At 48.1% G+C, this 69,499-nt stretch overlaps 5 protein-coding genes across 6 annotated transcripts in view; 2 read left to right on the top strand and 3 right to left on the bottom strand.

Annotated features, from left to right (window-relative positions):
- The window catches only part of LOC141476634 (signal peptidase complex catalytic subunit SEC11C), a 5,396-nt gene extending 4,527 nt beyond the window's left edge, over nt 1-869 (top strand). Inside the window, exons 5-6 of the mRNA XM_074165415.1 lie at nt 197-254; nt 675-869. Coding sequence (XP_074021516.1) covers nt 197-254; nt 675-728 — 112 coding nt within the window. The 3' untranslated portion in view covers nt 729-869. The remainder of the gene's footprint in view (nt 1-196; nt 255-674) is intronic.
- A 10,121-nt stretch (nt 870-10,990) lies between these two features.
- Nucleotides 10,991-15,826, top strand: LOC141476712 (gastrin-releasing peptide-like). Its single transcript, XM_074165517.1, has 3 exons — nt 10,991-11,141; nt 12,236-12,486; nt 15,773-15,826. Exons 1-3 carry the CDS (start codon nt 10,991-10,993, stop codon nt 15,824-15,826), a joined length of 456 nt encoding a protein of 151 aa, XP_074021618.1.
- Nucleotides 15,827-23,025: 7,199 nt separating this feature from the next.
- LOC141476673 (retinal homeobox protein Rx2) lies at nt 23,026-25,039 on the bottom strand. 2 transcript variants are annotated; one of them, XM_074165478.1, is made up of 3 exons: nt 24,763-25,039; nt 24,431-24,660; nt 23,026-23,767 (listed from the first exon to the last, which is right to left on the bottom strand). In XM_074165478.1, exons 1-3 carry the CDS (start codon nt 25,037-25,039, stop codon nt 23,315-23,317), a joined length of 960 nt encoding a protein of 319 aa, XP_074021579.1. In that variant the 3' UTR covers nt 23,026-23,314. The 2 variants fall into 2 exon arrangements, with proteins under 2 accessions (XP_074021579.1, XP_074021578.1); XM_074165477.1 differs by having other exon boundaries at nt 23,315-23,767; nt 24,742-25,039.
- Nucleotides 25,040-32,010: 6,971 nt separating this feature from the next.
- Nucleotides 32,011-42,539, bottom strand: LOC141476681 (complexin-4). Its single transcript, XM_074165488.1, has 3 exons — nt 42,373-42,539; nt 39,681-39,768; nt 32,011-32,238 (listed from the first exon to the last, which is right to left on the bottom strand). Exons 1-3 carry the CDS (start codon nt 42,537-42,539, stop codon nt 32,011-32,013), a joined length of 483 nt encoding a protein of 160 aa, XP_074021589.1.
- Nucleotides 42,540-47,995: 5,456 nt separating this feature from the next.
- On the bottom strand, nt 47,996-64,756 carry LOC141476649 (protein ERGIC-53-like). Its single transcript, XM_074165435.1, has 13 exons — nt 64,540-64,756; nt 63,115-63,269; nt 62,918-63,025; nt 59,564-59,625; nt 58,761-58,860; nt 57,253-57,376; nt 56,880-56,938; nt 56,155-56,287; nt 55,091-55,284; nt 54,893-54,963; nt 50,827-50,980; nt 49,984-50,105; nt 47,996-48,433 (listed from the first exon to the last, which is right to left on the bottom strand). The coding sequence occupies exons 1-13, from the start codon at nt 64,754-64,756 to the stop codon at nt 48,397-48,399; spliced, it is 1,536 nt and encodes a 511-aa protein (XP_074021536.1). The 3' UTR covers nt 47,996-48,396.
- Nucleotides 64,757-69,499: the final 4,743 nt, after the last annotated feature.

Raw genomic sequence — 69,499 nt, 5'->3', positions numbered from 1 at the left:
GGGAGGAGAGGGAAATCTGAGAGATCTTGCTCCCAAATTTTCATTAAGTACATATTGTCTTTAAAGCTCTTACTGTCTGATTATTTTTTTTTCTCTGAAATCCATTATCTAAAATATTCGAGACAGAGTAACATTGAAGCGTTTCCATGTAATATTTGAGGGTCAGTTTTACATTCATCTGTTTTGTCAATTACAGATTTTTGCCTTATGTTGGTATGGTCACTATAATAATGAACGACTATCCAAAATTTAAGGTACGTATGCAGGCATTTTGAATACTTAAATTGAAAACTCTAAAATAGCAAGTAAAGGTAGTAAGAGTCTTGCATGGAAGAATGCACGATAATAAACTGGTTTCTGTGCTTTGTTACCTAATCTAAAATGAGCTGTGTTTTCGTGCTTATTTTAGCTCGTCTGTTACCCAGTAGAACTTGGGATCTGTAATCGTTTGAAAACATGTAATTTATAGGAATGTCATAAGTTAAGTGCATGCAGTTGCGATGTCTATTTGCAGTTCATATAATCGCATTAAAATGTTCCTGTAGTTCCATAGGAACGCAGCTCTCTGAGTGTGAAGGTGTGATGTCGGACAGGGCATACTGAACGATTTGTAATTTCAGTGTGCTTCTGTGAAGATAAATTATAATCAGTTTATTCTCAATTTTCTTTTGCAGTATGCTCTTCTGGCAGTAATGGGAGCCTATGTGCTGCTGAAACGGGAATCTTAAACAAACAAACAAAAAAGGACACTTTTCCAAGAATTAAATATATGGGGTGGGGGGAACCTAATATATTTCAGATGTTTTCATTTCTGTAAACAGTTACAAAAGTATACAAGCTTTTGTCTTGTCTAAATAAACCGTACAACTAATGAGTAGAGCTTTTGGCTGTTGGTTATTTATATAACGGCATGTTTACTATCTTAAACAGACGCTGCTTTCAGTTCCCCTTTTGCTGAAGACACTCTCTGCCACGCGCTGAAGCAGCTTCTGGCGCTCCCTGACGTGTGGGGCAGGGTTTCTGGAGCGGAGCTGCATCTCAGCACGCTTTCTCCCTCCTGTTTGTCCATTTTTATATTTTTTTTCTTGATTATTTTTAATCTCTGTCAGCGCCCTCTCTTTTCACGACCACACAAACTGTTTTTATCAGTATTTGTAGGACACGGCGTATGGGATGGAAGAGGTAGTGAGTTGTAGGAGCTTACTCAGACTTATGCCTGAAGAAAGTTGTTTGGATACGATCTGACAAAAATCAACGAGAATCTTTCTCGTTAAGAACTGAGAAATGGAAACTTGGAGCGTTTTCCCTCAGTTTGAAACTGGCTCCTTTGTGTTGAAGACAAAAGAACCTGATGGCCTGGGTTTTGATTCTGAGGGAGGGTGTGTGTTTGTGGAGTTGGAGCTGTTGACCTTTCTGCCTCTGTGTCCCCAGCCGCGAAACACACCTGACAGAGATTTGATGGGGCTTTATTAACACTTGTAAATTATTGAATGACTAGCCCAGTAGTGTCCTGAAAAAATATTACCACTAAGACATAATTCGTATTCCAGGTTTGAGAATGTGTTGTTCTCTTGTCATGTGACACCTGAATAGTGTTAAACACAAAAGTGGGTTTTCATTTTAAAATTTACCTGATAACTCTCTTCTATGAAATTCTGGATTTTTCCCTTGGCTTCAAATGTCAATGTTGTCCCTTCGGCAAAGCAGAACTTGTTTTCCTCGCTTGCTTTGGTTCGTAGCTTTGATAAGGAACAGCGTGAGGCTCTTCTCCTATGGAGTTCTGTTTCTTCTATAATCCCTTACCTCTACAGAAACACACTATTATACAATAATGGCACCTCTTCTGTGGTAACTGCTCGTGCTGAAAGCAGACAACTGCTGAATTTTTCCAAGTAATATTACTTCTTTTGTGTACTACTAAGCAGTTTTCATGACAAACTGTATTATAAAAATGGCTTATTTTGTGTCAAATTGTGTGGAAATAAAATTGAGTATAACAAATGGCGTGTCAGAATAATTTAGGTGTCCTTAATGCAGTCTTCCCAGAAGTGTGCCACCACAGTTAAGAAAAAATAATTTAATTTTTGGAGACAGTTTATGTGTAGTAAGACACTTTTTATTATTATTATCCCCCACCACCACCCCTCCCCCTATTGCTGAAATCAGTTTATTCCTGTCCCCCTCCCCCAGTGCAGTCACAGTCAACTCTAACTTTGAGAGTGGGGTTTTGGACATAACCCAAACAGCAAATTCAGCGCACTATTATGGGAATTTTTTCTTGTGTTGAGGAAACAAGGGTTAATAAAATGACGCAGCACTTAAATATGTGGGTTGAATTTACTTTCTCTGTTGTGATAATCACTTTTTTTCTCAGCTGGTAGGACCGGATGCCATAATGGTAAATCTTACACAAATCTGAAGAGTTCCCGCCGCTGTGGGAAGGGTACAAAGGAGACGGAGCGAGACTCCTCAGTGCTGCCCGTGACAAGGCAAGAGACAATTCCATGTCAACAGGATAGAGGCAACAGAGAAGGAACGGGTTCAGCCGTTGGGAACTGTGAGCTGTGGGTTTTCCTAACTATAGCATGTAGCGTTGTCATTAGACTTTAAGAAGGATGTGAAGGTCCTTTAGCGTGTCCAGAGGCGGACAGCCAAGCCCTGAAGGGGCAGGAAGGCAGGTCCTGTGAGGAGCAGCTGAGGACCCTGCCTTGGTCTGGTTTGGAGAGAAGGAGGCTGAGGGGCCTCCTCATGGCTCTGCAGCCTCCTGAGGAGGGACCTGGAGAGGGAGGTGCTGAGCTCTTCTCCCTGGGATCCAGGGGCAGGACGCCTGGGAATGGTTTGGAGCTCACCAGGGGGGTTCAGATTGGACACGAGGAAGCATTTCTTTACCAAGAGGGTGGTCAGGCTCTGGGACAGGCTTCCTGGAGGGGTGGTGGGTGCCCCAAGGCTGGCAGTATTGAAGAGGCATTTGGACAATGCCCTTAACAACACGCTTTAGCTTTTGGTCAGCCCTGAAGCGGTCAGGCAGCTGGACCAGGTGGTCCTTGTAGGTTCCCTCCAGCTGAACTGGCTTCTGTTCTGTCCCATCCATCTGTTTATCACCAATTTATGATTTGCAGCAAGGGCACGAGCCAGCCTCAGGTTAAATTTGTGTATGTTTCTGCTCGTTGTGCTTCAGGCAGAGTTTTACACGCACCCCTTGGGTGAGGGATAAACTGTGCACGTGTTTCCTCAGGTTACAGACGGGGCTGGCGAGGGAAAAGCAGCAAGTTAAGATCTTACGTGTTTCATGCATCGAGGTGCTTCCCCTTTTCTACAAATACGGCTTCTCTCTTCCGTTGCCCGCTCCCCCTCTGGGCTGCAGCTTCCCCTTGGAGTCGGGGCGGATCGAGGATGTAATTGGCAGATCTCCTGGCTCATTAATGAGTCGGAGCGCTCCATCGATCCGGGGAGTGGTGGTGGCAGGTTCACCTGGGCCCACGTGCTGTCAGACATCGACGTCCCCCAGGAAGAGCGCTGCCCTGGCTGTTGGGGTGAAATACTGCGCATTGTGTCACTGGAGAAGAGGAAAAAGCAATTTAAAGCAAATGCCTCTGTCCTGGCAAGGCCTCCAGACTATTTGGTTTTTTGGGGGGGGGAAAGATGAAGCTGCTCCAGCACGAGCAGTATGTTTTTAACTAGCAGCTGGGAGTAGAAGCCCAGACTTTGGTGGAAGCTGTTTGGCTTTTCATTCTGGTTGGCTGCTTTCTCAGAGCTCAGCTGAAAACGGCCCCCATGCGCTCAGAGCTGTGCAGGGAAGGGGCTGCGGGCACGGTGGGGACCCCCGGGCTGGTCCCCATGGCCATGGACGGTGGTGTGCTCGCAGGAAAGGGCTGAAGGGCAGATTGCCTTTGTTTGGATCCTCCACTTCCCTCTTCTCAGCCCTTTGATGGGGGTCACGGAGGCTGGGGGTGTGCGAGGCAGCCCAGCACTGCCCGTGGCTACCATGGCTTCTGGCCGGGCAACGCTGGAGAAGCCCCATCCCGGCTGCCAGAGGCCCAGGCTGAGCTGCTGCCTGCATCAGGGGGATAGAATGGGTACAGGGAGTAACGGGAGGGAGAACTCCGGTCTAAGCCCTGTTTAGCAAGTCGCTTCTCTCTGTATTTAATGAAGACAGTGAGCAGCAGTGATGAAAAGGACATTTCCTTCTGCATGTGTGGATTCTTATCAGTATTTTTTTGAACATCCTAGAGGTCAAAAGCAAGCAAAATGTAAGCCACCCCCATGACGAAAATTCAGCACGTTTCTCTGCTACACAGCTTGGCTTATATAAGTATATTCCGTCTCTTCCGTCATTGTTTGTGCTCCAGTGCCCTGCTTTTGTGTGTAGCACCAGCTCCGCTTCCCTGTCGCTTGTGTGTAAGGATGCTTTCAGCAGAGGCTATATATACACACGCTATATGTAGTCTGTGTCTATATGTAGGTATGTGGGTATCTGACGTGGACACGGCGACCGCCTGCATTCTGAAGCAGTTTGGAATTCGTCTTCTCTGGAAGGAGGCACTGTGTGACTGCCCCCAGGCTGCCCGGAGCCATGGCTCACCTTCCCGGCCAACATGCTGGGCTGGTGGTCGCAGTGTGGCTGGGGCTGTGTCGGGGGCCTGATGGTGGCCCAGGGGCTCGGGGCTGGCCACAGCAGCTCCCTGCTTCCAAGGGACAGTGATCTCTCCGCCAGCCGCTGGATGTGGTGTGGTTTTCCTGCTTCCCCAGTGAGGGGAGTCTGGGACCGCCTGGTAGCCTTATGGCTCACTAATGCCCATCCTTTGTCACCTGCGCTTGTCCTGCTGTCTGTTCCTTGTCTGGACTTGCGTCGCGCAGGTTCTCAGCTCTATTTTCTCCAGCACATATGGTGTTTATAAACCCAGCAGCAGCAGCTAGATGTGGAAGAAAGTTGACATTTGGGAAACAAAACTCGTAGTTTTAAATTTCCTGGGTGGTTATTTTCCATAGATTTAGTTGCAAACTAACAAACGGGCAGATGAGTCACCTCCTGGTTGCTGCGCTATCCCAGTCCCAGCTCCCGGGGAAATCCTGCTGGAACGGCTGGGACTGTCCAGGGACAATGAGCCTTTTCCCTACCATGAACCCCTCACGGAGCAGCTCAACCTGCTCCCCGAGCCCTTCCCCACACAGATGGTTTTTGGCTCTTCACGCCACTGCCTCGTGCTTGGGGATGGACACAGGGCACACGTGGAAGCCACCGCAGAGTCTGGAACTGCCCTCCCAGCAGAAGGGGAGCACGGTGCAGGGCACTGGCCCGGGTTGCCCAGAGAAGCTGTGGCTGCCCCATCCCTGGAGGGGTTCAAGGCCAGGTTGGAGGGGGCTTGGAGCAACTTGGTCTGGTGGGAGGTGTCCCTGCCCAGGGCCCCAGCTGGGGCTGCCTCTGCCTGGGCAGCAACACTTCCCCAGAATTCAGAAACAGAAATGCTTCCCATTTGAATTCCCAATATATCGAACCCCTCCAGCACAAAAATCGCAGGAGATGTGATGGCTGATGCCGCGCTGACAGACACTGAAGGTGCAACAGGCGATGGCTTTAGTTCAGCTCCCGCTGCCCAGGTCCGGGGCTTCCTAAAATGCAGCACAAATAGTATCAAATATCTCAAACTGCGCCTTATTAAATAGATGTTTATTATTTCATATTGTTCAGCCCGTGTGAAGCTGTGGAGCTCTTTTCTGAAAAATGTCTTCAGTTCTTCGGGGAGCTGCTGCTGCAGAGAGCCAATTTTCAGGTTATTTGCCGAGCGCCTGCCCTGGCTGCGGGTTGGAAGCACTGGAGATCAGTCTATTCGGCATCTTCAACATTTACAGAGTATTCCTTAGCGATGGTGCCCTGTTATTACACCGGTGATACGCCGGAACCATTGTTTGTTCTGTACATGTATTACAGCTGTCTCTAACGACAGGAAGGCTACAAAGAAAATGATGAAAGGCACACCATTTTTCTTTTATCCCTTTTTATTTCCATAAAATCTGCCTTGCTGATAGAACAGTCATAGTTGTCTAAAATGTAAAGGAAGGAAATTAAAGAGTGTTATTGTGGTAACAGCATTTAAAACCCATTAATATTTTCCTGCCGTGAACCGCAATAATAGTTCCTTTTGTCATGGGATATATGAAACGTGGAAAGGTATTTTAAAATGGAGAGGTGTTTCCTGATGCTCAAACACAAATTTTTATTATGGGATTTCTTCCTCCAGAAGGAAAGGTTCTCTCAGACGAATGAATGAGTCACAGTTGATAACGTGTGTCTATTGTACCTGGATCCTTCTCTGCTGGGGGGGGTCCCCCATAGTATTTCTGTGTATTATTAAATTATTATTTTTGTGGAAAGGTTAACAAGAGAGGTTAATCCAAGAGGGTACTGCTGATGGAGGCACACGGACCTCACATCCATCTGCTCTATGTGCTCTTGGCTCCCCGGGAAGGGACGGGGCAAGTGATGAGGCTCCTGATGGTGGGTGCCACGTCCACAGCCGCACGGTGGGGGAGGCTTGGGGGGTCCTGTGCACGGGGGGGCTGCGGGCACCGCGTCTCTGCTCCGTTCTGGCAGGGGGGCTGCTGCAGTTGCTGCTCTACCTGGTTCCTCACTGCTGTCTTGGCGGGATTCTCGGCCACCGCTGTGTCAAATTTGCTGCTCTTGCCACTTTCTACATTGACATATTGGAATATTCCAGCATCTTTGCAGTGGCTTGGCTTAGCTTTAAATGGACATTTTGGTTTTATTGATCTATTGATTTATTTATTGATTGATTTATTGATTTATTATTGATCTATTGATTTTGATTTATTTATTGGGGTTATTCTGCTTCAGTGCTGAGTTCTTTTTCCAGTCAGGATTCCCTTTGCTGAACTCTTTGCCCCCCAGTTCTAGCTGTGACCCCACAAAAGACACGCCAGGGTACAAAATGCATTAATTAGTGCCCCGTTAGTCCAGAGGTGCCAGCAGGAAAGGCACACGATGGAAAGAGCAACATCCAGCCCGGGGCAGGTGAATGCCTGTAGCTGGAGGGTCCATGAGCCGTGGCACGCAGACGATAGTCCTGCCTATGAAAAGTCACCAACGCCTACAGTGATCACAGCATAATAAATATGTCCAGGAGCAGCTTCTTCCTTCGCAGCTCCTCCTGCTCCCAAGAGCCATGGGCTGTGGCTAGCAGAAGACCCTGTGGGCCAGCAGCTGGGTCCGGGGCGGCTCCAGAAGGACCCAGAGGTCCCACTGGGGCAGACCCGGTCCCGTCACGGGCAAGGACCACAGATGTACTGCCCATTAAAAAAGAAAATTATACGTTTTCTCCTGCTCAGCAAAAGCCACTAAGGGCCTGAAGGGGTTGTGCAAAGCCACAAGAGTATTTGTTGCAGATTCGGTCAGTTCACTTAATTAACATTTCTGCCTAATTCCCGTAGGCCACGAGCAAGCAGCGTTGCTCAGGCACGTACCCTGGGGCGATTAAGGCATCCTCATTGCGGCAGCAGAGCTGATGGTGCTCAGGACGGGGTGCTGGCACCCCCGGCCATGGCTCCCCTCGCTCCCCCAGCAGCCACGGGCAGAGCCCGCGACAGCAAACGGCGGCAGCGGCGTCCTCGTCCCAGTCCCGGCCGGTGCCACCGCCGCTCCCTGCCGTCCACACGCCGTGCCCGCCAGCCCCGAGGTGCCCCGTGGCGGGCTGGGGACAACTGCTGAGGGATATTAGTTGTTTAGCATAAATGAGTAAGCTTTAATTAGAATAAATTACTTGGAATTACGCTACGGTGCGGTCTGTGCTGCTTGCTGGCTTTGCTTGGCGGGAGCAGCCGGGTTTGCTGAAGCCTTCAGGCCGCGACAGAGGGATTTTTCTCGGTACCCCTCCCAGCGGCCGGCGCAGCGCTGGGCTCAGCCTGTGGCTGTGGGGAGGCGTTGGGAGACCACGCTGCTGCTTTGGTGGTGTTTCTCCCGAGTCTGGGATTCTTCGGTTCCCCCCGTCCTGCCGGCGAGCGCAGGTGCAGGAGGAGTGTGAGCAGTAAGTGACGTGTCCGGCAGGTATTACTGCGTTAGCGCAATACGCTGGGGGAAAGCATCGGTCGTGCGGCTGAGGCTGCTTTGGGAAAACACAAGCCTGGCCCTAACGCTCCCTGCGGGCGTTTGGGATCCTGCGGAGGGCTCCGTATTTCAGGTCCATCATTGCGAGTGTTGGTTCTGTGTATGCAGGAATCGAGAGACCTGCGCAAACTATGGGATTGAAGATTTTATGAGGGTCTGTTTCTTTTGAAAACAGTAAGAATAAACTGTCACTGAACGTAGGCGATGAGGAGCGAAGGCTCTCATGATGGCTCTCAGTACGAAAGCAAGGGTAAAACGGGCCTGTAGGGTTGCTCTAGTTTGGGAAAATTATTGTTTTTCTTTTCCAGAAAAAAAGAAAATCCTCAAACTGAGTTTTTGTTGGTGGCTTCAAATAACCCAGTTCGATTGTTTGGAGGAGTTAAACAGATTTTTGTTCATTTAATTTATGTTCATTTGTTTTACGACAAAACCCTGGAAATATACTTTTCTTGGCAAAAATATCCGTCCTTAATTTTAATCTTAATTAAAAAGAAAATTCAACCCCAAATTTGATCAGCTTTCTAAATCAGTATTTTTCACTGTAACTTTAATCACCTAAAGGTCAAGCTAATTTAAACTTTCATTAAGTCCATTATACAAGGTATGAAAATGGGAGTGTACGAGGAACAATCACAAATGAGAGCAGCTCAAGGCAGCGCAAAATGAGATTTAATGTGAAGTGTTAACACCTGAAATGTATAAGGTGTAGTATGTATACAAACTCTGAGAAAGGTTTATTTGTTTGCAGAGTGTTTGTGGTGGAAGAGACTTGGGAATACTGGGAACAAGGACCTGAGTAAGAAAGAGTTCATGGTTTGGCGTTACTGGCCAAAGCTCCCTGGCAGCACGTTGGGTGTTACATACAGCTCTGTATGTCTGACTGACTTATATGTTACATATAGCTCTATATGTCTTACTGACCGGAGGGTTTCAGTATTGCTGTATGTTGTTAATCCTCAGTAAGCCCTACCTAAAGCAACAGAAGCAAAACCACCGGAAACGGCTGAAAGTAACAAAAGCATCGTGTTGAACGTAGGACCAGGAAACAACTGGTTTCCCGAGTTCATTTGTGCAAAGGTGGCGGTTTAGGGGAGATGACCTGCGGATGGCTTCCCCCGGGCCTGGTGGAGCCCGGTCTGAGGGGACCTGTTTCGGTGGCTCTGGAGCGACCGGGGCTGGAATCGGGGTCACCCTCAGCCACGCTGCGCCCCGCCGCCTGTCACCGCCGTCCCCCAGGCCACCGGGAGGGCTGACCCATAACAGTGGGTCCAGCACAACAGCCAAGGGAGGCAAGGACAGTCCCAGGGCTTCCAGTACAGCCGCTGTGTCTGAAAATGGGCAGCTTCCTGAATTTTCAATTTCCTGTGTTGAATTGCACTGAACAATTAGGGTTTCCCGGGCGGCGATACTGTGTTTGATCAGCCCTCGCTCAGCAGAGCACGTGTCGTCTGTCGCTGTTGTTCAGGCTGCACACCGAAACCCGTGATGGAGGCATGAGAATACTATTGTAAATTGAACAAGAATGCATAATTAATAACCCAAATAAAAGAATGAATCGCATTAATCAGTAAAAGAAGATGCAATAAACTAAGACTAAACAAGGGAACAATTTAGCTCCTACAGTAGGACACACAATTGCCTTCAAAAATGATTGCACTAGATAGTTTGCCCAGTAATTATGTTAATTCACATCCATGGTGGTTTCCATTGGGTACAGTTCCGTTCCAGTCGTGCAGGGGCAGGGGCAGGATCTGGCAAGTTCCTCACGCTCAGCTCTGTTAACCGCGTATGCTGTCTCCTGACAGAGTTCTCTAGACAGCACCGTTTTTCCCCAACAAGCTCTTGTAAAAATTTTTCAACCTGTTCGGTCATTGTAGTCCAGAGCAGCAAACCACTTCTGTGACCGTTTCCATGCTAGATTCACGTCAATAGAAACTTCTTCTTCAGAAAAATAGTTCCTGTAACAGCAGCGTAACCGCGTCACCCCGGCTCCCCGCTCCCGCAGCCTCTGGCGACACCGGGAAAGCCCTTTTACCGAGTAAAGCTTAGCAGGAGGACGCGCAGTCCCACACGGTGGAAGGTAAGGCCACACGGTGCCGTCGGCATTCCCTCACCCACCTCCTCTGCCTTTGCCAAAGCCCCCCGCGTCCCCCGGCAAACCGCAGGCTCCTGCAGCGGGGCCGTCCCTCCCCACCTCCCCCGTGCGGGGGCCGGGGCCGGGGCCGGGGCTGACCCCGACCCCGCACAAGGGAGGAAGGGTCACCCGGGCACCGCCAGCAGCATCCGTCCCGTCTCAGAGGTCCCTCACAGCCACCCAGGCCACCTCAGAGCCCCGGGTGAGATGAACGGAGGTGAGGGAAAAAACCAAACTTCTGTTTTGTGAATGTAACCGAGAAAAATAACCCCGAGGGACACGCGGACCGGTCTCCCCAGAAGTATGGAAGCGGCCGGGCGCGGGGGACGATGGGCAGGGGACCCAGCCCAAGGGTGGTCGGGGCAGGAGGGATGCCCGGGACGGGACCGGCAGGAGCGGGAAACGACGGCGCGACCGGGCGAAGCCCTTCGAGCAGTCGGCGACCCCGGGGCTCAGTCCTCCGCGGCGCCGGGGCTGAGCCCCGGGGCCGCCGCCCCCCCGCCGGGAGCGGGGAGGCGGGCGGGGGGGCCGGGGCTGCCGGTAGCCACCCACGGGGGGCCGGGGGCGGCCGCATCCCCGTCCCCGCGAGGAGGCGTCAGGCGCTGGAGCTCCGCTCTCGCCCGGTCCCGGCTCCGTATAAATGGGGGGCGGCGGCGGCAGCGCTTCGCCCAGACGGAGCCGGAGGGCGGCTCGGCGGCACCGGCGGCGGCACCGGCGGCGGCACCGGCAGCGGTAGGATGGGCGGCGGCGGTGGCCCCCGGCGTCCCGGAGCTTTGCCGCTGCTGGCGCTGGCGCTGCTGGCGGCTCAGGGCGGCGCGGCCCCGCTGCAGCCCGGCGGGTCCCCCGGGCTCACCAAGATCTACCCCCGCGGCAGCCACTGGGCTGTGGGTAAGTCGCCGTCCCCGCCGCCCGCCCGCCCCGTCCCCGCCGCCCGCCCGCCCCGTCCCCGCCGCGGCTGGACGCTCCGCCGCCGCACCGGACCCCCCTCCCTCCGGCCGGTACCGGCCGCGCCTCGCCCCGACGGCTCTCCGTGCCTCCCGGGACAGCGCGGGGACAGGACGGGGTTGCGACTGTAGCCGTCGCCGCCGCGCCGGGCTACCGGCGGAGCCGCCCCGCGGTGCCGGTCGCCCCGCCGGTGCCGCTCGGCTCCGCGCCCCGGAGCCGCCGGAGCGCGTCCCCGACGGTCGCTCCTCGGTACCGGCCGGCGGCGCCGGGCCCCGTGCGCTGCCCGGGGGCGGCCGGGGCGATCCCCGGGGTCCGCCGGCCCGGCACCCCGCCCGTGTGCGGGGCAGAGGGTGCGGGGTACCGCGGCTTTCCCCGCTCTCCTTGACGCGTTCGTTCGGCGGTTGCTTCCTACCGCTGCCTTCCGGCAGAGATCGGGAACCCGAACCCAAGCCCGACGGCAGCCGGGCGGGACCCCCAGCCCCCCGGGGCGCAGCCAGCACCTCGGGGGGCCCTGGTCCAGCCGGGGCCCGGGCGATCAGCCTGGACTGGGGAGGCTTCTCTGGTGCCGCCTGTCCCCCTCCCTTTCCCAGTGGCCTCCTTTGCAGCCCGAAGCCAGCTCCCGTGACAGTAAGGCACGGTGCACCAAAAGTGGCTCCAGTTCAGCTCCTAGAAAGGCACTGGAACATAGGGTTACGGTTCCCTACATCCCGCGTCAAGGCAGGGAAAATCTAAAACTTAACACTTCTCCACTCACTTCTTACTCCAGCAAATCTTAACGGGTGCCTCTCCTGGTAAAATGCTTCTTATCTCTGTCCTGGTGTCAGCAACATCTTCTCTGACAACGTAGCGTAAGAGACAGAGGAAATTAATTGTGTGTGTGACCTGGTCACAAAATCTCCGATCCCAGTTGTGCTTCAGCATCTAACCCCTTCCCTTCTCTCCAAAATATCAGTCAATAACAACTCCCAGCTGATGTTGGAACAATCGTATCTATACCTGTTTTGGTTAATTTCATGCTACCGTCATTGTTCTTACAGGACATTTAATGGGGAAAAAGAGCACTGGAGATTTTCCTTATGCTTACGAAGAAGAAAACAAGACCCCTTTTTCAGCATTACCTGAAAATATCAAGCAGCTGGAAGACTACCTGCAGTGGCAAGAAATCTCAAAATATTTGCTACGGCTGCTGGAAGGGAATGAAAATAAAAGTGCTCACTTTTTAAAAGGAGGGCTTCCCTGGTATACCAGGAACACATGGGAGACAGATGACAATAGCAGCTGGAAAGACGTAAGTAAGATAAAACCTGTAAAAAACCCTCCATATATTCACACTTAATTTTACGGTAACATATCAGCTTCCTCTAATTTGTGGATTGTCCAGAAAAGTAGCAGAAATGCGTCTCGCGCACGGGTCATTCCTAAAAGTAAGGCTCTGCTCTTGGTTACAGATTGTCACTCACAGACAGTACTTTTTATGAATTAATTTGATACTGGGCATAAACTCAGCAAGCTTGACGCAGATTTCAGTGTCTGCATTCCCTTCAAGTTGCTTGGTCGTTCCATCCTTCTCTTCTCCAGCACTTCACGCTCCGATGAGCACATCAGCCCCGAGTTCTGTATTAACCCAGCAAAAACAAGCTGGTGTGAGAACCAGGTGTGAGCCCAGAGGGAAAGATTTGCCCAGAGAAGGCAAATTGTGTATAAAGCCGCATCCTGTCGAGCGTCTCCCTCAGTGGCCGTTCTGGCTGCTGTTCCCTCGTCTGGCCTGTGAGGTTGCCCACGAGTGGACAGAGCGACCGGTGGGAGAGTTTCCTCTGTTCCCAGCTCCGTCTTTGCCTCACGCAGCTCTTTCCCCCCCGGCCGGTGGTGCCGGCCACTGCTGCGGTCGTTGGTGGTCTTGCAAAATGAGTCTGTGGCTACTGAGAAGCTCCCGTGGGTGCCTGGGACCCACCGCTTCTTTCCTCAGGCTGATGAACTCGCTCGCACCGTTTCACGAGACAGCAACAGATTTGCCCCTATTCCTTTGGAAAAATCCTACAAAAGGCACTTGGAAGGGTATCGGTGAGGTTTTACAGAAAGTAATCAGGGGCTCAACGACATAATGTAAATTGCAGAATTTACTGGAAAACTTTATAATGCACCAGGTACAGTAATGTTGATAGAGCTGCAGAATTCTTGTGGGTGACATTGAAATAGAATAAAAAGATTAATATGCCCCCTCAAAGACATTAATGGGCAGATTTTTTTTCTTCCCATATTCTACTGTAATACGGTGTCATTAATATTCCTGGGCTAACTTCAGCCCAGTGTTCCTCCTGAGATGAAGTCCAGTGAAGTCAGTGAATGCTTTGGTTTTGACTTGAATATGGGTAAAAATATTACCCGTTAAATAAAGCCCTGATTTAAGTCTCTTACAGCACTGATACGAATGCTGGCCATAGGTTTCTTTCTGGCTATGGCTTTATGACAGCGTTGCTTAAAATAACTGTGATTTATACTGTCTAAAAAGAAAACTATTTACCTCATCTTCAGCTCTGCAGTGTGCAGCTTTGTAATCAAATTAGATGAACAAACTCCGTTATGCTATGTAAAAAGGGAAATATTTTTACTTCTGAAAGTATCTGGCAATAAATCATACTTGCGAAGGCTGAAAGCTGCCTCCAGTAAGTTGAATCATATCTACATGCGTGTACTTTTACCCTAAATTAATATGCTTGTTTTTGTGGTCAGACATTGAACATGTGGAATAACGAGATTATTGCCTTAAATGCCCGGATTTCTCCAATGGTTAGTAAAAAAACCATGTCTTTCATGTGACTGAGATACATGACAACTCGCAGAACCTCATTTTACCGTAGAACTTTCGATTCCCAGCATTCAGCAGTTACTTTGTCTCCATCGTGAAGTAAAACATAGTTGTGACAGTAATCGGTAAGGGTTGCTGCTGTTGGGCACAGACACCTGGTTACCCGCAGCCGGGGTAGGATTTGATGGATCGCTTCTCCTTTGACTTCGGAAAGTAAAAACCCAGCACCTGAAGGTTAAGCTAATTTTGAGATCCGCCTTCCAGGTGAAGAAGACCTGAAGATCGAAAGGGATGTGCTTTACTTTTTGGAGGGTTGTGATTGTTTCTTAAACATTTTAATAATGATAATTGTTATTTTAAATAAAGGGCACCTCGTTTATTTATAAAGGTGAGATTCTGGTGCACATGTGAAATTCAGTCACACATACACAGCGATGCAAGAGCATGAATGACCTTTGGATTGTGATTCTGTAGATTTTTCTGGATGTGAGGGGGTCCGTGTTGCACAAACTTTGGTTAGACAACACCTTCCTTTAAGGTGCTGCCGTACCGCAGCTAACGAGGGTACAGGCACGATGTACCTGCCTCGGCAGGCGATGGCCGGGGAGAGTGAGCTGACCGTGATGGTGGTGCAGCGCATACGAGGAGTTCGTGCTTGGCGTTAAATGCTTTTCCAGCCACATTGTGTTGGAGTTTGAAATAGAAGCTGGTTTTGGAGGAAGCAGCAGCATTTTCACAGCAGGTCGCTGTTGGCTGTGAAACGGCCTCTTGGATTGAGGTATTGAAATGTCAGCAAAAAGAGGTGAACCGTGAGCCCTGCTGCCCACTGGTGGGAGAGCTGTCCCACGGGCACGCCACCGCCCAGGGGCTGCCACCCCCCCAGACCCAGGGTGCGCTCGCGGAGACGCCCACCACGGGGTGAGGGGTCTCTCTCGGTGTCTGCAGCCCCCGGTGCCCGTCTGCCGGACGCACGCCAGGACCGGCTGCGTCGGGAGGAAAGGTGCTGTGAGGATGTTGTTTCATGGACTCTTTCAGATTTAGCTGATTTAATTTAAACTTTGAATTTTAAACTGAAGATCGGGAATCCCCAAAGCTAGAGGCTGGAGAAGTAAATCCAGACACGTACTTCAGGTAACTCGATCCAGGGTCTTGCTTGTTAGCTCAAATTCATCCAGAGCATCAGTCACCGCTAAAGCTCACACCGCGCTCTACGTTTCTCAAGAACAAGAAAATTCTTTCCATAAGAGTCACCCAGAGCAGGCGAAGTGCTGTAACACACAAATGGTCAGAAAAGCCAGAGACGAACATAATCGTTCTGGGAATTAGGCTTCGAGTGGTGCACTTGAGTTATTGTCCTCTGTTTTCAATTAATAACAGGCAAATGAAGATCTTGCCTGCTCTTTATTCTGTGAATAAATTGCAGTTAAAGTAGTTAAAGATCAGAAGGGAAATCTCTCCTGCAAGTTGGCCTAAGTGTAAAAGTAAGTTGGAAAATAAGCCTTAAATTGTTTCTAGGACTTGGCTTTTTAACGCTAACGAGACACTATATAAATGAGATGGCAGACAGAATTGTTTGGGAGAATGAGTTTCCTGGTACTTTGGCAGCGGTTATTGCGCTAACCAAGACAAATGAGGTCTGTTTTGGAAAGATTATTAGGAAAGTGTGTGTTGTGTGAATACACAGAGGGGATATATATTAGGCTTATTAACTTAGTGAATTACTTTTTTCAGGACGGGAGTATAAACGATGTTTTTCTCTTTTTATTAGATGATGGACTATCTGCTTCAAGTTGTGAATATGAAAGAGAGCACTCCAAGCTGAAAGAAGGTCTCTAAATCATGAAGAAATGGAATACTTTCCGTAAGAGACTATATTTCACAAGCACTTGATTGTATCAGATAACCAACAAGGTCTCTTTCCTGTAAACAAGATTTCCTTTGTGTAAAATATCTAAATACACATATTCTTGTATGTTTCAGCAACGACTAAACTCTCCACTTCATTTTCAAGGTTGCATTTTTCTCACCTGAACGGCTTTGATATATATAATTGTCACGGAGGGGTCTTCCAATTAATTATACGTCTTACCTATCTAATCAGTTCATCTCTTAGTCCCAAACCACATGACATTTCAACATTCGCAATAAATAGTACCAATAAAAAGGCTGAGTTTATACTTTTATTTGAGTTAGTAGAATGGAAATGGGCTGTGCCGCAGCTAGTGACAAAGAAACGACAGGATGATTCATTTTCCACCGAAGCTCTTCTCCTTCTTGAATCGCTCCCTGGTCTGTGATGGTTTTTCAGCAGAGGGAAGCTGCCGCTGCCCTCCCGAGATGTCGGTGGGCCAAGGACAGGGCAGGAGAAGCGCTTCCATACCCGAGACCTGCTGAGAAACACTCTGCCTCTGGGCGATGTGCTCCCACCACACACTCCTCACCATGTGTGAGCAGGTCCAGTACCATTGTGTGTCCACGCGGGACCAAAGGAAGAACGTTGCCTCCCAGGAGAAGGAGATGGTGACATCTTTTGTGGGGCTCAGCAGACTGTAGCTGAGCCATGCTCCTTGCTCTCTGGCCTGGGCAGTCACGCCATCAGAGGCCCAGACAAGGAGAGAAGGTGCTGCCACCCTTCCTCCAAGGAGAGCACGGACAGACCAGATGGTGAGGACGACATGCGCAGCTCAACGGAGCAGGAGAAGCAGGTCTGGGTAAAGAGGTGATGCTGCTCGGCACTGGTGAGGCCACCCCTGCAGTGCTGTGTCCAGTTCTGAGCATCCCAGTACAAAAGGGATGTGCGCAAACTGGAGAGAGACTCCAACAAAGGGCCACAAACGATGATGATGGGTCTGGAGCACCTCTCTTCAGAGGAAGGGCTGCGGCTGTTCAGCCTGGAGCAGAGAAGCTCGGGGGCGTCTTGCTATATGAATAGACCTGGTGGGAGGGTATAAAGAAGGGAGGTCCAGGCTCTTTCCAGTGATACCCCGTGACCCGGTGTCAGGACCAGAGGCAATGGGCACCTCCGAGCATCAGGAAACGCGCTGTCACTGTGGGGGCGGCTTTAGCCCTGGCGCAGGTTGCCCAGATTAGGTGGCGGAGTCCCCTTCCTTGGAGAGAGTCAAAAGCCATCTGGATGTGGTCCTGGGCAACCGTGTCTGTAGGTGACCCTGCTTGACCAGGGGGGTTGGATAAGGTGACCTCCAGACGTCCCACCCTGTGAAGCGGAGGTGAATTAGCCACATGCGTGTTTTTGCACAAACGCCTGCGTTGGTGCAAGCGCCCTGTCCAACCCGGGGGCCCTCACAAGGCGCCGGAGGCCCCGGACCTGCCGAGGGTCCGTCCGGCTGCGAACCCCGCGGAGCCGGGGGGACCCCGGGCAGAGTCTGCTCCGGCCGCCTCCAGCAGGGGGCGCCCTCGGACCACGGATGGGCGACCGGCGGGGCGGGGCGGGCGACCGGCAGGGCGCGTCCCGGCCCCGCCGCCCGCCGTCCCGGCTCCTCCCGGTGCCCGGTGCCACCCGGGCGGCGCCCGTGCCCGCAGCCGCGGGGGAGCTGGGCGTCCGGGCCGGTCACCGGCCCGGTGCCGGCCCCGCCGCCCCGGGGAAGCAGCCGGTGGGCCTGCGGCCGTCGGGGGGGCGCGGGGAGGCGCCCCCGGGATCAGCGGGGCACGGCGGGGTTCAGACTTCACCGAGAGGCGGTTTTTCTTGCCCAAATCGGAGGCCTGGCACCTGTGCGGGAGGCCGGGCTGCTGCCCCGAAGCGCGCACGGCATCGGTACGTAACGCCCGTCCCGCTAATCCCCGCGCCTTTACGCAATCCTAATCCCACTTCTCATTTCCTCTTGACTTAGTCCCGGAGCGGCAGCAAACGGAGGTGAGGACTAGTCCATGCCCAAAGGAATACTCCACAGCACTCCGGTCAAGCCTGCAGGTCTTCTCTGGTAAAACTGTGGAGAAAAAGGCACTGCGGTGCCAGTTGGGTATAAAGTCAATTAGAGGACGAGTGATTACCTGCATGCCTCACCTTAGATGTTCTGAGTTCCAGGACAAATGTGATTTATCTCAGCATCCCAACCTATGGGATGGTTGGATGCCAGCCAAAGGGAATACCCAGTGTACTTAATTGCTGTCCCAGGATTTTTATAACTTTAAAATGCTTATCTTTTTCAGTTTTGCCTTTCTGGTTTTGTCCCTGTGTGCCACCTTGCCCGAAGACAGACAATGCAAAGGCATTTGAGCAAGAACAAGCTGCTGGTGAGCCTGAGACCTTTGTTTAAAAGCATTGCTTCAAACCAGCATACCCTCGGTGACACTCTGGATTTGCCCGGAGGCCTCTATTTTACTCCCTGCGCCCGCCTCTGCTGAGATGGAGTCGGAGGAGGGACATCTGACCGGCCCGCGCTGGTCAGCAGTGGGACACCATCCCGTTTACCTCAACTCTCCCTTCTGTGGCGGTGGCCAAAGCTTCAGTTCTTACCTCGTCTTGCCTCCATCCAAATTTCTGCTGCCTCTGTTTAAACTGTCTCTGGAATGTCTTGCCCAGCTGACTTTAACCACATTTCTACACAGAACCAAACATTTCAGAGCTGATTTCACACTTCTTAGCGGGGCAGAAATGTCATATGACAGAGGGATGACTGCCAAATGTCAGCCAATTTTCACATCATGCACTGGCAGAACACAGGGATGCTCAGAGAGAGGAGACACGATATTCATTCTACCAGAAAAAAAGGGTGATGTTATCAGAGTGACCAGCGTCCCGGTCTAACCAGCTTTTCGCTCTGCTCTCTTTTGTTTGTTTTATTCCACTATTTTCTGCTATGATAGGATTTTGTAAATGGGTACTCTGTGGCGGGCGAACTACTGAAGGAAGTTGTTAAAGGTTTATAACCCACAGCATCGGTGACACGGGAAGATGCTGACTGTATAGAAGAAAGAGCCTGAGTGTCCAGCCCAAAAACACTATAGCTGAAGGGAAACATCTTGAGTTAATGCCTGTGGGAGTTGGACTTCATATTATGTCCCAACAGACTGAACTGAAGAAAGGTGTAGCCAGGAGCTTTGAACAAGTACGTGAGATTTTTCAATAGTAACTAACTAAATGTTCTTACTTGAAACCCTTGTCAGATGTAGCTGAGGCAGATGGAAAGAAGATCCTTCAACTCTCGCCTGCAGACATTGACACGTCCTCAACAGAGGAAGGGAACAGCATTGCCCTCAACCCCAACAGCTCAGAACAGAAATTTGTGACCGAGCTCTGCGTGTTTTCACCTCGCAGGGGCTGTGACCCGGCGTGGCCGTGGAGCAAACTCAGCCGTCCCACAGCTCCAGAGGGGATGACAGCTTCTCCTGACCCCGTCCAGCAGGGACTGAGGGTCAGCCCTGGACAGAGAGCCAGTCTCGCTCCGCTGGAAAGCCACTGAGCTGAACTCTGTGCCAAAACCCTCCTTGGCTTAAATAGGTCAGGTGTCTCTGCCGGTTTTCTTGAATACTGACAGGATTTTGAACAGGGCTGGGAAGGAAGACAGCTTAGAATACACTTTCTGCTGAGAAATCATGCCATTGAGACCGAGTTTCATGATGGCATTTCCTCATAGTTATTAATTCAGAGATCTTCAGAGCTCTTTATGGCAATTGCCTTCTCTCCTGCATAGCTCATGCTGCTGCCCTCTGCAAAACCTTACACATCTGTATGTTACGCCTGGGATTTCTGGGCTGGGCAAAGACAGCCAGGCCTAACGGAGACTTCTCACAAAAAACAGTCTCTGCATTTCACATCTTAATGAGAAATCACCCAGGATTAACCTCATTTGCCAGCGAAGACATTGCTACAGATGAAGTAGGTGCAGAGATGGTGATTTGATTTCGCTTTTCCAAAGCTTTGAAGCAAATGCAAACAGGACATTCCATTCCATTCCATTCCATTCCATCCCTAGCAAGGTTTCCCCCCCCCGCCATGAGTCATTTGCCCTGTGTCAAGAGGGGAGGTGCAGTAGCCCCAGGAGCAGGGCTCTGCGCCCACGGAAGAGTAGCAAGGATTCCTCTCCAGGGAGCCATCCCTCACAGGAGTCCCAGCCCTTGCCCACTGCCCCGTATTCAGGACACTGAGCAAGGATCCAGTTACTCTTGGGAAACTCTAAGAAGCATTTACAGCTTCACCTGCCGACACCTACGCACTTCCATGGGTAGTCACAGCCGCTCACGAACCTTGTCCTACACCTCCACCTCTCCCAACAGTGGTGGGCCATGGTCAGCGTAAGGACAGTCACCGTCTGCAGTTGTCTCATTCCAAAGGAGTATATTTCTTAATACTGTCACTGGCAGTCTTTTCCTTAGAGCTTCAGATGTTGCAAAGAAGTCAAATATAGACACTAAAAATACTGTCTTGCTAATACAGTCTAAGCAAAAGAAGAAATAGATCACTCGGAAAAGGCCAGGCTAATAGCCTTAACGAAGTTAGAGTAAAGAAGTGGTTAAGGATCTAGATGATTTAATCCAGTTTTAAGAAAAGGTTTTACAGTGAGCAATTAGATGCTGTTTAAGGAATTAATCACTAATGGGTCATTAACTCTGACTGCTATTGTACAGTTAACAAGCCGAGGCAGGATTATTAGACTCAGCACCCAATTAAGAAGGAGAAGATATTTACAACAAAATGAACAAATGAGCTTTTAAAATGGAATGGGACAATTTGAAAGAAAGTGTAGAAACACAGAAAACTAGGCAGGGCACAAGAAAGATATGAGTTTGCATGTGCTTCTGTCCCTTTATTGCTTTGAAAATTATTTACCTGTCTGTGCCCACTTATGTTTAGCTGGTTGAAATATTTATTTTTAGCAATAAACTCATAGCTTTCCTTGAAGGACATGACTGCACACAGTTTATCCGTTACAGGGTTCACGTGTACCAAAAGACCCACTTAATATGTCAATAAATCACCCCAGCTTGACATAATCGTTCGGGTTTTGCTCGCAGGTGTTGGATCAGGAGCAAAGAGGTGTCTTCAGCTGCTGCTTCTGCTGCCCTGTCTCTGAGTCGTTATCTACTGTTAGTCTTTGACTCCCTCAGGGAACCGAGTGTCAGCGCTGGTCGCTGCGTCCATCAAAAACTCAGGGGGGGGTCTCTCCAGTGGCTTTACAGGATACAGAAGAACTGGAAGCAACAGGGAGGGAGGGCAGCAGTGTCAAAATGTGGAAGAGCGCCACTGAAATCTGGAGGAGTTGCTTGTTAACGATGAGCAATAAACAGAGGTGAGCGCTTTTGGGCAAGAGCGAAACATGCTCACAGGCGGGAGGGCTGTCAGCGTCGGAGCCGCAGCTGGACTGCAGCCACGCCATGGCAAGCGGGATTGCTCCTGCTCCCCAGGAGGACGAGTGCATGGACCAGCCGCAGTCACTCGGTGTGTGTCCCCCACTGACACAGCCCGGGGCGTGCAGGCACTTCTCAAGCACTCCAAGAGACATCCTTCTCTTGTAGCCACTGGAGGAGATGCACCTTCTTGCCAGCCCAGCATCCTCGGTGATGCAAACAAGGCTCCCCTGTGAAAGCACCGCTGGAATAAGACCTAGAGGCTGAAGCAATACAGGTTTTGTTCTCTTTCCCCCCAGAATTTTACTCAGGTCTCCTTACTAGAAGTTAGCAAGGTATTTCCCTGGTCCCGACAGCGACAGTGCTTTCTTCTCCTGATGGCGCGGCACTTTGCCAAGGAAGCAGAGAGCTGCATGCTGGGCAGGCTGGGCACCACCACGGGCACACGGAGCGGCACTGACGGGTCCAGAGCCCAGCAGGAGGGGGCTGGCCCCAACAGGGCTACGTTCCCCCCTGATTCAGTGGGGACCACTCACTGGGGCTCCCTGCACCCCCCTGGACCAGCAGAGCTCTGGGAAGGGAAGCCTGGGGTCCCAGGCACAGTGTGTGCTCCGGTCCAGGGAGGCGGGTTGGATCTGCAGGGAGGCCGAGGCCGGGGAGAGAGGAAAAGGCCTTTCAAAATAGAGCGATTCCTATTATTATCGGTAAAAGAAGCTCTCCAGACAATAGATGGGGGCTGCTGTGGACAAGGCTGTGAAGGGATGTTTAGAAACTGCTGTCTAAGGTTAAAAAGCTCTCTGAAGTGAAGCTGAACAAAGCTGACATACTTGTTTCTGACAGGACTCTTAAAAGATATGCACAGATTGTGAAAATATAATTAGATGCCAGCCTTTGTCTGGCCACAACGAGTGGGAAATGGTGAAAGGAGAGGTCTCCCAGTCTGCATTGAATCATCCCCAGGACACAATGAGGGCGCTTGTGCATCCTTCTCTCTTCCCTAATGAGAAACGTTAATTGCCACAACCTCCAGAGTGTGTAGAGCACCCCGTGCCCAGCGGAGGAGAAGGGGTGTTTCATTACAGCTTCTCAGCCCCATTACAGGCAGTAACGGAGATAATGGAAAATAAAGATGCCGCAGTTTTGGTTTCGGCGGCTTGGCGATGGGCACTGGGTGGGCGGGGGGCGAGCAGGGCCCAGCACCATGCCAGCCCCGGGGGGCTGCACCGGGCAGGACGCAGCCAGCAGCACCCCCCAACAGCTCCAGACACCCAGTGCCCCACCGGCTACCGCCGGTTCCCCCCACGGGCAGGCGGGCTGCAGGGCACGGGGCCCTGCGGCACCTCCCGGTCCCTTCTCCGAGGGACCAGCAAGGGGACCGGGGGGGCAGGGGTGGGCAAAGCCCGTCCCAACCTGGGGCTGCCCCACAAGAGCAGCCCAGCGACTGCCACGGCTGCGTTCCCCCCTTTCCGAATGGGGACGCCCCTAGCTGGTGCACTCCTGCCGTGGGGCTGCAGCCCCCAGTTGGAGCAGGGTCCTGCTGCTGGGGGGGGCAGGAGGAGGGCCACGGCCAGGCCTCTCACACCCCTCTGCGCCGCACCGGGGTGCAGAGAGACGGTGCACAGCCTTCACGCAGGTCGTGCCGCTCCACGGTGCCAAAGCAGAAAACCCTTCCCAGGCAACGCGGGCCTTGGTTCCCCGGCACCTCACACAGCGCGTCACCCTACGGCAGCTTTTATTGCGACTACGGCGCCCAGCCAAGCAGGGAGCGCAAGAGATTTGTTTTCCTAAGCTATGATCGGGCCCCTAACTCTGCAGGGCATGTGGAAAAGGGAGTTAAAAGGACGGCAAAACACAAAGCAAGTCAAGGCGTGGGGGAAAGGCTGGTACAAGGGACAGCCCTGCCGTGCCCGGCCGTCCAGGGGAGCCGGAACAGGGCGAGGGTGTCCCATGGTCATCCCGGGACTGGCCTTCCCTGCGGGATTCTCCCAGGCGCTGAGGAGGGAGTTCAGATTGTCTGCCAGGGTTTTCCAATGGACTGGATGTGCTCCTTGGCTTTCATCCGCAAGGCGGCAATGCTGGTGTTGCGCGGGTCTGCCTCGTCCAAGGGGAACTTGTCCACAAAGGTGGCCCCGCACTGGTAAGGCGGCGGTGGCCCCATGGCCCCCAGGGGCTGCAGCGCGTGGGTCACTGCCGGAGAGTTCAGGAACGGCGGCGGCGTGTAGCTGCCGGGCAGGCTCTGCGGCGAGGCCACGAAGCCGGGCAGGGTCTGCAGGGCCGTGCTGCTGGGCACCGGCGGGCTCAGCCACGTCTCCAGGGGCAGGTTGCTGCTGAGGGGACCCATGGGGGTTGCCTGGGGCGAGCGGTTGAAGGAGAGGATGGGCGAGTCCTGCAGCTTCATGGAGGTCACCTCCAGCTTCTCCTGCCGCCTCCACTTGGCCCGTCTGTTCTGAAACCACACCTGCAAGCACAGCCGCGTTAGGGCAGCATGGCGGTGCCGTGCCAGGCAGGACAGAGGCTCTCCCCCGGGCGCACACGGAACGAAGCCGGTGACACGATGGACCCGCAGATGCCGGGGCAGGAGCGGGTTCAGCCGGGCTCGGCAGCCCCGGGCTCAGCGGGGAGCGGCGCCGGGGGAAAGCAGCGTGGGGAGAGACCAGCTGCGGGGCCGGCCCGCCTGCTCGCTAGCCATCCGCTAGCCATCCGCTAGCTGCCCGCTGGCCACCGGCTAGCCGCCTCCCGGCGCACCGCGGCCTCGGCTGCCCCGGGCCGGGACACACCAGGCAAAGGGCAGCGGCGCTGACGGCCGCGGCTGCCGGACGGAAAACGGCCGCGGGCTGCGCGGTGTCCCGCCGTCCGTGCCGGTCCGGAACGTCGGGGCCGTGCGGCCGGCGGCAGCCGCAGGGACGCCCGGCGGCGGCCGTGGGGCCGCTCAGCCGCGCACCGGCCGGGGGTAGCGGGGCGGGGGCCGGGCTGGGTTCACGGGGCTCCGGTAGCGGGGAGCGGGGGCACACGCCGGGCCGGGGGGCTCCCGGCGCCGGGAACGCGGGGCTGCGCCGGGCCGGGCCGTGTGCGGGGCTGCCGGCGGCGGGGCTGGCGGAGCGCGGTGCGGGTCGGGCGTTACCTGGACGCGGACCTCGGGCAGGTTGACCTTCATGGCCAGCTCCTCCCGGCTGTACACGTCGGGGTAGTGGGACTTCTCGAAGGCGCGCTCCAGCTCGTGGAGCTGGTAGGTGGTGAAGGTGGTGCGGTTCCGCCGGTGCTTCTTCTTGGGCTGCTCCTCCTCCGACGGCTTCCCCTCGCCGCCGCTGCCGGCGGGCAGCTCGGGGCTGGCGCTGCCGGGGCAGTAGGGCTCTGGGAGGGGGAGACGGGCGGTCACCGGGGGGGCGGTCTCCCCGCGGGGCTCGCCCGGGGGCGCGGAGGGGAGCCCCCCGCCCGCCCGGCCGCCCCGCTCACCTTGGAAGCGCTCGGCGCGGCCCGGGGGCTCGGCCGGCGGCGGGTCCCCGGGCACCTTGGGCAGGCAGAGCCGGCCCCCCCGCCTCTCCGCCTCCTTGGCGCTGCCGCCGCTGCCGTCGGGCGGGAAGGGGCCCAGCAGCCCGTCCTCCTTGGTGAACCCCAGGATGGCCTCGATGCTGTGCAGCCTCGACGGGTTCCCCCCGGGGCTCCGCGCCGCCGGAGCGGACAGCGAGAAGGCGCCCTCGGCCATGGCGAGCGGGGCGGCGGGCGGGTGCATGGGGCGGCCGGCCCGGGGCCCCGCCGCGGCGCTGCGGTCCCGCCCGGCCCCGGGGCGGCTCTGGCGAGCTGGCCTCCTCGGGGCGGGGGAGGAGTGCCGGGGGGCGGCGGGCCGGGGGGAAGGCGAGGCCCCCGCGCCGCTCCGGCATGGCGGGGGAGGCAGGGCATCCCCCGGGCCCCGCCGGCGGCGCCCGCCGCTCCCCCCACCCCCCCCCTCCGCCCCGCCCCGCCCCGCCAGTCCCGGCCCCGGCCCCAGACGGCGCCGGGCGATGCCGTCCGGGGCCCCCGAGGCGGGGCGGGGCGGGGGCCGGGCCGGGCGCCCCGCCGAGCCCCGCCGCAGCCCCGGGGCCGGGCTGCCCGGGCCGGGCGCCGTCGGGAATCGCCGTGGGACAGGCGGCTGCCGGTGCGCCGGGCGCGGGGGGACGGAGCCGGGACGGGGGCTCAGCGGAGGGGCCGAGGCGGAGCGGGAGGCTTGGGCCGGGGGACAGCGGGGTGCCCTGCGCTGTGCTGCCGGCCGTCGGAGCCTCTCCGAATCTCTCCCGCTTGGCAGCTCCAGCCGACAGCCGTCCCCGGCGTTTTTTGAGTGCATCGGTTCCACAGGTGGCCGCCCGAAAGGTGACGGGCAGGAGGACGCCGTGGCACCGTTCTGTGTCCACGCACGGGGCAGAAAGCATCGGGGGCAAAAGCTGATGCTCTGGTCCCCTCGCGGGACACTTGCCCTGCGGCTGCTGCCCTCAGAGCCAGGCTCACAGCCCGGTGAATGTGCGTGCTCTGGGGGAGGATGGACTCTGGAGACACCTGAAGGAGGTGGGCTCGGCCTTTCAGCCTTCACAAGTGTGGGGAAAGCGCTGGGCAATATTTCTGAGGAAATTTGCCAAGGTACTGGTTTAGGAGAGGCCCTGTGAGAAGAGCTGGCTCTGTGACCCTGTCCTCCACGCTGCGAGTGTGTCTGGGGGGCTGGAGGGCACGCAGTGACATCCAGAGTGCTTGTCAGCCTGCACTTAGCTTTGAAGATGTTTCCATTTCAGGCCTGAGGAGAGTGTCTGTGAAGGAGGAACACCACTGCTGCTGCTTCTTCCAGCTATGTTAGCCAGTCTAATGAAAGGTATGACCTCTCTCAACAAATCTTCATTTTTGCTTCCCCCGCTGCCCCAACAGGATGCATTTTGTGTGGATTTTTCCAGAGGAATCGCATCAAAACAAGGATTGGCAGCACTTGCCTCTGCCGGTGCCCACACCTTTTTAAGGTTTGTGGTCTGATGTCCCAAAGTTAATTCATTTTAGAAGTGCTCAGCTTTTCCTACTAGCTCCAGGTGAGGTTTGCCTTCACTGACTGCTTTGCCGGGGGGGGGTGGGAGGGGGGAGGTTGGGGCCAAAAGAACTCAGCCGTCCGTTGCCAAAGAGGGAAGAGGCCAACAGAAGAGACAAGAAAAGGTTAGTGTGGCTTTTGTGCACAATATGAAAAGCAAGTCAATACCATTGTAGGGGCATTGGAGGGCACTCAAAGCAATCAGCCAGGGGCCATTGTGTCCCTTTAATCTACATGTGTATTTCCCAAGAACTCTATTAGTGAAGATGAATGAACTGTGCAATGTCCCTAATTTCTTCTAATTTGAAGCCTGGGTTTTATGGCAATCACAACCAGCACAAAACATGCCTGTCCCTCCAGAAGCCCTGGGCAAACTTGGGAATCTTTTTGCTTGTAGCAAAAAAAAATAAAGATAGCAAGGTGAGACGAAGGAGCAAAATCCCTTTAGGCAGACCCTGCTCTGGCAGCAAGTGCCATAAGGGGCACTGGGTCCTGGCACAGATCCTGCTTTTAGGGCACCTGTCAAAATTGTCAAGTACAGGGACAAGACTCAGTCTTTTTGCTGTCAATCAATCACAATGCGAATGTGCAGCAAAAGAACTTCCCCCCCCAGCCCCGGGCAGGATACGCATCCCACACAGTACAGGAAAGACCTTCCTCCCTAATAGAGAAGGATCCTTTTTCCTCAGCAGTAGATTATTACAGTTGCATTTGCCGTATGGAACTGCATTTGTCAGTGTAGCATCCTTCTTGCAGGGGAGAGGAGGTGTCGAAAGAGGAAGTAACTCCCTTGGTCACAATCTGCAAAAAATTGAAAAAAACTCCAGCCCTGTAACAGAGGAGAGAGCAGCTCTGACTATTCCGTCTCCAGATCTGTCTTTTCTCTCTGGCCGTGCTTCAGGCACGGACTGTGGTGCCCTGAGCGCACATGAGGCATCGCACTGCTCTGGGGGGGAGGAGGTCTGACGGTTCCTCTGGTAGTCAGAGCCTCACACAGAGAGTTTAGGATGGCAAAGAAAGGGAACTGTCTGAACGTTTCCCTCTGGGTCTGATGTTCTGGCTGTTCACTCGGTCCCCTGCCGGCACGCAGTCCCCTGGGACAGACGTCACACCAGTTTGGAGCCTCAGGAATTGGTACTGTGGTACATGGCAGCTTCGCAAAGGCCATTTACCTTTGGAAATTTACAGGGGCAATCAGGATCAAATTTGAGAATGTTCATTAGGGGATGAAATAGGTGGGATTTGTTACTTGCCTTTCCAAAAATAGCCCCCATTCCATCACCTTCTTTAGTTTTGGTGTTTTGTTTTGTTGTTTTGGTTTTTTTTGCAATGTATTATTACAGCATTTACTGCTGAAATTATCTTTGGAAGCTAACAAAAATCCTCAGGATGGGCAACGTCTAACGCGCAGCCGTCTGCTCATCCTCCTTCCTGCGCATGCATAGTGAAGACTAAATCGGGATAGTTTTGATCCTGTTGGTGCTGTTGAGACACATGCATGGGATGTGGCTTCACACAATGAAATCACCACCATAAAACGCCACAGATTCTTGCTTCCTTTCCTCCTGCCTTCGCTTTATGTCAAGCTGAAATAATTACTGCCTTGCAGAGCAGGCATTTGAAGCTGAAGTCACTCTGCAGGTGGGACATCACTCTCGGGGCCGGTGATGTGCAGCAGGGAGCACCTCCCTGGAAGATAAACAGGACTTTCAAGGCCAGACAGCAAATCTGCGAGGGGCGGGGGGGGCAGGGAAGAGGGGGAGACATTCCCCCAGCAGGACCTGTGTCCTGCTGCAGTTTACATACTCTGTGTATTCCAGCAGACTATTAAAAACTGACAAAAACTGGCTTTGCTTTTTTCTCCCCAGAAGTTCCTAAGTGTGCAGTTCAAGAACCTTCTTGAAAGCACCGTGTAGGAGGGAGCTGCCGCCTCCTCCCGTCACTGCATCACTCGTACATTGACAGCCGTCTCCTGCTTTTTTTCTGGTGAGATTTTGCTTTCTCTGCCCCTGGTTGTGTTGTCTCCACCCCTGACAAGGCGCTCGGTGGCAGCAGGAGCCCCCACGGCGAGTGCCGAGCTGGCCCCACGCTGCCAGAGGCTCCCTGGAGCAGGCTGTCCCCGTGTCCCTCCTGGCTGGGGGCACGGGGTGGCCGCGGGTGCTCCGGGAGCGGGGCTGCCCGTTCTGGGGGGTGATCAGCACGGGCCGGCCGTGAGGGCCCCCACATGGGGCTCACCACGCTCAGCCGTCCCTCCGGAGGGAGGGGGCACAGGTCCATGCTATAAGGCTATATTAATGCAATCCTTCTTTACTTGTTTTCCAATTAGCCTAATTGAATTCGGATTGCTTAAAAGTGGGCACTAGAGACATTTATCTTGATGGGATGACGGCCTTGAGCCCCAGCGATCCTATTAACTGTAAGAACCCAAATCCCAGGTAGGGTCCGTCCAGCAGCAGCTCCATGTGACCCAACGCCTTAATCGGCTGCTCTGCTGTGTGGCGCTCACACAGAGACAGACAGACACACAGACACACACACAGAACACACAGACACACACACAGAGGCAGTGGCTGCCTCTACAGCTCCAGCAGCCTTGGGAGACGGGCTTTTTAGTGCAAGGTGTGCAAGAGAAAGGCCTTGGAGAAAGGTCTTTCCTTTCTCCTGAGCCTTGGAGCACAGTGGGTGTGCTCTGCCCTCCCGCTGTGCTCCCCATCATCTGTCCCCAGGGCTAAGCATCTGGAGAGCTCCATGGCTGGTGACATGTTTCTCGTGTGGCCCTGCCACCTCATTCCCGGTGCCTAAGGACAGGGACAGCTGTGGGAGGGATGGGACACGTGTGTGCTGGCCAGGAGCGGGGCAGCCACCTCCGGCGCAGTGAGGACCAGGCTCTGCTGAGGGCAGGACAGACCTGCAGCCCTGCCCTGGCCACCATGCTGCCCTGCCCGGGGGCTCTGGGGGCATCTGGGGCCATGGCGCTGGCCCCCCATGGGGCCAGGACCCACCATGCCCCACCGTGGCTGAGCACGGCCCCCGGGCAGGAACCAGTACCCCCTGCTGTGTAGCCCGGCTCCGCCACTCCAAAATGAGGGCTTTTCAGCCTCTGGCTCTAAAAGCGGTGCCCAAGGCAGCCCACTCCCCCCGCAGAGATCAGCCTGGACGGGGCCAGGGCTGGCACCCTCCCACGCCATGGATGGGGGGGACCTGTCCCGCGCCAGCCCCCGGCCCCCTCCAGCCCCGCTCCCCTCTGCCAGCCCTGATGTGGTTTTCGGAATCTCATTAATGGCCTGTTTGGTGATTCTGACTGTACTTTCTTCTTTGACCCTTTAAACCGTGAAAATGCTGATCCTATATGTGCTGACGAATTTAATTAGCTCCTTTAAACCACCAGATGCTTTCAGTAAGATTTTCAGGGTGTCCCCAGCACATTTTAATTCAAAGGTCGAAAGCCTGTTTGTCCTTGTTTACTTTGGTGTTTTATAGATGAGACAATTCAGTCTGTAAAGTAGCAGAACCGTGTGGAGACACCTACCACATCTGTCCAAACACAGAGGGGACACGGCTTGGTCCTCAGAAACCACAGGCTGGTTGAGCTGAGCTGGTGACTATTTTAACTACTTTGTGGAGAGTCCTCCTAAAAGAGCCCGCTTGTCCTTCCACAGAGGTAATTAAATTGTCTGGTTCCATATAAGAGAAGGATCCCAAGAGACAGAAATCGGACCAGAACTCTTGGTGGCTTTAGGCAGGGGGCTTGAGACTGCATTAGCATTTGCTGGCTCTCACCTGATGAATGCGCTGAAGACAGGTCTTCTCCACTGAAGAAATGACCTGTTACAATGCAAGAGCCACTGACATCCCTCTCCGAACAGACCAGGGTCCTCCCTGTTGGTAGCAGGACCTTCCAGAAAGCCATCGGAGCACCCAGCTTCTCTCAACAAAGCACTGTCACCCACCGGGGCTTGGCAGAGCCACCACTGCTCTGTGGGGCTGGAGGACATCGCCCTGCCCAGGCAAAGGGGCTCGGTACAGAGCGGGTTTCACATCTGGGGTGCATTGTAATCGTATCTTTTGCACTTCACAGAGCAAGGCCTGAGGCCAGGATTAAGGGAGAGGAGAGGAGAGGAGAGGAGAGGAGAGGAGAGGGAGAGGGAGAGGGAGAGGGAGAGGGAGAGGAGAGGAGAGGAGAGGAGAGGAGAGGAGAGGAGAGGAGAGGAGAGGAGAGGAGAGGAGAGGAGAGGAGAGGAGAGGAGAGGAGAGGAGAGGAGAGGAGAGGAGAGGAGAGGAGAGGAGAGGAGAGGAGAGGAGAGGAGAGGAGAGGAAGGCAGGAAAAGACAGAAAGAAAGAAAAGAGACAAACCATCCTTAGTGCATTTATTCATTTAAAATGAATATTTTTACTTGATTGGGTGGAGATAGAGACAGAGAGAGAGAAAGACTTAAAAACCTGTAGGAAGGTGCTACATGTGTTCATTTGCAAATTTCATTAACAGACTAGATCTTGGGGAACTTACAAAGTCCTTCATGTTGCAGGATACCTGAGCCCCTCGGGAGCAGCACTGTGTACATCGCCCACGCGCAAGGGCTGCACAGCTTCTGTGGGGGTTATCGATGCGTGGTAGTCACCGTGGCTGTGCAAGCGCAGAGACAGGCTGATGCCCCCACTGCCTTAACCGCTGAGCCCTGCTCCACAGGGCTGGTGGAGGTGACCTCTGCTGTCCCGTGGTGGCCCAGTGGAGGTGACTGCTCCGGTCCCGCAGACTCAGTTGGATTTAGCACAGTGCAAGCCATATTTTTTCCCAGGGTGGGCCAGATTTACGTTTAGCCTTACATGGAGATAACTCCTAGAATAACATGGTGAGCTCATGTTGGCCTGTGCAAGTTGCTTGCCGGTAGCCCGAGCCCCAGGATTTGGCACACGTAGCAGCCAGGCAGAGGGCCACTGCTGTCACCCGGCGTTTGAAGGCTGCGAAGTTGAAGCAGCCTGGAGAAGCCTGCGCTGCTGACTGACCACGGATCGCTGGTAGCTCCTGGGCCCGGGCTTCCTACGAGTCCCCACTCCGTCCTGTCTACAGCAGCATTTTCCTCCCAACCTGTAGAGCTACACGCTTCGCTTTTTGCCTTTTGCTATATTTAGTACAGAGATGGCCAAAACCTTTTTTTTAAAAAAAAAAACCAAAAAGTTTATGCAGAAAATGTCAACGTTTGAATACTGGGTTTGTTTCAAAATGTTTGAAACGAAGGTGTTTCTATTAGAAATATATGTATTTCTGCAAGCAGTATTAAATGAGTGGTTACCTATATGTTTTGCATCAGAAGCACAATTTTGCTAAAAAATACACACTTAATAGCATTTTGATTGCTTTGAAAAAATGGAAAAAGGCACATTTTTTCCCCAATATTAGCTTTTTCAAAGCCTTTTTTTTTTCCATGGGGAAAAATGTTATGTTAAAAAATGAGGATCGGTTCTAACTTCGCAGTAAGCAGCCACAGCACGTAAATTTTGACACCCTCCTCCCCTTCGGGGTTTAAAGTCTCTCTCTCTCTCTCTCTGGCTTTTCTATACTTACATTTAGTGCTCTAGAGCTAAGTGCATTCCTCTGCCTGCCCTCGCTCTGTAGCCCCAGTGAGACAGGACAGAATTCACAGCCCTTGGAGGTGGTATCTCTCCTACATCACAGAACATTTCTGCTCAGCAGCCTGTTTCATTTCGGTGAAGGTGGCTTGTGCCTTTTCTTTGATGGCATCCATGTCCATATTCTGGATGTTCTGCAGCTGCCCCAGGATAGAGTCCTTGTCCTCCTCCTCCACCTGATCTTCTGCCACCATCTTCTGAAGGTCTTCTGGCAAACCCACGTCATCTCCAGCCATCTGTATTTGATTCTCGTCCAGTTCACTCTGATACAAAAAGCAGAAAATAAAAAGAGCACATGAGAATATTTCTGCCATCCCAGGATCTACCAATGAGTCTCTTTTTTGTTTGTTTGTTTTAGGGAGAACCAAAACACACGCACGGAGTTTTCAGTCAGAGTTTTTAGATGCAACTTGGGAGTTGAGGGGCTCAATCAGCCTCCCACCAGCGCTAAGATTTTTCAGACCATGTCAATTACATCTCTTTGGAGGGTTTCAGCAGTGTCAAAACTGAAGCCCTCCGTGTCACTTGCCATTTCAGAAGTCCTTACTGTGTGTGTTAGCTGTGGTAACATGCTGGTACTGCGGGAAATCCACTACAAGTTATCTGTGCCCACCACAGACATGCTGCTGTACACGGCCACGGCCGTCGTCTGCCGTGCGGTTCGGTCCATGGAGCAATAGCTTCAGCAAAACTCTGTGGGTACCACTCCCCTGCTCACTTGTGGGGGGTATGTTTAGGTATCAGCACTAAACCAAAGCCTTCCTGAAGAAAGATGCACTAAAACTAGGAAAGAATTGCTGGGGAAAAGGTCCTTATCTTCTCCAAACCCCATCTAAACCATATCTAGGTCTTTGGTTAGTGTCTCTGAGTTGTGATGGCACATCACGAGAGCGGTGCTGGTGAGTGGGGTAACAGGAGGACTTGGACAACAACGGAGAGGGTGGAGGTTGGGTGTGATCTGAGAAAGGGAAGGAGACAGGAGAAGGAACTGGTTAAGGAGCCGAAGGGCTGAGATGCAGTAAGCGCTGCACTGAAACGCTCCAGCAGTGGGGCTACGTCAGTTTTTCAAACAATGGTGATTTTGTTCACATTTTCTGGTGGATTCTGATGGATCCAGAGGAACAGGATATTTTGGCACAGTTCACACATCAAAGATAAGCATTAATGCCTCATTACTCCTCCAGAATGAAGGATGACAGCAGCAAAGGCCTGGTAGGAATAAGCAGCAACGCTGTCAGCGGGAGGCATTTTGGAGAGTGAGAGGGGTCTTGGGTTTGCATGAATGAATGAATGTGGGAATGAATGGCAGGAGGTACACCAGCAACGTCTGTGGTTCCTGGCCTTCGCAGGGACAGGCGGACTGGGATGCGTGGCTGCACGTGCGCTTGCACAGTTTGCAATAACAGCGTCCAAGTACACAGCGAGCCTGCGGCTCCCAGCGCTCGCTTCTGGAAGTCAGGGTGGGAAACGCATCCTGTGGGTGACCTTCAGCCAGACCGTGTCCCCAGAGCGTGAGCAGGGCCTGCAGATGCCCACTGTCCCACCACAGACACCCCCCCGGGCACTAGTACCTGCCCGAGGTCAGACATGGCTCTGACAGCAACAGAGTCACTGCCTGGCCTCAGAATACACCCAGCTTGGACTCAGAGAGCACCCAAAATAGTCAGAGCTCAGGGACAGGACAGATGGGGCCGTGGGCTCTCACAAACCCATGCAGAAAGCCCCTGGGGACCCTGCACTGCACATCTCTCCTGATGGCTTCAATCTCCATAGTCCCCAGGTCTCTGGAAGCGTTCAGCCGCCCTTTTAAGATCTCTGAGAACACAGAAGCAACCTCTATTCTAGTAAATTAAATATGCCTGGCACTAGTCTCTTGCCCCAAGGCCAGCTGGCCCGGAGCAGCCCACTGCCGTGCTATTGAAGTCTCTCACCCTGCCAACAGGGTGGTCCCATCCTGCTGCCGGTGGGAATGCCTCTCCCACCTCCCACACCAGCCCCGGGAACTGCTTGGGAGGGAGCCCAGGCCAAAACTGGGTCAGACACTACCCGACAGCTCAGTCCTGCTGCCTGGCCATAGTCTTTGGCCCTCATCACACACCCGAGGCACTCAGACTCAGGTCCATTTTGTTACAGGTGCAACACAACACAGAGTTCTTCATCCATACGTGACAGCCAGGTGTAAGCAGGAAACAGACAGCCTAGACGTGGGTTCAGACGCTCTGATTGCAAACAAGAGATGAAAGCTCAGGGACTAATCCATGGGGGAGCCAAACTGCTTTCCAGCATCACTGTCTGGCATCCTGCTTCCCTTGTGCCTGACTCATCCTGTCAGAGAATCTCCCTGTGCCTGTGCGCAGAGACCCCCGGGCAGGTGAATCCTGGGGTCCATCACCCATAACATACCACTTACACACAAAAATCAGAGTTCATCTCGCCTCGACCCGCAAGCGGGGCTTTGGCAAGCCATACAGCAGCCCCACGCTGACCTACGCCATCCGAGGGCTGCGGATACCCCACGAGTAGGTACGAGGAGCCCCAGGCTGGAAACACCAGCCTTGTCCCCCACAAACACCCCTTTGTGCCATCCCCACACAGGGAACACGGGGAAGGTGTGGGGAGGCTGCTTGGCCCCCCAGGCACTGCCATGTCACTGCCCAGACGGGCTCCAAGGAGACCCCCGTTGTCCCCGGGGCACAGAAACCCCACTTCAGCTCACGCCAGGCCCAGCCCTGCCCCTGCCCGGCGGCTCCGAGCCTGGCTGGTCCTCCATGCTGGCCTGTGCTTTGCCCTCCCGAGGACCACGGCGTCACTGGGGCCTGTTGCCAGCCCCCTCCAGAGCCTGCAGGACCATGCCTGTGGGTGAGGACACTGCTGGTGTCCCCCGTAGCCAGGACCTTCTCAGGGACCAGTCCTCATCCCGCTGCCTCCTGACAGCCACACCGTGACTCCATTTTTCCACAGTGGATCCGCAGCTGTTTCACCACGGCCCATTAAGAAAACATTTGGATCAGCAAAAGGATTCTTCCAGCTTCGCAAATCCTTGCTTTCCGACACTTATCGAGAGCCTGTACGCACTGAGGAGCTTCTCCTGAGACATGTTTCTCTTCCTGCCTGGTCAATACCCATCCCCGTGTAAGGGCTGCATACAAGTGAAAAAATCCTTTAATTCTGGAACAGCACTATTCATTAAATCGAGTCTTAACAATATTCCATCACAGCACAATAGAGCAAGAGCTGTTTGAGATTACGTGACTAGGCGTCCCTTTCATGGCGAGAAGCTTTCCTTTTCAACGCCTTTAGCAGCACTTGCTATTGAAACGCCACCTGATTGCATCTGAATACTCTTTCCCTCTAAATATCAGCCAAGGAAACACATCCTGCTGTTGGTAACCCAGACTCTCGCAGAGCATGGAAGAGACCCACCTGCTTGGAGCAGATGACACAGCCCCTTCTGGAGGTGCCAGAAATTCACGTACCACAGCACCCCCCAGCACTCAGACAGAAGAAGGGCAATGATGTGGCAATACCCTGAGAGAGCAGCGGCATTTGAGGTGACACGGTGGGTGTAGGTGATGTGGAAGGGGTGGTGGGGCCCATGGGGAGAGGTCGCGGTGCTGCGGACGAGATCTTGGGACAGGGTGGACCGGCCTGTGGTGAGATGCTCCTCTCCAGCATCACAGGCACCATCACCTCAAGCCCTTGCGTTTAGACCTTCCAGAAATTAATTGATTACTGGATCCCAATTCAGGAAAAAGGCGGGGGGGGGGATTTTTTTATTAAAATATTTATTTAATTAGTTATATAATTTTTAAAAAGTGTTTTGCATGGAGGTAATGCATTGAATAGTCCGAAGATGAAGAAGTTGTCCCTAGATCAAATGTCTCATGGCTAAAAACATCTTTCTGATGACAAACCCAAGTTGACAATTCTGTTAATAGGATTAGGTTCATTAGGGAACTGCTTTCTCCTATAAATCTGGCCCCGATACCACGAAGCTTTAGATTTTGCACTGAAAAGGGGGCCCTGCTTAGTCCTGAATTTCATGCTTTCATTTACGATGTGTGCTGGTGACTGATACTGGTAATATTCAGGGTTTCTATCCCATACTAGACCACCTGAAGTGACTTTAATTTTTCAAAATAATTAATGCATTATCACAGGTCTGAGAGCATTTTGCTGCCATAATGTTTTATCAGAGTTAATTTTTTTTTTTCAGGGACATACAGCATGTACATAATCATTGCGTTTTCTTCCTGATATAACATATGTTTTGATAAGGGCTGATGAAAAGAAAGGAGACTTTCACCCAAGGAATGCTACAAAGGTAGACACAAGTGCAGAAAAGCACAGCCTGCAAAATTCACTTGCAACCGCCGCAAATCAGCAAAGCTAAGTATACACTTAATACCTTCTTTGCTGGCTTAGAGCTCCTCTCCTCCCTTGGAGACAAGCCCCAAAGAGCACGTAGCACGTACCAAAGTCAAGATGCTGCTGGTGATGGGGCAGGTCACACTCTGGGTGCCCCCTTTTAGGGGCTGGGGAGACCTGAACACCGTCTCAGAACTGGAAAAAGTTCAACATCACAGAGAGACGCCCAGCTCCACTTGCTGTTAGTTGAGAGCTGGGCACAAGTGTCCCCAAGCCTCTGAAACCGGCCCTTCTGGGAGTCTAAAGCTGGGGTCTGGCAGAGCGTGGGGAAATGCTGTTCAGGAGCCAGCTCAGCACACACCTCCGAAAGGAAAACAAAGCCTAATGATATTTTACTACTCAGCTGCTAATTAAAATGCTGGTGTTTAGAGATTTAGGCTTACAATCCAATCAACCACTCAAAATCTTGTACTTAATTTTTTTTTTTTTGCATAATTAATCTTTCTGTAATTAAACTTGCCCTCAAGATATGCCTTCCTCTTTCTTGTCACTGTGCTGAGCACCCACGGCCCAGAACCAACGGTGTGTTGCAACCGATGGAGGGAGAGGAGCACAGTGGTCAACCTACCCTTGCTCCTTCCTGTGCCACCGGGAGGGCACGGCAGAGCTGGAGGAGCTTGGCACCTCCGGTCCATCCCCAGGAGCAGGAAGCACTGCAGGCTCTGCCCAGTTTGCAGGAGAAATGCGGGTCTGGTCACACCTGGAAGCACTGGACCACACAGCACGGGCAATTCTACAGAGGGACCTGCAGCCATCAGAGAACACCTCTGGGGGGTGAAAGAGAGATCAAAGTCCAAGTCCAAGGATGTGTGTGACCTTGATAACTATCTGCAAAAGACTCATGGGCTAATAATACTTCCATTTAATGGGGTAATTTGAATTAGAAGCTCTAGGTGTAGCAATAGCACCTTCATTTTTGAAGATGACAGACTGTCAAATAACTTAAACATCAGACGTCCTCACAGAGAGTTTGGTGAGTGAGTGAGTGAGTGAGTGAGTGAGTATCTCAGTCACAAGGTTGATTCACTTTGCATCCAAATTGCAGTTTGCCTTTGGGGTTCAAGCAAACGATTAAGAATGGTGCAATTTTATGAACATGGCACTAGAGGGCCTTTGGCGGTGCACGGTTAGAAACCACAAGAATATTTCAATTACACTGATACAGTGATCAGACTTCTGTCTGCCTGAGCTCACTCTCACAGGGGCATAAAGGCTTTTAATTTCCATGAAGCCCTTTGGAGCCCAGCACCCGAACACCTTTGCAGTTGTGTGCCACAGAGCACACAGAGCCTTTCGTTAAACGCATCTCAGTTCATCCTGTTTGGAAATCGGGTGATACGAAAAAGGCCACCAAAACACCAAGTAGTCCACATCTTCATGCACCTGATGAGCCAGCAGCCCCCAGCTCTGCTGGCTGCAGGAAGTGGAACAAGAAAGACACAGATCAGAGGGTGGTCACACCGTCTGCAGAGGGAAAGGTGACCAGGGAACTCCAGGGAAGAGCCGTTAATTCCAGGAGGCGTTTGCTGAAATGATACACTTTCAGTAAGACACTGAAGTCATATTTGACATAACTGTACGTGAAGGATATCTTAATGAAGCTGGAAAAATAAATCTCTTTAGAAATCTTTTATAAGCAAAGAAGGAGTGACCAGGTTAAGAGCAGTTTAACAGCATATAAACCACCACCCTTCTAAGATTAGTTATTCCTGGGAGAACTCACATGACCTTTTAACAATCTACGAATAAGGAGTCTACACAAACCTGAGACTCCAAAGGCTTTCCAGAAATAAGCTTTTTTCACTGTTCAGGTGAAAACCTCACTCCAGTTCAGGGATGGAGGGAACCCAGGTTTGAGCAGGGGGAAGGCTCTCGTTGGCATCACAGGCAACGGGAGCACACGGTCGACTTCTCTGTGTCGGGGTGGAAGGAAGCAGCTCCTAAACTTTCCCCCTTTCCCGGTAAATCTACCAAGTCGAGAACAGCGACGGGAGAACCTGTGTTGTGGTGCAAACAGTGCAGAGTATCACAGCGTATTGGGCCAAACCAAAGAAACACGAGCGATCGGGATCTGCAGTCAGCGTCATGCACACACATAGCAGAATAATTCAGTAAGTCCAAGAAACGGAGATCCTGCTCTCTTCTTGGAAGATATTATCCCATATTACACAGACTCTGGAACTATGCAGATCTCTGGGAACTATGTATAACTCTGCTTAAGACAGCATTGATTCTAGCAAAGACAACCCTCCAACCTGCAGTTTCTTGCTCTCCAGAAGACTTTAGTGCCTTCTGGTGCACTCATCTCATGGGGGCTCTGCAGCGCCGGGTAAACCAGGTTGCCAACATCCCCCCCTGTTCACTCTCCCGTCAGTAAGACTGAGATCACCCTCTGATCTCTCCCATTCCTTTGTTCCTCCCCAGCAGCCACCTGCATATCTTTCCTACATTCCTCCAGCTGAGGGCATCCAGCAGGCTGACCAGGGACCCTGTCCAGAAATCCAGGCCCCCCACGGCCACACTAAGTTCAGATTCAGGCTCAGGTTTGTGAGCACAGGATCAAAGATGGGGCTGTTCTGCTACTTCCAGCTACAGGCTGGAAGAGCCAGGGTCTTCGTGGTTCAGGAAAAACACTATCAACCGAAATGCTAACTATGCTTTCTGTCATGGTCCAGAAGCTACTGCAGCTGCTGCCTGCTCTTAATAAACCTCCAGATTTCTCTGTTGGTTGAAGCTTCTGCTATCTGTATTTTGGTTTTCCTGGGAATATTTGGCAAACAGTGTCAGGAGCACTAAAGAAAAAAGAATGGACAGTTTGCTTGCCATTCTTAGAAGATAGCAAACAAAACCATTCAGAAGTTCAGCAGAACTCAAACGTACAGCTTGTAGAGAAACTTTCAGGGACGTTGCTTATTTGCTTATAGCTTTTTTTTTTTTTTCTAAACTGGTGCGTGTTGCTAAGTTAAGAACACACGCTAACTGCGAGACACGATCGGAGCAGACACTCAGTGCCAGGTCACCTGTTTCAGATCTGGCAGCACAGAGAGGGATTACAAGAATCTTTCCGTTAGATAAGCCTACTGAGCTGAGGGAAAAGGGCCCAAAAGCAGCAGTCACCAGGGAAAACCACAGCTCCAGCCTCCTCCATTTCTGGACCGAGCTCCCATGGGGATCCCGCTAAGGAAGGCGATTTGCCATGTTCAGAACTCTGCACTGGCAGCCACATCGGTTTAAAATTGGCCCCTGAATGAGATGAGATCATGAACTGCAGGCTTACCTTAGGGAGTCTGTACTTTTCTCTCAGGTGAACCCTCAGACAGGCTCGTTCTGCTTTTTTCTGTGCAAATGCTGCATCTCTTTCCATCCTGGAAAATCAGAAAAAAACCCCTTTCTTCAAGATACTAATAAAATACATTGAACCAGTTGCTTGGCTGCAAAAAACTACAGGCAGGAGTTATTCCTAAAGTTGTGTGAGTTGTCCAAAGGCACAAAAGGAGCGCTACCAATAAAGGCACGGTTTATTGGGGATTTTTAAAGAAATTGCTTTTATTTATGTATCAATACAGGGACTTCCTGTACCCCAAGCTCGTTGTCAGAGCAGTTCCCTCAAGTCCTGTGAAGAATGAAGGATAAGCAAATACTACTTGTCTGGGGTTTGTACCTGAACCAGCTGTTATTGCTCACTAGAGCATCGAACGATTCCAGGCAGCAGAACAAAGAAAGTTACACTTATCCCTTGCTTATTCCACTGGGGCACTTTGAGAGACGCGGCTGCGCCTGTTCCACAAAGGCGACACTCTCACAGCATCAAACGCACACACACGGTGGCAGAATGGTCTTTCTGGGTCAGACCAAAAGTCGCCCTGCCCTGGAGTCCCATCGCTAACGGCAGACAGTAGGGGACACTCAGAGAAAGAATTTAGGAAGAGGATAAGCATCCTTATCAAAACTGCCCAGCTTCCAAGAACCAGCGCTGGAAATCGGCTCTACGTTGTTATCTTTAATAACCCTGGATGGCCTTTGCCACCTATGAATTTTCCTGGTCTTTTCTACGCCCACGTGTTGTTTCAGAACATCCTACCTCAATGAATTCCATGGCTTCCCCGTGTAGGAAACGACCTCTTGTATCTGTGGTTTTGTAAAATGCTTTCATTAGATTTAAGAACTCTTCAGCACAAATTTTGGTTAGATTGCTTCCGTATTTATTTGCAAAATGTTTCTCCTCAAAGATTTTTGGTAACGTTTGGTAACATTCACATCTCCTTTCTCTTTTAATTTTTTTTCCCAGAAGCATTGTCACAGCAAAAACAAATTTGTTCCACAATAGGTATTTTGTCACATGAAATCTACTTGCAAGATGAAACATTATTTTCCCTCTGTTTCAACAAATGAGTTTTGGTCTTTTTTTAAAAAAACCAAAAAAAACCCAAAACACAAACAAAAGAGGGTCACCTTAACTGGAATCCCTCTTAAACTTCTTTCAGCTAGTCATTGATGGGAAGATTGGAAAGAGACTTTTTTTGAGCCTTTTTGGTATATTTTGCCCCTCTTTCTCAACCTCCCTCTCCTGCCACCCACTCCTCCTCCACGGGAGCTGCCGGCAGCCGCAGCCAGCTCGGGGTTCTGTCACTACATGTCCCTTTGGGTGTCCTGGGGGGCTGAGGGGCAGGATTTGGGGATTTTCTGCTCAGGGAGGTGCAGCTGAAATGGGTGAAAGTTGGAAAATGGGTGAAAAGTGGCTGAAAAATCCAGAGAGCCCTGAAAGAGATGCCCTGCCAGCAAGAAAGGTTCAGACACACGTTCACACAACCGGCCAGTGCGCGGTGCCTCCATGAAAGAGCTTCAAGTGTTCCTATTCCAGTTCCAAACTCTGCTTCCAGAAGCGCTCCTGCACCCATTCCTCAGTACAGTTCAGCGTGCAGCAGACACGTGCCACGCTTGGAAACGTTATAGAAATAATCCTTTTCCCAAGTATTTTCCCTGTCCCAGGAATCCTGTTTTGCTTCTCAGTCTCAATGAAGCACCTTCCTGCCGGCTGGTTGTTATTTCTGCTTTACATATCCCTTGACAAAACGCACAGCGGAACACCCTGTGCTCTGTTCCAAACCAAGCGATACCTAGTCAAGGTTTTACGATAGAAATGGCTGCTGCTAAATACAGACCTGGATACCTCAAATTCCGTCAGTCATTAACCTTTCACCTATAATCATCTTACACCGAGGATTTACACAACCATTATGTAATTGACCGTTAGAGGAACAGATGCATTTGAGATTTAAAAGTCAATTGTTTTATTTATAATTATGCATGATTTGAACTCCTTCATGTTAAGTCCTTTATTTTACTTCTGTTTTGATACTCAAACACAGCAAGTGGTGAAGATTATATTTACAGACAAAATAAAACTGAGATTCAATCAGCTGAAAAGTTCTACTTTATTTAGTAGGTTTCTAGAAAAAAAAAAGCTGAAAATGCAACTCCCAAAAATAACCATTTAAAAACTTTTCTCTAGGATAAATATCATCCATTTAATATAGCACTCATTTCTTTTTTATGTCTGCCACAGCAAGCGTGGATGAAGAAAAGATTCTGCATTGGAAGCAGACTCCACATAGAGTTCTCCGAGAACAAATCATGCACATTTCAGAATTAACTCCTGCGCTACAAACAGCTCTCTACCTATGGAAAAAGTGGATAAAGTAACGTCTGCCAGGAGTGAACCCAGTGTATCAGGGCGTGGGGACAGCGGGAAAGCGCAGGATGGGGCGGGGGGAACGGGGGAACATAATATTTTATCATTTCCAGTGGTTGAATTTTTATTTTGGAAAGTATCTTTAGCGAAGATTCATCTGCTCTAAGAAAAAAACCCAAACAAACAGGGAAGAGAGCTGAACGTTTGGCTTTTCCCTGGGTTATTTAAAGGTACCGAGACTCAGCCCCACGCTGGTAAGAAGGGAACGGGTACTCACTTCTCCTCAACCATCTGCTTTTGATACTCCTCATACTCCTCCCTGGTCATCCCTGCGGCTGCCGCCGGATCAGAAGGGGTGCTTTCTTCTTTGCTTTCTTCCCCTCCACCTCCAAGGCCCAAATTCTTTACCTGGTTGCTCAACATACTTTTCATTAGAAAGGCCATCTTCGCAAGGAAAAAAAAAAAAAAAAGGATCTCTAAGAAAACAACTACGAGAAGAGGAAACCAGACCAAAGCTGTTTTCAAAACCAACAATTGTAAGCGAGAGAGTTTCTACAGCCCCATCAGCCCTTCAAGGGCACAGTGCTAGTGAAACGTGAATGCCAAAACCAGTTTGTCAGCCATAATCTGGATTAAAGAGTGAACTCCTTAATATCTACAGGCAGATGGTTCAGATTACTCAAAAAAAGAAAATCATTAGATGCAGCTACCTACTTTTTATATTAATGCCTTAAGCTAATTGGACACACACACAAAAATCAATTATAGTGTGCAATGGCATTTTGACCTCTTCTGTCCTGAAACTCTCACTTTCAGAGAGATGAAAACATTCCCTGGAACACAACAGATCTGAATTAAAAACCTGGTTGACTAAATGGCCATAGTAAAATTGTAAAATTCGGGCTACTGAGCAGAAAACCCTTCTGGATTTAGGCAGTCAAATGATATTTTAAAACTGGAATTCTTCATTAAGCAAAAAACCCAATCCTTTTCATCTATTAGTATTTTACCACCTTGGACAGAAAGTATATTGAAGGATTTTTTTTCCATCCACTTTTCATACGGCTGGTTTGGCTCACAGATGAATGGGGCATTACTGCTGTCAGTACTTTTTTCTTTCAAGAAATAATCACAAAAAAAGCAAATCACATCTTCCTACTTTCCATTCCTTAGGGTTTATTTCAGCTCCTCCCCAGGCTGTGTCCATATACAATCACCTCTTTGGCTGGTGCTACATAAAACTGGCATTTTTAATCTTAACCATCAGTTAATGGTAAAATTAACAGGACTAATTCTATGTGCTGTAACACAGCCCTCGTCATTTGTTTGTGGATGGATTGTGCAGGTCCTCACCTTTCAAACTTTTATTCCCACCGGGTCTGTCCAGGTGAAGATTCACAGGATCTGCTGCCTGGATCACAGACTGCTCTGAGAAAGAAAAATCATCTGCTGGAGCTCAAAAGTTCATGATTTTGGGTTTTGAGCATTTATCCTACTACGACCGACTGCGCATGCCTTAATGAAACGTTCTGCAATTTTGATTATCTAAATGGTTCTCCCAGCACTCTCGTGATTTCACTGAGATGGGAGGATTCCAGTTTCCCTAATCCCTTAATCTGCATTACAGCCTTTCTAATTAAAGCAGACCTGTTACTATTAAAAAAAACAACAACAAAACCACCAAAAACCAAACAAAAAACAACCACAGGACTTTCTGTAATCCTGAATTATTAGTGATTAAACAAGAAATTTCAAATTTATTTTTGAAATAGAGTATCACACAGAAGCACGAATTCCAAATCACAACAGAACTACTTTGCTATACTACAAATACCTAGGAAGCATTTTTCTTAAATCAAAATTGATTTTTGTAATCACTGTGCGTTTTCAGAACTATGCATAAATTGCAAGAATTTGTGGGAGAAGTCAGCTTTTTACATCTGACCAACTCCGACCTTGATCCCCAAAACTCTACTGTACTTGCCCCGATGGCCAACAGAGCTGAAATCACAGACCTCAGAGAGCTAATCCCAATTTAAGCAGAGAATGCTAAATTTGAGCATGCATTAGTCTGAAGCTGAATGCAAAAAATAAAATTTGTTATCTGGCAAAATTTAAAAAGTAAAAATGCAGTACTAAGTTTCTACATAAGGTATTTATATACCTTACATATATATACATATATTCATAATAACGGCTAAACCCTCAGACTGATGAGGAACCAATTGCTTACAGGGTACCTGAAGCATCAAGCTTTAAGCACCTACCTTGGGCACGGACAAGGACCAGGACCTCCAGAGCAATTCCCATTCCTGAGAGGTGCTTTAACTATTATCTATATCAAAGTTAAAAACCACTTACTGCTTTTTTGTTGATTGCAGGGATCACAGGCTTAATGAAAACATACAGACAGATGCTAATTAAATACTCATGTTGCCACTTCCTTTGATGTAAATCAACATCCTTTCTCTCTCACTTAAGTGAAATCAAAATTAAGGCTCAGTTCCTGTTCTGTCTGATGGAACTGGGTGGTATCAAAAAGCCTGTTCCATACCCAAAGAACGCAGGTATCTCCACAGCCCAGGGCAGAATCCAGGGTCTCGAAATGGGCAAATCACAAAGAGCAAAGTCTAAGAGGCCAGCACAAAAATGCTACAGGCAGGCAAGACGCCAAGCTGCAGCCTTTTCCAGGGACTGTACCCAAAGTAGCCACAGCGACAACTCTGACCATGTAACTCAGAAGTATCTCGGTGTTCTTTGAGAGACCCAAGACTCTCCCCATCTTCATCCACCTTGGAGAGGACGTTACCTTTTGTACAAGTCAGAACATTAGGTCACTTGCTCAGAAAGAAAGAAATATGTATTTTGGGGCTTTCTCCACTGATAAGAGAAATTGCTCCTGGCTGAGGGAACATGATGGTCAATGAGGGAATTCCTACTCCTCCTGTGGGAGGTCACCACAGACACACACAGTTTACTGGATAGAACAGAAAACAAAACCAAACCAAACCAAAAAACCCAAGGAAGGAGAGATAGACTGACTTGTTTTAGGTGGGCACGTCGTATCCCAACAGGAGCAAGCATCCAGGCGACAGCAACTCGAGGAATCTGGCGGAAGAACTTTAGAGATACAGGCAATCTTCTGTTCAGGAAAAGAAGGCACTCTGTACCCTCAAATCAGCCACAAACGACTCAACTTCTGCTCGGAGCCTCAGAAGCCGACCTACTGCTTTAGGTTTGACCCCAGTGCCTGACACTCAAGCCAACCCTCCAGCATCAGGCAGGACCGAACCCAGACCTCAAAGCGCCCAAACTCTCTGAAAACCAGAGGGTAAAGAACGCTTCAAATACACTTCCTTGGATTTCATGGACATGCACCAAATTAAAAGCAAAAAGCTTACTAAAAATATGCATCTTTATTCAAATAAGGTTATCTCTGAACTCCAAGTGTCAATTTACATTAGTCAGAAACAAACATATGAAAATGTCAGCTGTTTGAATTTAAAAAAACAGTAGACAGTCTCCGGTGTTACAGTAATCGTTGCATTCATAAATGTCAAATTCTCTTCAAACAGGAAGTTCAGCAATTTACAAACCACGTTGTGAATTTCACTTTTGGAAGAATCAGGAATGACCATGCATTTAATATACCCTGACCAGCCCAGTGAGATTCTCTTGTCACTGCCAAATATTTGCTACTTATCACCCACATTTCAAACACAATTATTAGACCCCTATTATCAAACTGGATTCCAAGAAGCCTCCTTCTCCTGGTTGGCAATCCCACTTGATAAGAATCAAACACACTACCTGTGTTGAAAGAAACTTTTAGAAGCCAGCCATACCGGGAGGCTACACTGAACGACAGCTATTGTTAAAGTCCAAATTTGTCACCACCACTTCAAGAACAAACAGGGCAGAATTTGAGCTGGGCAGTTGGGAGCTTTCCCTTGATCCAGTAAGTGAGGAGGCAACTATGGAAGTTCCAGGGAGAGACGACTGTGAAATGAAGCAAAGTTACCGCTTTTTGGATGGGAGGCTCTAGACCTTCCGCCCCCTGATAGACCAGTTACACCAGTTTCCCAGCTGTGGGTGGGAGACGGGTCAGGTCTATCATCGGCACCAACACAAGCTGAGCCTCACACTGCAGATACAGGTGTGGTCCAGGTTCTCCCCTAGACACCATCCTCAGCCTCTTCTTTCTAACTAAAGACACAGTGTGGGCTGCTCCAGCTTTAAAGCAAAGCTAGGGTTGGGTGACTCACAGTAAAAAATACAGGCTTCCTCCAACTGCCCCAACTCGAGCTGTTCCTCACAATGCCCCTACGCATCAAAGCGCAACTTTGTGGGCGAAGGCTCTCGGGGAGCCCCTGCGGGAGAGGGAGCTCTGTCAGGTGTTGCACCGACGCAGCAAGGCTTCAGTTGGAAGGAACAACACTGCACATTTTAGAACAATTTAAGAAAATATATTAAGTTTAGTTAGAAGAGTCAGGGTTGTAACAGCTTAGACTAAAGGCACCTGTAAATACTTGCTGGTGTTGAAAGAACTGAATGGATAAATTCCTCTGGGTTACGCTGGCTCATCCGAAAAGTTTTTTTCATTGATTTGCCCTATTTATCCAGCAAGAACAGCTTGAGGCAGGAGTTTCTCCAGTCAGTACAGCAAAATCTTCTCAAATTTAGAAATGAATCTATAAAGCTATACCGCTTGCAGTATGCGGGTGTGTAGGTAGTACCATTTTAGCAGTATAGCACAGACATCTGCTTTTTGGACACTATATTTGAAGTAACAAAATATATTGCATAGATTTATCATTTCTCCAGACTGACAGGCACGACACTGAAGTGCTCTTCATTACAGTGAATTTGGCAGCATCTGTTGTACTCCAAGGGAGCAGACTGTAGGAATGCACTATTTGTATGTTTGATTCCAAATAATTTTTGCAGATTCAGACAAACAGATTAATAATTAGAAGTGAAATATCCTGATGCGTTTGTGTATGTTACAGAATTTCTGAAAAAACCAACCCCCCTATTCTAACTGTACACACAAACAACTCAAGGACAAAGTTACCACAGATATGTAAACAAGGCAAAATTAATTCATTTCACATTCCTAATTTGGGCTATCTGCTTTGTTTCTTTCCCGAAGCAAACGTTCACCTGATAAGCAGTATCAAAAACACGTTCTGTCTCATGTTTTTGATATTAAAGCAGGAATTGACACACAAAACTGGTTCTACAATAGCTGCTGGATTAACAAACATGTCTGAAGCATCAGCTTGTGAAGAAGTGAGTTAAAACTCACTATGTGTAGTTTAGAATACTTGCCATGTCAAGATTTAAATCAAAGCATCTGTATTTGACACATGAAAGACACAAGACAGCTTTATAAAAGTAAAGACATATTCATACACTAAACACATGCTTAATAAAATCAGATTTGAAGAGGTATAAAGCAATGATACCTTTGCTGAGAAAGTTCCACAAATCTCCAAACAAAATTACAGACAGACTTGAAACTACAAGAAAGAAATCAGTCCCACAATCTACTCAAAGAAACTACTTTATCATGTTTTCTCTCATTGCCTAAAACCAAAATCCAAAGTAAGGAGATAAGCTTTTATTTCCTTATTCTGTGTAGTTTGTTTTCTGTGTCAGGTATCAACAGCCAGACTGTTAAAGGCCTGTCTTTGTGTCCACATATTAAAAAGTGTTTAAATCTGTATTTCATGAAGAATTAGAATTAACTAAATAGTTCTTAAACCGTTAAATCCAAGTGGTAAAGAAATGAAGTGTTTATAACAAATTTTTACCCACCCCCCAAAAAAAAAAAAAAATACAAAGAGCAGTTGTCTGGATTTTTTTTTTGTTTGCTTGCCTTTTTTTTTTTTTTTTTTAAACTGATACGTCAGGACACTTAGTGGCAAGCTTTCTGCACAAAGCATCCATCTGCAATCCTCACTATGAACAGCGACCAAACTCGGGTGTATCAATTCCCTCCTCTGGAATCTTAACAAAAGAAGAGGAAAATGGCATTTGCCATCCCATATTTACGAGACTGTTCGTTGGAAACACAGACCTGGAGAGGGTCTGCCCCCACCCAGCATTTCCTCTGCTGCTCCCCAGTCTGTTTTTAACTTTAGCATTAACAGTTTAAAGAGAACTCATTTCGTTTAACAAAATTCAATAATTTACAATATTGAAGTATATCAAACACTAAAATCTCCCTCATTTACAGAAGTGTATAATTTTCTGTGCATACATACTGCTGTTAGGTACACACAAAAGGAACAGGTCATCAAAAGAACTTTTTGGCTGCTGCTTCTTGTTGACTCCTGAAAGAAAAAGCAGAAGAGAATTCATAAAGCACTTACAGTATAAAACTAGCTAACTGGTCTAAATAAATAAATACTTCACTGATTTGGGGATTAAAATATTCCATTCCTTGTCAACAGAGACTTAGGAAAATCTAATATAAGTCTATCACAAAAATAGGATATAATTTTTTCTGTTTACAAAGACATCGGTAGCATCACTATAGTTCCAATTTTGCATCAGACACAGAAGGAAACAAAACATTCTGGACAGAAGCCAGAAGCTGTGAAAGAACATAGGAACCGATTTTTAAAATACTTCAACTAAAATTTTCCATAGCTTCTCAGTATCTGATTGGCCTAAAGATCATCATAGAAAAGGAAACACATGCAAGGAAGCTGAAAGAATTGACTCGAAATGGGATTTTCTTTTCCCTCTGGCACAGGGCATGTTTATTTTCTCAGTGGCTACAGACACTGTGCACCAGCCACACACAGACACTAGAATTTGAAGGGTATCAGAAAGAACTGGAGGCGACCAGCTGCTCCTGTATCTTGGAAGCCAGCTTTCCAGCTGATGGTATCACGACACACATCAGAGACGTGCTTTGTAGAGAAGCGGACAGGCAATAAAAGTTAGTACATCAGTCTTATATTAATAACAGCTACCCCTCCACAGAGGGAGCAAACAGCATTTTCTCTTTGAAGGGCAAGGCAGCTATTTTGGTCCCTACTCCTCATCCCGATTAGTGTGTGCCAGAAGCAGGAGGGGAGACTTATCAAGCAAGTCAGTCCTTACTCTCAATAGCTTCTCCTTTCCATCAACACAAATTTAATTTGAACGTTATGACATTACAATGAGGAGTAAGAGAACAAAGAAAACATCCCAATTAGTCCAAATACTATCAATATCATGCGTAGGACAGGGATGAAGGGATATATATCATAAAAACATTCACTGAGGAATTTGTGAAATGGGATAAGAAGCCTGTAAGTACACACAGCAAAAAAAATAATTAAAAAATATTCAAATCACATCAGATTTTGTTACGGTATTAATAAACTTCAGTAAGTCTAGCAGAGGACCACAAGGAGAGGGAGGGAATGGGACTCGTTCATCCTGGACAAAAGAAGGTTTCAAGGGGTCTAACAGCAGCTTCCAAGTCCCCACAGGATGTTGTTGAGGGGATGGGGACAGTTTCTTTACTGAGATGCACATTTAAAGGAGAGACACAACAGTCGAACTGAAACAGGGCAGGTTCCCACCAGATATACCATGGGGGTGAGGGAAGAGTGAAACAAACTTCATTGTGATAAACCAATGGGGTAAATTTTCCACTCTTGGCTGTTTTTAAGACCTGATCAGTTCAAACACTAAGCAACCAGGTCTGAATTCAGTGTCGACCCTGCTCTGAGCAGAAGGTTGAACTAGAGACCTCCCCAGGTCCCTTCCAATCCGAATGATTGCTTGTTTTAAAGAAGATTAACATAATCATACCATTGCAATTGCATTTTCAGTCAGAAGTTCTAAAATCATTTGCCCTGCTGTCTTTAAAGAAAAACATACTTACCTATACATGATATAACCAATGAATAACACTGTTTGCACCGCTACAAACATGAAGAAGTGCACTGTAGATAAGCACGATGGAAACGGTGGCAAATCTGGACACTTCGTTTTCTCACCAGATGGCTAAAACCCAAGAAAAGCAATATTTGAGAAAAAAGCAAACAAGACATGCCATTGAAAGAATACTACATGTAGCAAACATGTAACATGACCTGAAAGTCAGAACACAAGCAGAAAATGACAGAAGTGACACTACTCTGAAATAACAATCTTATCGTCTCCCTTCCCCATTTCACATTTGTATTTCTCAGACAAACTGCTGCTAATTTGAGCATTACAGGGGAAAGAATAAATCTTTGGTAAATTCACCCAGAAATCAAGAACCTTCTATGGGATCATAAGCTAATTCAGCTTAATTGCTACCTAGGCTAGACTAAGGTGCTCCTGAACGCAAACACAGTCATCTCTCACCCTTGGAGACAGTAAGCGGAGCCTGCCTGAGTTTCCCCTGATTAAAGCTCTCCCTTCTGTGCAGAGGCAGCAGAGAATCTCCTCTCTATAGAGCTGTTAAGTAGGGGGACAAACACAAAAAAAAGCACCCAGAAAACCTAATTGCTTGACCTTGTTTCCACAGGAAATTAGACTAAAAATCATGCTCTTTGTGCAAAACTTCTCATCAAGACACAGATCATGCAGTTAGGTCAAGGCAGTGCAGTTTTAGCGAAGCAGCTTAATGAAGGATTAATTGCTCCGTAAATTGCATGCTGGCTCATCCTAGCTTTTCACTAACAGCCAAATAAAGAAGTACTACAGTCATGCTTTACACTACCAGCACATAAATTACCATATTTCGTTGTACTAAATGCTCAATGTCCCTCTTTACTACATGAAGGTGCTCTTTGATGTCATTGAAGTGCTGGGTTGTTTCATAGACTCCCGCAGCAGAGCCAGGATGTTGAGCTCCAGTGATCAACCTCAGAGCATCGGACATGGAATTTCTGAAACAAGACAAACAACAAAACATTTTTCAGCACAGAACAGCTTTGCACAAACAGCAGTTATTGTGGACACCTTTTAGTCCATTAAAATTAATTTGAAATACACAGTTGCCCCAAGAGGCAGAAAACAGGTTATTCTTGGAAGCTAGAAAAAACCCTATCAAGAAATAATTCCTTAATCAAAGTATGATTTTTTAAAATATTTAATTCCGCAGGCAGTTTCAATTTGTACAGTACACCATCTCCCAAAGCCACGCTGAAAACAAGATCTGGCAAATATTCTATTGCTAGACATCTGCTTTGCCTGACTGATGAAGCCTAAAACAAGTGTTTTATCTGAGGCTCTTGCCAAGGCTTTAGGATAAGCAGAGTTTAATGCAATCTTTGAAGAAAACCAAAAGCTGTTTGAAAAATAAATAAATAAAAGCAGTCATGTAAGAAATAAAAATAAGAAGAGGCTTTAGGGATAAGAAAAGATTTAGATGCATCCTTGTTTCATGATTATCATTTATATGAGAAACTCATTTCCCATATGCATTGTTATAATACTTAATATTGTCTTCACGTGAATTCATTTTGCTTCTACAACAAATCAAATTAAATCCGTAAAAAGTTGAAGTTCCATAACTAATTTTATTTGAGATTAAGTATTTTTCTCTCATTGACTAGTTTATCTCTAATCAATATGTTTATATAATTTTCCCCTACTGTGATGTTTCTTTTCAGTTGCAAAGAGGATTATTCTACAGCTAAAATATTTATCATGTGAATGTTAATCTCTTCATTTTTAACAGAATAAACAATCAAAATATATGCCTTTGGATTTCTTTTTAATTTACTTAAAACTTTACATTTTGTTCAGATGAGAGCTTACTTTGATGCGTTCAAGGTAAAGTCCTAACTCTTTGCACAGCGGCCAGCAATTTACCACAGAAGGGTTTGGGTTGGAAAAGGTATTTTAAAGATCTTCTGATCCAACCCCCTGCTTGCCAGGGTCACCTTCCACTGGATCTGGGTGCTCAAAGCCGGGTTCAGCCTGGCCTTGAACACTTTCATCTGTGACTTTCACATTAAAAAAACCCACCAACCAACCACCACCTGGCTTGAATACTGCTCATTGAGTAAACTGCCAACAACATAGAATCATATTTACAAGTGTTATACAAAATTACAGTACTGATTTTTAAATGGCTCGTATTCATTGTGAAAACAGCAAGTTAAGCATCAAAACTTCAAGGTTTACAAATAATCTTCATAAAGAAGTTGCCCATCTTTTAGCTTTCCATCAGTTGCTCTTCGTGCCATTAAAATTCAAAAAACCACAGAACTAAAATTAAAATAAAATAAATTAAAAAAGCCAGGAGAAAAGAGAAAACTAGTAAGATAGTTATCTGTTCAAAGGCACGTGATAAGAAAGCAGACGTGCCATGTTAGTGTGACAGCAGCTTTCACTCCCTTGTAAGAACTATGCAGCACATTTTAACTACTAGAAGCAGCTCCATACTAAGCGAAAGCCACACACTAAATTAACCTACACAATTACATCAAGCTGCAGATACACCACCTGAAAGAAGAGGCATTTAGTAATTACAGCCCCTACTTAATGCTGGATTAACAACATACTTTTCTTCAAACTGAAGACTACCAGTTTTTCTTAAAAATATCACTTTAACACACAAATCAACTTGCCATACGAGACTACCAGTATTCTGCACGCTTCCCACATAACAGAAAAAAATTCTTTCCACTCACAGTAACAAAAAGATGCGAGAATTCACCCTTTCCTTCACCTTTGTAAGAACTCAATCCCACTTGCAGCGCACGGTAGGAGACCAGTCACCTCCCACAGTCACATTTACAGTTACTGCAGACAATGCACTGCGCCCTAGGCCAGACGGAATTAGCCACGGATTTCTGCAGAACTCTCAGCATTCACCTCAATAAACTCACTTCTAATATCGCAAAGTTATCAAAAGGAGTTACCAAAAACCAGCTGTTTCCTTCTGTAACCTGCTGCAAACAGAACTCAACAAAGCAGCTCTTACCTTCTCTTATTCTACCTTTCTGGTCTGGAACTTAAACATACAAAATGAATGCAAAAACCCTTCACCTGTCCTGACTTACATTAGCATATACGTCATCCAGAAATTATTGTATATTTTCATATTGTCATTGTATAGGTTAAAGTAAATTGTTTAATGTAATATTCACCTGTATTTTGAATTGGTGTTATAATCTATTTTAGAAGTACATTTTCACTGGAAGATTGTTTTTCCTAAATAAATTTTAAGAAAATTTAATGCAAACCATCGCCATCACGACCACTGCCTACCAAATGCTGGCAGTAATTCTGTCTGTCCACAACCACGCATTGTTCATCTTGCCCCACTATTTTCAGTGTGAGAACACGTATGACTCCTTTTGTTCCTCTCCCTCCTAATACCACCATCCCTGTGTAATTAACAGAAATCTGTACACCCGCCTCCCCCCAGGCTGACCCACAGTTCGTTAAAATAACATCCCTAAGTAGACATGGTCTGTATCAAATTTAATTTACATTTACTTCTGCAGGAACAATACCATGCCGATAGTTTCTATTGTATGAACATGCAAGATTCTCCTGTAATCAGATGATTAAGAAATCCACAAATCTTGACAAGAAAATTACTTAGACAGTAAGTCCTTCTCCTCCGGGATGACCAGCAACGCAACAGCGGGCTGTTCATTTCTATCTATAAATAAAACATTTCTTTAATCTAAGAAAAATATTAAGATGATGTTACGCAAACTCATACCTAATACGTAGTCACAAAAAGGGCAGACTGCCAACGTTAACAAGAAAATCTAATTTGCTTGCAAGGTACAAAGATTTGTCAAGAATATTACCATAAAGCTTTCGTGGAAGAACAAGTGCAAAAATGGAAGCACTGTAATCTTCATTCTACAAAAACTGACCTACTTAGATAAATCACAAGAGCTGCCCTTGGACTAATACAGGAAAAAACCTCAACTAGTCATACACTACAACATCAAGTTGTAGAAATTGTTTTTCTCCTTTTTTTTAAGCCCAAGGTAAGGAATTTTTTAACTACTATAAACAAAGGCTTACACCAATTTGAAGACATTCCTGCTAAAGACAGCATCTGTAAAACATTGTACACAGACATCCCTATTGAACATGGGAATTTTCTCAAATCCCTTTCAGCAGTATAGCACCTTCAAGATAAGATTTTTTTAATTATTATTTTTTTTTAACTTCACTTCCTTTGGTAATGTACTTTGACAATGTAAACCATACCTCTCAATCGATTTTAAAAACTGCATCTTAAAAAGCAAAATTATTTATCCCTTGGGAACTTGGAAGTGTCCCTGTAGATATGGAAGTTTCCCAAGAAAGTTAACTGGCAGAAAGTCCTCTGACAAAAACACAAACCAAACAACCAAACAATACCCCCCCCGAGGGAGGGTCTTAATGTCGTACAGTTACATTCCAATAAACTACCCAAGATTGTCCAACAAGTGACTTCATCCAGGCCAGAAAACAAGTCTGTAACTGTCAAAGTCTCCTTTTCCAGCTCTGTTACCAACACTCCAAAATCAGAGCAACAAATTTCCATAAGGCAGCAGGTTATCAAGTTAGCAGATATTAACCATTTTCAGAGGGATTGGACTTACCTGTTGAAGTAGAATCTCATTACAAAAAAAGAAGCAAATTAGGAGGTTCAGCCACCCTAGGGACCTGAACCTACTTTATTATAGAAATTAAATGTATGCAGAGAGTCATCGCTAAGGAACTGACACAGAGAAATTTCAAGTTTGTCAATATTCTCCTACTGAAATAATAAATTGGATTCAAAAGGTGGAAACAATATAAAATTCAAAACACAGACTTAATATTTAGAAAGCATTTACCTTATTTCATTTACTTGTCTAATGACCTCTTCTTGATTTTTCACAACTGTTTCAATCTCTTGCTGGGAAACCTGGCGGGGCGGAGCGGGGGGCAGAGAAAAAAGTCAACATATCTTAGAAAAAGCACATGGATCATGCTGCTGAAATTAGGCTGAGCTATCAATCACGGTGGTTGGGGTTGTTTTTTCTTAAATTTACCTGTCCTTGTTGACCAGGAAAAGCAGCGCCTCTTTTAGCAATCTCATCTGTGACTGCAGAGACGTACCGTCGCTGCTCATCCAGAATCATGTCCAACTGCCTATTAAGCTGTTTGATTTCAAGATGAATTCGATTCTGCCCCTCAAAGATTTGCCTCAGTTCACGATCACTTACAGTTTCAAAAAGATCATCCGCTGATAAGAAAAAAGGACACGCGGTTCTTACACATATGCATTCCTCCTAAGTTGCACTGTATCATTTTTCTTGCACCCTTAAAGTTTCTACATGGATACACTTTTTTCCCGTAGTAAGATACATTCGGTGTTTATATATCACCATTGCCATGGCAAAGGATACCCAGATGGGATCAGAACAACTGAACAGAGGTAACCACTCATTCAAACCCAGATTCCATCCTAGAGTTCCCATTTCAGCACCTGGGTAATGTGCAATGTAAAATGGAAAGAGGATGTTGCTATTATGAGGAGGCAGCTATCTCTGCACAGGCTGGAATTGTATTACCACCTGGCCTTCAAAAGACATCTGCAGGTATTAACTAACAGCTACTCTTTGGAAAAAGTAAGCTTTAAAAAGAAGTGACTGAATATTTTGAGTGAGCTCCTCCACAGCTTGAACAACATCAGAAAGAAGAAAGTCCCAAAGATTCTGTGGCAAAAAGATTATTATTTCTCATCAGTGGAAGGCTGGACAGTATTTCGAAAATACAGATGAAGTTAATATGGTGTAGGACCTCTAGAACAGTCGTAACATCACTGCCCAAAAAAAAAAGAGAACCTTAAATTTCAGGTCTAGATGCCCAAAGTACATTCTTATCATTCCCATCAACGTTTCCTTTCATTTGTTTTGTTCTCAGTTCAGGCATGACAAAAGGGACTTTATGTTTCAGAAAACACTTTACAAACAAAAGACCAAAAGATTCCTAATAAAGTAAATAACATCAGTAGGAACTTCATAGGATCAGTCAGATTATCGGGCCCTAGTTCTGAATATCCCAGAAAGCAAACAGCTCCCTTGACAACTGAAATATCGCTCAAATAACTTGCCTGGCTGTCCTTGCACATCAGGATGTTCCTTCTGAAATTCTTCTTTCTTTTTATCCAGTTCTTGTTGAAAGTGTTCAAACTCTTCTTGATACTTCTCTTTATCTTTTTGAGGAATTTCTGCATCTGGTGTTGGCTTTAAAACATTATCAAAGAGGGAGAGGGGGGAAGGAGATTTTTTCATGTTCTCCACCACTCCTATATAACTTACTCTCCAGCGAGGCTGTTCACGCTTCAGATTTGAAGACACAACACTATTAGTGGAACACATTAATACATTAAGCAGAAGTGAGAAACCAGACATCCCTATGGAGACCCTTAGCTTTTTCCTGATACATGCATGCTTTCTGCAATTAAAATAAGGCAAGTTTTACAAGGACAGATGCTGTTTAACAGTACAGAAGTGTTCTAGAGGTATGGAAAGTTGAAAGCAACAATAGATTATTTCCAAACAAAGTGGACTTTTTGGGTTGTTTTGTCTGCACGTTTTGATTTAACAACAGGATTCTTGTTGGTGCAGTGTTGCTTCAGGAATTCTGGTGTTGAAATAGTACCAAAACATTACAGTTATTAGTCTCGGTTTTCTAAGCCAGATGACAGCACAGCTACATGCCAAAATCCTGAAATGGGGATGCCAAGTGTAATTTCAGAGGAAATGCCATAATCTGGTGCTACATGTAAAACATATACAATAACATATTTTACTAATCATGCATAAAGATGCTTACTAATTCCTTTCCAGGCTCAGTCAACTGGAAGGTCAGAAAAGACAGGACATCATGATCATCTGTGTTCAACAAACAAAACAAAAAACCACCGTTACTTCCCAAGTCAACCTTGTGCTTGCAAAGGATCTTCAGGCACTAGAATCCTCCCAAAGCCCTCCCAAGAGTTCACGCAGTGAGGAATGAGACAGCACAACGTCTTTGTAGTGACGAAAGGAAAGTCCCTCTGCTGTAGCAGGAAAAGGCCTAAGCACATCAGTAATTTGGGAACGGGAGAGGGTCAATTCCATCATTACGGTCACTAGCAGTAAGAATTCCTCCCTTGCAAGCCCTGCGAGCCTCCACACCGCTTGTCACGATTTTTAACATTTGCTACCTGCAAGTCCCCCTGTTGCTGCAGATATTCCAAAATATCCTTGTGATGGCAACACCATATCTTCCACTTTCGCACAAAATTCATAGTCTTCCTTATCCGGAGTGAAGCCATTGTTTATTAATACCTAAAAGGATAAACACAACTTTTACCACATAAATCTATTTGTGTTAATTGCTTTGTCAGTTTACAGTAATGGTCACAAATACACTGATACTAGAAACTAGGAAAAGTGTCTTTTCTGAAAGATGATTTCTCATCACAAGTACTGAGCGAGCCAAGTAGGAAGGATGCCCTCCCAGACTTGTTTGTGAACAGAGAAGGACTCGTGGGAGGTGTGATGGCAGGTGGATCTCTTCCACATGGATTTATTCTATGCTATTCTAAAACTGATCATGGCCTAATAGTTTCAACCCTGGTTCAAGAAATCCCCATCAAGAAAGGCCAGTCTGTCAAAAGCATACATCCCAATAAGGTTCTGGGCAACACAAGTTTTTGGTCTGATCTAGAAGAGTCGTTGACTCTAAGCTTAGAGAGATTCTCTTCCTCCACAGATGTGTTTGCAGAACTGCTAAGGTCAGCAGCAACGTTTGGGCCAGAGGGGTTCCTAGATAAGGCATCAGGGACCAGGGGCATTCACAAAGAGAGCAGCCTTGGAGTCTGAAATTTAGTTTTCATTCAAGAGTAACAGATAGCTTTTACCATTACAACACAGTACAAGGTCCACCCTCTTTTAGGCGCATTCATGTTTACTTTTAGAGAAACTTTTACTACAAAATGAAAGCTGTGTTCTATGGCTAATACCTAGGAACAGCACCTCTTCGGAAGAGATCAGAAGCCAAGAAACACATACTTTGTAGCTGTCACAACCCAGCACCACATTTTGCTCTCCTTATCTAGCAGGAATTCACAATCATCTGAACAGAATTTAAGAAGTCTTATACCTTTGTAAGTGATTTTCCTGATATACCTTACACCAGTGGTTTTCTATCTTCTTTAATCTTCAAAGCGCTACTATTTCTTGGAGGTGGGAAGCCTCCAGTGGCAAATTTAAATCTACTGTCAAAGAAAGAGCTTCAGTTTTACAGTCAAGTTTCAAGAACCTCTTACAATCAGCCACAAACCCTCTGCAGCTCTCAGAAATACCACTCGAGTGAAGGAGCTGCTCAAACACTTGGAAGCTGAGGGACAGATGCCGGCTTTGGGACACCTCTACAGGCAAGTCAACAGCAACAGAAGGGTGTGAGCACAAAGAAGCACATTAGTGCGACTCGTTCCTAAGTAACATCAGGAAAATCAGCTCAGGAAACTATAGAGGCACTAATGTAGTTAGAAGAACTTGTCCTGCATTTGAACATACTGCACCTCCTTCCAGCTTCTGCTACTGAGCTCAACATTCTCAAGAATACTGGAATTAACATATGGGGTCTTGGGGTTTTCAAATAGTTGCAACAATCTCACACTTAAAAAGCTGAGAAACATGAGTAATTATGCTATTTCAGAGTACTTACAGTCAATGTTTTTTGGTAGTATGATATCTTTACTCGAACGGGATAGGGCTTGTTACGGAAGTCCCTCTGACAGGAAGCCAACGCTTGCGTGGAACCGTCACTATGCAAGAAGACAACTTGCATAAAACTATATCTTATGATTTATCAGCTGAGACAAAAAAGCATCAATGTATCACTAAGCAACATCATGATAGCTTTTCAATATGCAAGTTTTTCAAAAGCTGCCCCACAACTGCACTGAGGTTTTCTGAAGGGGGGGATCAACAGTACCAGATCTTTACAGAATGCCAAAATGGGGAAATCTCAGGAAATCTGCTTCTAAACAGAACTCCTGCACCTGTCATCTCAGATGGACATCAGCTATAGTCTGGACTGCACCAACTAAGCTAGACACCTCTCTTGTCAGAGAATCCAAAAAGACGTCAATTGTGCTGTTGACAATAAAAAATTGGAAATCAAAATTAAACCAATTAATTTAAGTAACAGGCAATTAGCTTTCAGTTAGACACTTTGGTCAGTTATTAGCCGTGTGGGGAAAATACCCATAAGCAACAAAGAGGTATAAAGCCTGTACCTCCATTTATCTGAGTTCATTCATCCCAAAGGACATATGCCATTTAAATAGTTGCCAACTTCTGTGCTGTTACTGCCAAAACAGTGTTTTAACAAATAGAAAAACTCAAATGTAAAGGAAACAACAAAGTTTCATATGAAAGAGACCTTCATAATGTTTCTCAAAGTTTCACGCAGCATTTCATCACTCAAAAGCAAACATTCATCCTTAACACTAAAAATAAACTTACTTCTGGTGGTCATACAGAAGTTTTCCATTGTTGCCTACAACAATCACTCCGGGATTATTTTTCTAGAAAAAGAAATAGCAAACAAATGGAATAGTTTAATTCAAATTGAAACATAAGGAACATCACCGACAGCCCTTCTGCAATAAAGCACCTAAAGTCAGATACACCACAGACGTGTTTATTCTTTCTGCACTTCAGGACTACACTGCGTCACGCTGCCTGCTTTGCAAGAGACTGCTACATTCTTTGCATATTAGGGGTGAAAAAAATCCACACAAATTAAGTTTCTGGGTATAGTATCCATTACCATCATTTGACAAATACAGAAATACAAAAGCCACAGATGGGAGAAATTCATATGTAGTGAAGATCCAGATCTTAAAGCTAACAGATGACTCAATACATCCAACTTTGGCAACGTAACACTGGAAAAAACATCCAAACACACACTATGTTGACATCCTACGGACCTTGTCAGAGTCATTAGAAAAGCCTCAGGAGCTACCTGTCAGAAACTAAATAAAGTCTACTGAAGATATTGTCAGTTATTTAAATTGCAAGAGGATGAGAACAAGCTAAAATGATAATGGCAGAACAGATTTACAGCGCTATTCTGGTTGCCTCCACGAGTTTATGAAGTGAACTCCAGTTTTTTACAACAGCACAAGATTTCAGAGTTAATCTCCCTTCCCCCTTCAACATTTCAATTCACCATCTCCTAAAGTGTACTGGTTTGGGCTGGGATAGAGTTAAATTTCTTCACTGTAGATTGTAAGGGGCTATGTTTTGGATTTACGATGAAAACAGTGTTGATAAAACAGCAAAGCTTTAGTTACTGCTCATGCAACCTCAAGGCCTTTTCTGTTTCTCACAGTCCCCACCAGTGAGTAGTCTGGGGGAGCACAAGAAGTTGTGAGGGGACACAGCCAGGACAGTGACCCCAACCCACCAAGGGATGTCCCAGACCATACAGCAGAACGCTCAGCAATAAAAGCTGGGGAAGAAGGAGGAAGAAGGGACATGCAGAGTTATGGCATTTGTCTTCCCAGGTCATCGTTATGCGTGATGGAGCCCTGCTGTCCTGGAGATGGCTGAACACCTGCCTGACAATGGGAAGCAATTAATTCCTCGTTTTGCTTTGCTTGAGCGTGCAGCTTCTGCTTTACCTACTAAACTGCATTTATCCCAGCCCACAAGCTTTCTCAGTTTTACCCTTCCGATTCCCCCATCCCCACCCTGTGAGGTGCTACGCTGCTTATCAGGGTTAAACCACAACATAAAGGAATATACTGTCCTATACTGTTCAACAAGACAGACTGCCTGCTCTTCACAAAAAACAAAAAAAGTGAGACTCAGACTTCAAGAAATAATGTCCTTTTCAATTCACAGTGGTGGGGCAGGGTGGACCTTTGTCTTAGAAAAAACCCACTACAACCAAACTATCCGCTTCTTTTCCTTCATCACATAGACTGTAACCACAAGAGAACAGTACACCAGTATATAGACATACACCAGTGTTTCTATTTCTTAGCAATGGAGGTTGGTCAGCTGAATTGCTTTGACATCAGTATTGCCTGCTCAGTACCACTGGAAAACTTTAATGCCATCTTCTTCCTGCTTTTTTCGGTTCAACACCACTGTTATCAAACTGGTTCAGAGAATACTTGCATATATTCTGCACAAAGTGTGTACAAACAGTTGCATTTCAAAGCATTCATGAATGCAACCCAAGCCTAATCTACTTTAGAGCACAGCAGACAGCTACTAACAAAAGTATTCAACGATAATCGTCGATGGACGGTCCAATTTCTGCTGCAGATCGTGTCTGGGTGCAAGCACATGCAAGAACTTGAAAGACAGTAGCGAATCCACAGTGGGGAATAACTTTCCAATTTTTTGCCGCCAAAGGTCACAGGAAAGATGCGCTGCAAACTCTTGTGACATTTGGTGTGGTTCTTACAATTCCAGGTGTTCAGAGCTATGAAATACTGTTTCTCTTCTTAAAAAGCTCTTGTCAGTACTTCTACAGAGAAATAAAAATTCACCTCTGGTATAACCTGCAGCCTTAGAAGGAAGAGAAAAAAGGCTTTGCAGTTTTTAAATCAGCATCATAAGCAGGGTGCTTTGAACTGGCAGCACTTGATGAATTCTACTTCTGGATGCCAGCATACCGGGCTGAGGACCAGTTACAGCACCAAATACCTTCCAGTGAACACACTGGAAGAGCAACAAGAAGAATTTCTCCATACTGGGACTGAAGAAAATAACAGGTTGTCATGAAAAAAAGTCTTAGGAACTCCAGCATTTAAGACACATCAGACCAACACAGGCATGACAGAGACTTTCGTTTTGACTGGAACTGACACATCATCACTTCCTAAAAAAAGTGTGTCGCACCACACTGACTGAACTTGTCGTGATCAGAGTCCCAGCACTATCAAAGTTCCGGCAAATAGCGTCGTCCACATGCAATTTTTGTTAGATGGCACCTTCAGCCAGCTAAACTACACCAGTGCCCATATTCATGCCAGAAGTCAGAGAAAAGGGAAAAAAAAAAAAAAAAAAAAAAAAAAAAGGATTAAAAATTCTTAGTAAATCAAACAATCTAATTCTATGTCTTATCTTTGAAGATCAGAAAGATAAACATCGCCTTCAGTCTTTCAACATTTATATATGTTGAAGTTTGCTGTATATCAGAAGCCATCTCTAGGAAAAAAGCTTGTACACCTACAAGAATGTCTCTAAAACATCTAAAAGCAAGCCAAAGTAGTGCAGGAAAAGAAAAAAAAAAAAAAAAAAGCAAAGCAGACGTACTACGTATTGTTAAAGTTTTGCAGGCTCCTTCTGGACTGGAAAACTGGAAATTCAAAACAGCAACTGTCACCCCCATCTGCTACAGATTTTTTGCTCTCAAACTATTCAAGGCAGATTTGTTCCAAGAAAAAGAGCATCTCTGAAGACGGGCATAGAAATTTGTGTTTCTACACTGTCATATTTTGGTACAACATGCCTCTTCGAAAGCACACATCTTCAGATATATCAACATTGGCATTCCAAATTTCAGCTTGTATATGTACAGGTACATGGTATTTTCCCTCCAAACCTAACACATGAACCAATGTTCAGTGGAGATTCATTGTGTCATGCTTCAACGTTCAAGCTTAAAAAAAAAAAGTGTGAAAAGGTCTAGTAAAAATACTATAAGGGCAACTTGCCTATTTTAATTTATCCCTTCAAAGTGAAGGGGGACAGAGTAGGAAAATAACATACTAATTTTTTGCACAAAGTTATACGTACAAAACAAGCAGGAAATTAATTTATAATCTTTGCTAGAAGAGATTGCTTCCCACTAACCTTTCCATCATTGTCAAAGGAATCAAAGAAAACTCCAACACCATTCCACTTATCAGCTGCCCCGAAAACAGGACCTTCCAAGCCTTGCTCTTCTGTAAACCAGATTGCCTGTCACAGAAAGCAAGTAAGAGTCGTAAGTCAAGATTCGCTTTTTAAAGCACGCCTGTTTTTTTTCAGTGAGATCAAATTCTTAATACCAATCCATCAGCTCCAATGCGGCCTCTTCCTGTAACTCGAAAGGTCACTTCAACTTCCCAATATTCAAATATTGATTTGGTTTTTGTCCACACTGATCCTCTTTGGCTTTTCAGAGATGTTGTTATACGAATCTGATCCGCACTTGGTATAGCATCTAGAAAGGAAAGGAACCAACGCGGAATACATGAAAAAGGAAGTATTGCAAGTGCCTAACTAGTCGATTAACAAATCTTCTAAACTCACAGAATTTTCTGGTGTCCTCAACTAGTTACCGGTTTTCAAAATAACTTTTTAATGGAGTACTCAACCACTTGAGAGGGGAAAAAAAACAAACCAACCTCCACACATTACTACAGCTTTACAGCAGACTTAATCAACTTCCACTTGGGACCACAACATACAAATTAGAACACTGGTGTTGCTGTTAAGATACGTATTAAATTAACTAGGAAAAGAAAAAAAATAATCAGGTTTAGCTTTCAGATGTATCCCACATGATTTGTCACAAATCACAGATTTCCGTTCTGCTTTTTAAAAACAGATGTTCTAATTTCCTGTTTAAGAGCTTTAAAGAATAATAGGCATACATTTAGAGAGATTAATTCACTTGTATTAAATAACATTTATTTGTATGACTACCTGCTTAGAAAAAGCAGGAAAAAAGCTTATCTATAGACAGTTTCCTTCATGTCACTTGTGGCACAATGTCAAATAAGAGTCAAAAATTAACACTCATGAACTAACCAAAATAAACTAAATTAAAATCTGCCAAAAATAAAAACCCAGCAGAAGTTACTGCAGAGAAACCGTACTAAGGTAGGACCTCATGTACAGTAAGCATCAATACCTTTACACGGGGGGGCTTACGGAAGGCTAGATGCCTCGAATCCTTAACCCATAACTGCAGACGGTGCATAAACTACATCCAATAAAGTCGTACTTGCCAAGGCACAATTTCCATTTCAAGCTTTTACACTAGAAAATTCAACAGGCTTTCCAGCCACGCAGAAGCTCCCGCGTTCCGCTGGCCTCAGGCCGGCCACGGGGCGGGGGGGGGAGGCCGGGCTCCTCCTGGCCCAGTGACACATCATCACTCCCGGCAGCGTGTCACGCCGACCGGGGGTCACACCGACCGGGGCCGCTCCCCCTCCCCCGTCTCCCCGGGGCTGCGGGGGCCCGGCGGGGCGGGGGGGCACGGCCACCGCTCCGGCCTAAGGGCACCCAGCCGGCCCCCGCCCGCCGCGGCTCTGCTCCCCCCGGGCAGCTGCAGCCCGCGGCAGCCCCCGCCGCCCCGGCGGTCCCCAGAGCCCAGCGGAGGGTGACCGGCCCCAGCCATCTTCGCCCGGCCGCGGCGGCTCCTTCCCGCGCCTTTCCCTCACGTAACGAGGGCCGCGCGGCTCCGCCGCTCCCCACCCGGCACTTACTGCCCGTGTGCACCCAGAACGGCACTGTCCCGTCCGCCTGCACCAGGTGCGGCCCCTTGAAGCTGTACTTGTACTCAAAGCGGCGGTGCGGCACGGCCGCCGCCGAGCCTTCCGTGGCCGCCGCCTGCCCGAGGGCGAGCGGCGGGCGGGCGATGGCGAGCAGGGCACTAGCCAGGAGGGCCGCCGCCAGGCCGCCCCGCTGCGCGCGCGCCGCCATCTTGGGCCGTGCTGCGGACGCCGGGCACAGCCAACAGGGCGGCGCGCGATTGGGCGCGCGCGGGGGCCGGGCCCGGACGGGGCGGGGCCCGGACGGGGCGGGGCCGGGGGGAGCGGAGCGGAGCGGGGCGGGGCGGGGCGGGGCGGGCCGGTGACAGGGGCGGCGGGCGATTGTGAGGGACTGCGGGCCAGGGCGGGCTGTTCTGAGGGGTAGCGGGCGGTTCAGAGGGACTGCGGGCCAGGGCGGGCTGTTCTGAGGGGCAGCAGGCTGGGCTGAGGCGTTCTGAGGGGCGGCGGGCGGTTCAGAGGGACGGCGAGCTGGGGCGGGCCGTGCCGTGGCGTTCTGAGGGGAAGCGGGCCAGGGCGGGCCGTTCTGAGGGGCGGCGGGCCAGCCCCGCGTCTGTGAGGGCCGCGCTGCCGCCGGCTCCCGCTCGTGCGCGGCGGGGGGACGCCGTTCTTCGGTCGGTAGGTCGCTGCAGCGGTCCCGCGGGATGGCGCTTCCCCGGGAGCGGAGGGGCCACGGACAGCCCCGGACACGGCGTCCGGGAGGGAGCAGCCCCGGGTCCGTGCGAGCCGCCGGGGAAGCGGCGCTGCCGAGGCCACTCCCCGTCCCCTCAGGGCCGCGGGAGGGACCCTCGCACCGCGGCCTGTCGCGCGGCTGTGTGCCGTTAACGGTCGGCAGGGTTTCAGGGGTAAATAATCCGTGCTTTTCCCTCAGTATTACGTCTTTAGCAAAGACCTCGCTTATACGGGCTGTATCTGTTGCTTTTTAGGCTAGTCGGAAATCCTGCAGGAAAAAGGGTACCGTTTCTCACAAGGGATGGGACCAACCTTCCATGGATGTGCGCAAAGCAAACCTTTGGTGATGCTCGCCCTCGGTGATGCGAGTGGACAGTGGCTCTGGGTGGTTAGTGATCCAGACACCGCCCCAGAGAGGGTCGGGCTCGTAAAGGTGAGGAATAGGGATGTTTGTGTGTGCAGCACCACAGAGCAGGGGCTGGTGTCGGCTTCGTTTCCCTGGAGCCACAGTCCACCAAACCAGAGCCTGCTCCTGTTAAACCAATGACTGAACTAACAGAACTTCCTTTTTTATTCCTAAATACCATCTATCGCTCTGTCTTACAGCCTTATTCCAGAAGAAAATATCAGGAGTGTTTTTTTCCAGTTTCTTTCCACCCTTGTGTTTTGTTGTATCTTTTTCATATCTGTTCGTTTCTCACATCCTTCTTTTACCTAATCTGTGAGTATGAGCAAGAGTCGGTAAGTAGGTTCAGAGCCTGCTAAAGAAGAGGATGATCTTGGAGTCATTCAGAAGAGATTAAGTTCTTTTTTTAAAATGGCATACATCTACTTCAGCATAGGTGAAAGTAAAATCTTACATTTTTGCTGGGAAAGGTACACTTTCGGAGTTACACAGAGGATTAGGCAAATATATTGATCAGATGAGACGTGCAAGCAAAATATGTCTGAGGTAAATTTTAGAATAACTTATATAAGTATCTTGAGTATACTTCATAAGTTAATACTGGGCAATATAAAGAAGTACTTGATGTTTTGTATAGTGTCTTCCATCCAGCTATATTTTAAAATATCTCTAAATTAAGAATACATTAGTTTTTTAGAGTACATCTGTGGGAGATGTTAAGGCAATTGGGAGTCTCTTCTTGGCAGCTAACTAAACACAGAAAACTCAGCTGTTTCTCTGTTCTACAAAGATCTAGAAAGTAATTTTTCAGGTACAATTGTAGGACACTGGAAGATAAAATGGTATATGCGTCAGAGATCCAAACAGAACAGCATGAGGCCCTGTCCTGACTGCTTTACATTTGGCAGTAATCTTGGAATTTATGCCAATAAAATAACCAAACCACACTGAAAGGAACTAAAAAACCAAAAGCGCTATCCTTGAAACAAATCTCTCTGACCCACTCACCCCCACACAGAAGCAGATCTGAAATTCAGCCACTTAGAGGCACTAGCTTAGAAGCAAGTGCGTCTTTCATATGACGTGAGAGAACGGATGCTGTACTGCGTAACTTTGTGATGTTAAAATGTCTCCACTTAGTATGTAAAATAGAACAGTATGCAGCTACTTTTGCCTCTGTCATTCTTGCTATCAGCTCTCCTGTCATTTGACTGATTGTGCCCCTTTGTTTTATATAATACTTCGTAGTTGTTTCGTAATTGTCACAGAGCATACAGAACTCCAGAGTGCTTGACAGCAGTCCACAGTCAAGGAACAGGGTTTCCCAGATCACCATATGGTTATTTCTTAATTACTGTACTGTCGAAAAGGAAAACGCCACTTAGTTGTATAATCACTCTGTACTGAATGGCTCCTTGGCACTTCAGTAACTCGCGGTTCAGCTACTCATTTCCCTCAGCTGAAGAGGAAAACGAAGTAATTAAACTGTGTGTGCGTATGTATATGCACACCTACAAACTTGCACATGTATAAACATATATTTTAAACATACATTGACTAAGTGACAGAACGTCTAGGGATATCCAATTTAAAAATATTTGATTTAAAAAACAGTGAAGGACGAGCTTTCTTCGTCTCCTCCCGTTGTGGCCCTTGCACTTACACTCTCAGACTTCCGTCCCTCTTGGTGCCCAGGAGGTTTGCCCCGTACATGTGAACACGTGTGTAGCTGCTCTGGGAGCCCCCCGGCAGTGCTGATGCATGAGAATTCTTCATGAGAGCCCGTGTTGGTTGTAATGCCTACGTTCCCGGTCACTGTGGTCTCACGGAGATAACTTCTGAGATCTAATTTCTGATAACTGAGATGTCATTAATGGAGTCTGTGCCAGAGGTGTCTCTCGGCAGGCTGCTTGTAGACATGTACTTTGCAGTTTGTGGAACGTTCTGTTAATGTGGACCTATTTGTCATTGTACCGAGTCTGCAAAAGTGTTGCTCTCCCAGTTGTTCTCTAGAATGGACAATACTGTGCAGAATTTACTGTGCACAAAGGACTCTTACCAGTGCACATTACGACCACAATCCAGAACTGTGACCTGTGATGGGGTCATGTCCTCAACTAGCGGTTCCATTGTCCCGCCTCCCCATGTATTTGCAGTTTTAACCTGCAAAAACCTCTTTTGCCAAGTGTACTGGTATTTTATGCTGCCGAATTACAGTCGCCACCATCAACTCAGGAACAGGTCTTTAATCCATTTTTGCTCTGTGTAGTGATCAAAGCAACAGCTCTAAGTGCTTCTTGCCATCTCTCTCCCACTTCCAATTTTCAAATTTGATGTGTTTGTTGAAACAGCAAAGGCATCTCCTTACAAACAATAGATGGGGATTCGTTTGGAAACAGTTAAAAATCTTTCTGTGGGCAAGTTACATGGAACACTGAGGTAACTGAAGGATCTTGCTCTTTGCCTACCTGGATCCCTCAAGCACTCTTGTTTGTTTTGCTGTTCTTTCTTTTCTGAACTATTCTCTTCAGTTTTGGCACAGGAAACTGAAAAGTTTTTCCATTGCAACCCAGAGTTGGAACTATTCCTATATATCTGATCATTTACCTTTTGTTAGGGTCCTGAAATGGAATAGACTATAAGGCATATACAGCTTTTGTTTTTTCTTTTTCCAAGATAGAGACCAAAAGGATATAAAACAAAGAAATAAACCAGGGACAAAGATGAAATAGCTCAAGAGCAGCTGGAGACAAATTTCAGATGTTCGGGATCTCCAGAATTTGTTTTCAAACTGATTATCTTAATTCCCTGTAACATTGTCAATCTAATGGTACAACAAAGTCAGGTTTTTTAGGAGAGGTCTCTCATTCAGACACTTTCGTTCCCCTCTCAGTTTCGCTCTGAGAGAAACCAATTCCAGCTTGATGCAACCTGGTAGCTGGGCGTTCTTTTGGAGAGCAGAATATTCTCTCCTCCTGCTCGTCCTCTCTTACCTACCCGAGGGAAGAGCAGAGGACACATCACCAGAGAGACAAAGATAACTGTCTCTTTCCTCTGTTCCCAGGGGACTCTGTGTCAGGCCTCTCTCTGCCACCAGACACCAGGATCTCCATTTCTCCCTCTCTCTTCAGCACCCTTCGAATACGTTGGGGGGTCTGATTTCTTATGGTAACCATGAGGTTCCCGCAATGACTGTGAAGATCAGGCCTGGGTTTCTGACCTGACCCTTCTCCAAGGTGCACCCTTTGGAGGAAGGAAGCTCATTTCCCTGTTCTCAGTGTTACAGGTGACTGAACATCAGTAACCTTGTGTTCCGTCTCTGTAATTCCCCATACCTTGAACGTAGAGACTGGATATCTGGCGTCAATGTCTCAAAATGCTTTCTACATACTTAGGAAAATCAAAACTGTTGGAAAAAGTATTCAAAATGCTTGGAGAGCCCCCTCATACCTCCCAATGTCATAGGGCCCGCCAGTCCTGATAGTAAGGTGGTTTTTCAGTGAAGACGAAATGTATAAACTCTAATACTCTAAGGGAGGGAGAAAGGGTGTGTGCGTATTTGTGTGTGTGCTCACGTGAACACCTCGGCGGCTTTCAAGAAGCTGGATGGCACCCAAAGATTTTATCATGGTTACTCAGCTGTATTAGCAATCGTGCCTCGAGGATGTTTAAAACCTCATTTGAAAATGGAAACTCACTCCTTTAAAAGTCTTCTTTCCAGGCTTGGAGGCTGCCCTGCAATCCACTGTGACACAGGGGAAAACGTGAGACTCCCAAATTACAGAAATTAGCAGTTGAGACAGGGAGCTGTCCCTTCAA

Source organism: Numenius arquata, chromosome W (assembly GCF_964106895.1).
Source record: "Numenius arquata chromosome W, bNumArq3.hap1.1, whole genome shotgun sequence".
In the NCBI taxonomy this organism is placed as follows: domain Eukaryota; kingdom Metazoa; phylum Chordata; class Aves; order Charadriiformes; family Scolopacidae; genus Numenius; species Numenius arquata.
Note: the sequence above shows the minus strand (reverse complement) of the source record. Positions and strands in the feature narration are given on the sequence as shown.

Bases quoted from the DNA above. Each gene is read 5' to 3' on its own strand.
- LOC141476712 (XM_074165517.1), top strand. From the start codon at position 10,991: ATGGGCGGCGGCGGTGGCCCCCGGCGTCCCGGAGCTTTGCCGCTGCTG. The intron at 11,142-12,235 runs GTAAGTCGCCGT...TTGTTCTTACAG, and splicing joins CGGCAGCCACTGGGCTGTGG to GACATTTAATGGGGAAAAAG. The intron at 12,487-15,772 runs GTAAGTAAGATA...TCTTTTTATTAG, and splicing joins ACAATAGCAGCTGGAAAGAC to ATGATGGACTATCTGCTTCA.
- LOC141476649 (XM_074165435.1), bottom strand. From the start codon at position 64,756: ATGGCGGCGCGCGCGCAGCGGGGCGGCCTGGCGGCGGCCCTCCTGGCT. The intron at 50,106-50,826 runs GTAATTTATGTG...CTTGGGTTTTAG, and splicing joins ATTTAGTACAACGAAATATG to CCATCTGGTGAGAAAACGAA. The intron at 48,434-49,983 runs GTAAGTATGTTT...TTTTTCTTTCAG, and splicing joins ATTGGTTATATCATGTATAG to GAGTCAACAAGAAGCAGCAG.
- LOC141476681 (XM_074165488.1), bottom strand. From the start codon at position 42,539: ATGGCCTTTCTAATGAAAAGTATGTTGAGCAACCAGGTAAAGAATTTG. The intron at 39,769-42,372 runs GTGAGTACCCGT...CTGATTTTCCAG, and splicing joins AAGCAGATGGTTGAGGAGAA to GATGGAAAGAGATGCAGCAT. The intron at 32,239-39,680 runs GTAAGCCTGCAG...TTTTTGTATCAG, and splicing joins AAAAGTACAGACTCCCTAAG to AGTGAACTGGACGAGAATCA.
- LOC141476673 (XM_074165477.1), bottom strand. From the start codon at position 25,039: ATGCACCCGCCCGCCGCCCCGCTCGCCATGGCCGAGGGCGCCTTCTCG. The intron at 24,661-24,741 runs GCGGGGGGCTCC...TCCCCCTCCCAG, and splicing joins TGAGCGGGGCGGCCGGGCGG to AGCCCTACTGCCCCGGCAGC. The intron at 23,768-24,430 runs GTAACGCCCGAC...CTGTGCTTGCAG, and splicing joins TGCCCGAGGTCCGCGTCCAG to GTGTGGTTTCAGAACAGACG.